At 37.8% G+C, this 72089-nt stretch overlaps 1 long non-coding RNA gene across 1 annotated transcript; it reads left to right on the top strand.

Annotated features, from left to right (window-relative positions):
- Nucleotides 1-18676: 18676 nt before the first annotated feature.
- LOC125100846 (uncharacterized) lies at nucleotides 18677-60864 on the top strand. The gene is made up of 5 exons (XR_007127676.1): nucleotides 18677-18836; nucleotides 19013-19087; nucleotides 54416-54533; nucleotides 58942-59014; nucleotides 60709-60864. It is a non-coding gene; the product is annotated as an uncharacterized LOC125100846 (long non-coding RNA).
- Nucleotides 60865-72089: the final 11225 nt, after the last annotated feature.

The raw sequence follows: 72089 nt of genomic DNA, 5'->3' as shown, positions 1-72089 counted from the left end.
TTCAAAATCTGAAACAAATGGCTAATAAATGGATTCACCGTAATGTACTAATGACTGATAATAATGTGTTCTTTCATCAAAGTTACTAGCTCTATGCCAGAAGCTCTCTGAAGGGGGGGGTGGGGCACACATCTTGCTAATTTTTGTATCCCCTGGATCGCCCAACAAAGTGCTTTCCTCATGATAAATATACATTAACTTGTAAATGAATATATGCTGAGTGTTATGCTTTTCTCCCTAAATCAAGTGTGTACTCACTGAGAGTATTTATATTTTTATTTTTAAATTCTACGTATTTATTTTTAAAGTTCCTAGCTAGAGAGATACAGTGGTCAAGCTGAATTCCAGTCTTTAAAACCGATACTTCATTTTTCTTATTGATGTTTATTATAAGCACATGAAAGGGAGATTTAAAAGAAAAATGTAATTTTTAATACTACTACTATAATACCATGATAAATAACTTAAATTTTCTGTATTCCTTTCTAATCCTTGGCTCATAAATATTTAAAAATTATATTTGTAGTACACATATTTCTGGATCTTTATGTTTATTTAATGTTACTGTGTTTTGAAAGTGAATTTGTCACTAAGGGACAAAGATTCTAAATATTCAAATTTCAAATGGTGGAGTTATAGAAAGCCTCCCCAAGGTCTGAAAAGACAGTTTTGGATTGGGGAAACTTTTGCAGTGCTCTCTTAAGGCCAGTGTTTCTGAAGGGAGCTAATTTTTTTAATTTCTAAATCATAGTATCTTCTGTTTTAGAAGGACAAATTGGAAGTGTAGGATTTTAGGGCTGTAAAGCAGGCCTTAGATTTAAAAAAAAAATCCAAGATGAGATTCAATAGTAGGTACTAACTTTCCATTTTGATTGTCAATAACTGAAGGTGTTTATCTGTCCTTCACAAAGTCTATCTGGAAAAAAGTCTCGGATCTGAGTTTTTCTATCCTTATTCCAAATATATATGACATAAAAGAGTTTGCTCAAAAGGGCTTGGATGTGTATGCCACAGTCACCAGTGTAAAGAAAAATCAAATTAATTTTCCTGTTAACAATCAACTCAGTCACTATCCCACTTGCCAGCAACCCGAAATCCTTTAGAGAAGAAACACTGGACTATTTCGTTAATCACAAGATCATAGTGGACACTTTCAAGTGCTATATCATTAGTATTTTTTTAAAAGATTTTATTTATTTATTTGACAGACAGAGATCACAAGTGGACAGAGAGGCGGGCAGAGAGAGGGAAGCAGGCTCCCTGCTGAGCAGAGAGCCCGATGCGGGACTTGATCCCAGGACCCTGAGATCATGACCTGAGCCGAAGGCAGCGGCTTAACCCACTGAGCCACCCAGGCGCCCTATCATTAGTATTTTTATCCCTATAAGTCAAAAAGATTTGGGAGAACTGCCACAGTGTGGAGTTTAGTCTTGAATGTCCATTATCAGCAAATGGAGTGATAGAATAATGTGATAAACTACTTTATTGGAAATACACACTTCATTGCAGTTCATTTCTCTCCTTTCCCCTACTGTTATGACCTTACTATCTGCTGTGGTACTTATATATTCAAGGCAAGTAGTGATCCACTTTCCTCAGACACACGCACACACACACACACAGGCACGTGCGCGGGCTCGCCCCTTGACACCCAATTGTAGGCGGCTGATTCATTGTGCTGTGCAGTGTAATCCACCATTTCCTATTTAAGTAGGATGGCATCTAGAGTATTTTTCTTTCCTAACATGAAACTAAAATCTTACAAGGCCACCGCCAATATGTAATAGTATCAGTCTAAACACAGAAGGAGATTGCTTCCCTTTTAAAGAAGGTTAGAGTTCAGAGGATCATAGAGCAAGACCCTCTGGAATTCTCATAACTCAGCTTGTCCTGAAGGGACCAGAAAATCAGGCCACAGCCCAGACAGAGAAAATTGTGCTACAGAGAAAATGCAGAGCTGATTCTCATCTTGCACCTGCAGAATCTGCTGTCAGCTGTTCAATTCTAAGTTCTGTGGCTTTTCTTGATTCCTGCCTGTTGGCTGGCTAATTTATTAACTCCTTAATATCTGGAGCAAAGACCACATAGGCAAATATTTATGGGATCAAGAAAAACACCAGAATGAAAGGGTGATTGAGCAGGCTGACTGAATTTTGTGTTGACTTCACTAAATCATGAGAGCTTAGAGTTGTCTCAACAGCTGCACGCAGTCCAGAGTGACATCTTAAAATTCAGCCTTGACTTCCTAGCCTGGTTCCCATTCATTCCACCTTCAACAGGCAGCTAGCCATTCAGTACACCATCCTCATTTTATGCTACAGGCAAAAAGCCAACAAAAATATGGTCACATTTAAAAGCCTTTTAAGCAGTGAGCAACTCCCTCCTTTCCCAATTGTTCCCTGCTTTTTCACATTCCTAGTTAATAGGTTTTTAAAGCAGTTTCCCCAACTCTTTTCCTGCCACATACTGTCTTGCTTGGCATCTATGCAGCAAAAGGCTGTTCTTCAAGAGGCTTTTAAATCCATTGTACCTCTTTGTGCCTTTCAACTGCTAACTCTTCAGGTACGGGCTGTGTTTCTTGCTTAGCATATTTTGCATGTTCCAAGCCACTCACAGCAACTACGGCAAAAATGAGGATAAAAATAAAAATAATAAATACAGTCATTTTAAGTGGAGTGTAGGGCCATGTCTGCGGTTTTCTATTTGCTCACGGCATTCCACAGACTTTCAACAAAAGGACCGTTTTCAGAAAGTGTGCAATTTTGAGTTGAAATATAAATAAAAGTTTCTTTCTGTCTTTCTTTTACAATTAAACTTCCCTAGTAAGTCCCTTGCTGTGTCGACATACAGAGATACTATACACTAGGCTGTTTGAAAATCCTCTCCCCACCCACCTTGTTTTTTTTTTTTTCCCACCTTGTTTTTATTAGTGGAAAGAGGTTAAGAAAAGATGTAAATGGTGAACATCAGAAAGCTTGGATATTGAGAGCTGGTAAAGTTATAATGGGCTATAGTTAACATTTTTCATCTAACAAAAATTGTCTGCTCTATGCCACGAATTGTGCCTCGGCAGTAGAGGTAAAGATGACTAGGAAATACTCTGTCACCGAAGAGGCTCATGATCTAGTGAGGAGGAAGCCAAGTAAATAAATAATCAATCACATATGTATTTTGAGAAATAATGCTTTGTGGCTTTGCTTGAAATTAAAAAGACTTTTTGGCGCAGCGATAAGACATCTAAGGTAGGTAACTATGCATTCAAAATGGAACTAAACATGCATTTCCCTCCTGACCATGTGAAATAATAACGACGAGTGCCCACTCCTAAATACTTAACAATTGTATGTTCTTTTCGGACCCTGCAATGCTGTCTGCTTTTTCTTCAACTTTGAGACCAGTGATCTCATCGTGTTTCCAAAATGAATTGAGGTTTTTAAGCAATGCAGCCATTATAAATTATTCAAATACTGAAGTCTTATAATACATTCTTTTTTTCCTGGTTTTGTCTGGTGGGTGATGTTTTATAGCAAGGTACAGAAAACTAGATTAGCAAAGGCTCTCAAGGATAAAACTATTTGTAACAATCATTTTTATGCTACTGCTTTGCCTGGCGCAAACTTTACATTTAAATTATCAGGATTTGTTTGTAATTCTGTTTCCCCTTTAAAGAAAGGTTCATGTTGTTACCCTGCTCAATATCTCCAGTGCCTACCATAATGGTTGGCACATAGGATACATTTAGAAGGAAGGATGGAAGGAAGAAATGAAGGAAGGAAAATGTTCAATCTTTTCTTCACACTGAAGTAGTAAACAGATCTCATCAGCCACCTGTGTCACTCCCCTTTTGAAACCACAGGTTGTTTTTATTTTATACACTGCAATACTTCATAGTTTAGCTTTTAAGATAAGTTTGTCACTCAGTGCATTTGATTTCTAACAGCCCGATGCACCATATTTAATTTTTGTTTGCATGATTTTCTACAAAAATACAATTAAGATAATTCCACTGAAATAGATTTGGATAGTAGTGTGGCTAAAAAGGAAGTAACTACAAGGAGTATTTCAGTAAAGACTCAATAGAATGAGAGTTTTTTTTTTTTTTTTCCTCTCTCTCTAGTGAAAGACTGGCTGTGCCAAAGTGACCATTTTGATTAGAGAGTATAGCACAATTATGGGTCATGTTGTGATCCATCATAACTTGTACTGGACTACATCTCCTGTATGTGGTTTGTAGAATTTATAATCATTTTTACAAATCTAAAATAAAAATAAAAAAACTATTACAGAATATAGGTGTGCATGCATTTAAAAAGAAAAAAAAACAAAACAGAACTATAAAAACAAACCCAAAAAGCAAATGGTTTCTAAATCTTCACTAAGGGAAACAAAACAAAACAAAACAAAAACAAACAAACAAACAAACAAACCAAAAACAAACTTGGTTCTTTCTTTCTGATTTTCTTTTCATTTATTAATTTATTCAATGCATATTTATTGATGACCAGTTTTGTGAAAGGGGTTACATAGATGCTGTGAAGGAAACAAAAATGAGTAGGAAATAGTCCCTGCCTCCCAGGGAACTTTTAATCTGGTGAACGAGATGACAGCACACATAAAATATAATGTAAGGCAGGGGCACCTGGGTGGCTCAGTGGGTTAAGCCGCTGCCTTCAGCTCAGGTCGTGATCTCAGGGTCCTGGGATCGAGTCCCGCATCGGGCTCTCTGCTCAGCAGGGAGCCTGCTTCCTTTCCTCTCCCTCTGCCTGCCTCTCTGCCTACTTGTGATCTCTCTCTGTCAAATAAATAAATAAAAAATCTTTAAAAAAATATATAATGTAAGGCAGAATACGATTCATGTCTCAAGGGAGGCACATTAGGGAAGTAGGGTTTGACTTGGACCTTGAAGAATTTAAAGTAGCAAAGATGTGAGGAAGACTTTATAAGTAGAAAAAATGGCACATGGTAGGGTTCCATGACTGGAGCATGACAGAAGTATTGGGATGAAGGCTTGAGTAGGGTGAGGTATTACAGTAGAGGCATTTGGATACAAACCATGAAGTTTAGACTTAAATTCAGGGAATACTGGGCAATTATTTTTTAATTAATTAATTAATTTTTTAAGCAGGCTCCATGCCCAGCATGGATCCCAACGTGGGCCTTGAACTCACAACCCTGAGATCAAGACCTGAGCTGAGACCAAGGGTCTGTCACTTAATCAACGGAGCCACCTAGGTGCCCCTGGGCAGTTATCTTCAAACTCAGAAAATAGAAATCATGTGGTTTTTTTCCTGAAGATTAGGCTGTCAATCTGTGGGGTGGCTAGATAGGTGGGTGAGCTGAGCTGGGAGGGTGAGGTGAGATGCCACGATAGGAGTATCACTTATTGGATTTTGGCTGTTGGTAACTAAAAGAAGCAGTGCTTACTAGATGAATACTGTAGCTAGAGGAACTGCTAAAATTTGTCCTAAGTAGGAGTGATGGAAAGTAATCAAAGGGAATCAGGTATGGCACCAAAATTTTAAGCAGGGAAGATAAGGAGATTGGTGGTATTAGATAGAAAGAGGAAAATCAGATAGAGGAACAGGGCTAGTGGGAAAGACACGAATTTGATTTTTAATTTTTTGTATTTGAATTGCTGTTATTATGTACAGGTTGGGGACAGCCATCTGTGAGTCATGAAACGGAGGAATTTGGGAAAGGGGTCAGAACTAAAGACAGTGATTTTGGACTCATTTGCATTTTAATGATAATTGAACCTTCACAGGGCAATAAGGCCTCAAAGGGAGAGTGAGGGTTGTGAGAGAGGAGAGCTATGCACAGAACCTGCAAGCTTAAATTTAACAAGATGAGCCCATAACGGGAGACAGAGGTACGGTCATCAAAAAGATTAAGGGAAGGATTATAGGGACTGAGAAAGGAAAGAGTTTGAAAAATGAGGTGAAGTTAATACTAACCAGAAGTGTTCACGTTTTTAAAAAGCTCGCATTTTAAAAACATTATTTTTGTTTTATTTGCATGTTTTTGCTGTTATCTATCTCATATGTGCGTTTTGTATTTGGAAGGAGATACACTAAACTATTAGTAATTGTTAATCCAGAGGAGAGGGGGTAGATTTTCTCCGTGTAAGTATATAAAAGTGTATTGGTTAGGATCCCAGGAGGAAACAGATGGCACTTTCAAATTAGGGTAATCGACAAGTGTTTAATAAAGAGACAATTTCCAAACATGGGGAAAAGGTGTTGGGAAAGCACAAAGATTAGTGTAGTATCCCAACACTAGCAACAACAGGGGTTGTTAATGTCCCTAGGCTACATAGATGAGGAGAGGGAGGAATTTCTGGAATTCAGAGAGAAAAAATGGTAAAAGGAGAACCATCTTGAGAGAAGATATGACTTTGCTCAAGGAAGCAACAAGCCTGAGGGGACCTCCAGCAAGGAGAGGAGAGGAATAAATACCCCAGCTAACCATCTTTCACTCAAGGATTTTTTTTTTTTAAAGTAATGTCCACACCCAACATAGGGCTTGAAGTCATGACCCCGAGACAAAAAGTCACATGCTCCTCTGACAGGGCCAGCCAGGTGCCCCCACTCTTGGATTTCTTGCTGCAGATTGGCCTAATCCAATCAGGACCTAGATGTCCAGGGAACATGGTTAGACAGGGTAGCCTCCTGAGGCACAGCAGAGTGGGTAAGGGTTTAGAAGGACAAATGGAAGATGTTTGGTACAAACTGTATTGTGTGAATTTTTAAAAAAGATTTTATTTGAGAGTGAGAAAGAGATTGAGAGAACGAGTGGAAGGAGGGGCAGAGGGAGAAGCAGACTCCCTGCAGAGCAGGGAGCCCGATATGGGGCTCAGTCCCAGGACCCTGGGATCATGACCTGAGCTGAAGGTAGACGCTTAACCAACTGAGCCACCCAGGCACCCTGTATTGTGTAAATTTAAAAACATAATTGTGTATTACCTCTCTGGTTTCTTAAAGGTATGTGCGTAACTTTCTGCATAGCTTATGCATTCACATAATGTCAAATTTATGAAGTAATTTAGTGTATAAAAATGGTTAAAGAAAAATAATTGATAACCTGCTTCCCTAAAACGCCCCTAACTTAGATGGCTTTCTAGTGAGATTTTACAAAACTTCCAAGGAATAAATAGTATTTATTTTATATAAGTTGCTCCAGAAAAAAAAAAAAACACAGAAGAGAAGCTCTCCAGTTGCCCAGCTGATTTTATGAAGCTTGTATAATCCTGATATAAAATCAAGATAAAGAATTAAGAAGACATAAGTAAAGCATAAACCTATGTCACTTGTGGATATGGGTGCAATAATTTTAAATAATATATTAGCTAACCAAATCCAAGAATTTATTACAAAATAATATGTATTGATCAAGTAATAATTATCCCAAGAATGATAGTTCAACATCAAAAAAAATGTATCAATGTCTTTCACTTTAACACCGGACCAAAGAAGGAATATCCTATGATGATACCATGGGACACAAGATGCATCTTATTTGTGATAAAAGTTGCAGAATAAAGTATTAATACATATTTATGATAAAATCTACCTAATATTGGAAGGATCAAAGAATTTCCTGAACTATTTATGAAAAAGTTGTGATAGATTCACTGGAATGAATTAGGAGCACTTCCATTGAAACAAACAAACAAACAAAAAACAGGGAAAGGAGGTTTACAATTTAAACATAATGACTGGAGACCCTTGTCTACCTTGAAGGTAAAATAAAGGCATTAAGGCATAGTAGAATTGGAAGTGATAAAAATCATTATTAGCAGATGATATGATTATCTATATAGAAAATCCAACTGAATAAACATATTATGAGTGCTAACAAAAACAGAGCAAGGGTAATAGAAATAGACAATTCAAGAAAGCACTTCTTTTAGACAAATTATTCTTTTTTTCTTTTTAAAAAGATTTTATTTATTTGACAGACAGAGATCACAAGTAGGCAGAGAGGCAGGCAGAGAGAGAGGAGGAAGCAGGTTCCCCGCTGAGCAGAGAGCCCGATGTGGGGCTCGATTCCAAGACTCTGGGATCATGACCTGAGCCGAAGGCAGAAGCTTAACCATTGAGCCACCCAGGCACCCCTAGACAAATTATTCTTATAATAAAAATAAACTATTTTAAGAAATATAAAGGTTTATGTTTTTGGTTTCCTTTAATAGAAAAATAGAAAAGGGCATAAATAAGATTTGAGCCAAAGAGAGAGATACTGTTTTAATGGTTGGGGTATGATTTAACCTAGTAAAGTTATCAGCCCTCTCCAACTATACATACAAAGTAAATGACTTTCTTTTTTTTTTTTTAAGATTTTATTTATTTATTTGACAGAGAGATCACAAGTAGGCAGAGAGGCAGGCAGAGAGAGAGGGGGAAGCAGGTTCCCCGCAGAGAGCCCGATGCAGGGCTCAATCCCAGGACCCTGAGATCATGACCTGAGCCGAAGACAGAAGCTTAACCCACTGAGCCACCCAGGCGCCCCAAAGTAAATGAATTTCTAATCAAGATTCTTACTGATTTTTGAGGAATGTAACAAATTTTAAAATTTATATAATGGCTAAAGGCCCCCAAATTTCTGAAAAACCAGAGAGGTAATACACAATTATGTTTTTAAAAGTGAAAAAGATGATCCAAATATACAGTGGTCCATCTCACTCATCAGATATGAAGACATACTATAAAGGGTGATGCTGCTGCTGTTGTACCAGCAATATATAAATAGACCAATAAAGCAGAACTGAGAGCTCAGAAATTGATCTAACTATATGTAAGAACTTATTATATGATAAAGGTTTGTATCACAAGGCAATTTAAAAAGGACAAAATGTTTAGTAGATATTAGAATAACTGTCTCATTATATGGCGAAAAATATAGACCTCTAACTTACACAAAGTGTGGCTCCAGACAGATTAAAGATCTAAATGAAAGAGATAGAGTTATAAATAGAAGAAAATGTGAAATAAAATCCTTGTGACCAAAGGGGTAGGAGAGGCTTTTAAACAAAATCTCAAAAGCACCAATGATAAGTTAAAAAAAAAAAAAGTGCTTGGATTTGACTATTCCAAAATTAAGGACTTTGTTTGATGTAATGTACCACAGATAAAGTTAACAAACAGACATTAGTTTGGGAAAGGATATTTTCAATATTTAAAACCAGCCAGGGATAATATCCAAAATATGCAAGAACTCCTTAAGTCAACAAGAAAAGGTAGGAAACCAAAGAGAATAATTCATAAAATTTGTAATAGGGTAAATAGGTTGTTCACAAAAGAGGTCTAAATGAATGAAAAAATATATAGAGTTGGTAAAGTTCATTATAAAGAGGTAAAATTCAAAGTAAAGCAACCAGGAAATATCACTTTACAAGTATTTGAATGGCAGCAATTGGACGATGGATAGTACTGAATATCGGAGAGGATGTGGGATAGTGGAGATTTCTGCACGGCAGGTTGGGGTATAAATTGTACCGTCATTCTGGAAAACAATCATATGCATAGCAATCCCAGTCAGGAATATATTTTTTCCAGAAAACTAGCAAAACTTTGAGTGGGGACATGTTTCTGGATGTGATTGTCTATCCTTAATGGAGGTATAGAGATGCACCTGAGGTGTTCAATAAGTTAAGTTTAGTCCATAAGTAAAAATTGAGTGGATGCGTACTATGAGTGAAATGCTATGGAGCAGTGAGAAGCCAATGAACAAACTGGTCATGGAGAAATTTAAAAAACATGATCATGAAAGAAAAAATAGGAATGAGAATTATAGCACAAAGACTATTTATTTAAATACAATGTATAAATTCTACACAAAACCACCATACCTATTTTATAATGCTTCACACATTTAAAGGTACATATCAATTTCTTTCAAATAAGTGAGTGTTCAGAGGAGAGAACTGAGAATGAAAAAGAGTGAAATAAAATGAAGAAAGGGGATCTTGCATGGACCAATGATGATAACATTCTGAGAAATTGAGACCACAATTAAGTTAACCTGCTGTCTATGCACCTAGGGTTCAAAAACTAACAACAATAACAACAAACCAACCTTTAGGTGGTTTTCAATCTTTTGCTACAATGGCTATATTTGTCATATGTCATCTTGTAATAAAAAAGAATGCAACATTTTTTTCTTGTACTATGAATTTCTGTACTATGTCTCCTCTACTTCTATTCTTTCCTAAGAGAGACACAGCCAGGGAGGTAAAATTATAGTTATGTGCCCACCTAAATCCAGGTGTTTACATGGCTTCATAACGGATCTGAAGTTTCAGTGATCTGAAAGACAAACTCTACTTCACTGGCTTTCAAACATTTTGGTCTCAGGAATCCTTTATACTCTTAAAATTATTGAGGATTCCAAAGAACTTTTGTTATTTACCATATTAGAAATAAAAACCTTCAGTATTTAATAATTTAAAAATAATCATAAAACCATAAAATGCTAACATAATATTTAAAGATGAAAAATAATTATATTTTGCAACACAAACATTTAGTGAAAAGAGTGGCATCATTCTACATGTGTAAAAATGTCTTTAATGTCTGACTTAATAGAAGACAGCTGGATTCTCATATTTGCTTCTGCATTCATCTCTTGTGAAATGTTGTTTTGATTGAAGTATATCTCGAAAATCCAGCTTCACACAGATATGTAGTTGGAAAAGTGAGGAGTATTATAGCAGCCTTTTCAGATAATCGTGGATATTTTTCTTTGATACTGCACCAAAGCTCGACAAGTGGTAGTTTCTTAAAGGTTATTTTCAATGCGAAATCTGAAACTATTATCAATGAACTTTTTGTAGTTTGTTATATTAAAATCCATTGGCATATCTTGTACTTTGATGAAACTTTTACCTGTGTATGATTTTGTAATTTCATGTTCTGGTCATTTGGAAAATGTTGGTGCATTGAGGGATATGTATCACTATGCAATATTAAAAAAAATCACACTCATTAATTATAACAGTGATGTCATCAGAAAAGTCCTTAAGCATCTGGAAGCTGTGAAGCTCACGGTGGTGGATACAAGATTTCCAGAATTTTAATTTTCACTTGAAACACAAATCTTATCATTGGCAAGAATACTGTCATTTTTTCCCCTTGAAGTCACAGATTGACTTGGCTTATTTTTGAGAAAATACCAAATATTCATGTCTGGATAAACCATGGTTTGTTTGCCAATCATTCTTTCAAATAAAAATGGTGTCCTGTGAAACAAGGCGCAACTCAAATGGCAACTCCAAGTATGATGAGATACCCATGGTCCTCTATTCAGTATGCAGTAAAAGTGCTTCATGCACTTTTTGTTAACATGGAATATTAAAAAGAGTTGTACGCAAGGGCTGAGATTTAATAAAACTAATAATTTCTACTGATTCATCAAGGACATTCTGAAATGAAACTGGCGCTCTTCCGTGCACTGTGGTGAATGACAATGCTAGAAGGGTTTTGTGTGGCTGTCTTGATATGTGCAAGTGTGGAAGCTGTTGTGAGAATTCTTGATTGAACACACCCTTTCTCAGATGCCTTACATTTGTAGAAGGATTCCTGAATTAGCATAGTTTGACTTCCAGGGACGCAGAATAGTACTTGGGAGAAGGACCAGAAGTTGCCTGAGAAAGACAGGAGGGAGGAATGAGAAGGAGAGAGATTTGGATTATATTCTCTAGTCTGCCTGTATTGGTAGTTTTAGAAATCTCCATGTCAGAACTTATTTTTAACCTTTGAGTGTTAGAGTGGGGAAAGTATTTCTAATAATGATTTCAGAAATTAGACAATAAGAAATATTGTCTCCTCTTTTAAAAAAGCACCTCTTCATGACAAAAACTGTTTCATGAAGTCAGGAGAAAAATATTTGTGACTTGGGGTGCCTGGGTGGCTCAGTGGGTTAAGCCGCTGCCTTCGGCTCAGCTCATGATCTCAGAGTCCTGGGATGGAGCCCCACATCGGGCTCTCTGCTCAGCAGGGAGCCTGCTTCCTCCTCTCTCTCTGCCTGTCTCTCTGCCTGCTTGTGATCTCTCTGTCAAATAAATAAATAAAATCTTTAAAAAAAATATTTGTGACTTATGTCAAACAAAGGACTAACCTCCTTAATGTATAAAGAACTGGTTATAAGAGAATAATGGATGGAACACATAAACAGATATTTCACAGATAAGGAAATATGAATGGCTCTTTAACATGAAAAATGCTTAACTTCATTCTTTGTAAGTACAAATTACAGCTACAAAGAAATATCATTTCCCACTTATCAAATCAACCAAGTATTTAAATTTGATAATATATTGGCAAGATTATAGGGCAAAGGATATTATTGTACACTGCTTGTAAGACTATAAATTGTTATATCCCCTGTGGAGGACAATTTAGAAGCATCTCTCGAGATTGCAAATGACCTTTTGCCCCAACAATTCCACTTCTGGGGTGTTCTCCTATAGATGGACTTGCACATGCATTTATGTGAAGTTACATTTCAACAAAGTTTTTGTTTTGTGTTTGTTTTTTGTTTTTGTTTTTGTTTCTGTTTTTTTGTATGGATTTTATTTGTAAAAGTATAGAAATAACTAACATTAGTATGGAACCAGTAATAGTGGTTGAATGTTGAAGGAGTTAATGGTAATGAGGCTTATCAGGGACAGGAATATGCAGGGAGACTTTTCACTGCAGATCTATCTTTCTAGATTTTATTTTGAAAATATCTGAATATATTACCCAGTTTTTAAAGGATTAAAAAAACTTCTCCCTATACTACCTGACAAGTACTGAATTTCTCCTCTCTGGCTACTAAGATAAAAAATGGGAAGAAAAGGAATCCCTCTGTTTTTTGCTGAAGCAAAAGTGAAATTATGTACCTAATGGTATCTTATTTTTAGCAGTCACTTAATGCATATTGATTGGATGACTAAAACAAATGGGTAATGACGTGGTATTGCTATCAGATAGATTTTCTGATAATAGTGCACACAAAAGATAACATTTACTTTTAGTTCCACTGTCTTTCCACCTGGGGACATTAACATTCATTCTTACCCTTCTTTCCTTCCTAGTTCTTTTCATTTTCATAAACATGAGATTGCATTCATGTCCCACTACCTAGATCTGAATAAAAATGTGCAAAGGAAGAAGTACTTCATGTGAATGGACAGATGTCTGTGTGTATCCTGGTGGTTCTGAATCTGCCCATTTTTTTTTACAAACAATATAGCAGGGTCTATATAATGCCAAATCAACTGACTGGAAATGGAAAATTTTATTTAAAACTTTGTGTACGTGTAGACAGAAGCTGGAGTGCTGAGTTCTGGGACAAGTCCTGGAGTTTGAGATTTTGTAATTGATCCTATGATTCCTGAATGTGCATACCTACCTTCCCTATGTCTGACCAATTACTTGGTCAGAAAATATCCCCTAAGAACTTAGAGTCCAGTAAATCAAAATATATAGTTATGGACTATAATGTAATTAATACAATATACTATACTATAATGTATATATTACAAGAATAGGAATATGTCAGGAATAAGATAAGCTTCTTATTTTCTCAGTGAAACTCTCATGAATTATCATACATAATACAAATTATTATAAACTCTCTTTGTCATATACTATAATTGCCATAAAATTTTTCCCTACTATGTTTTTGGTTTGTTTGTTTAAAGATTTTATTTTTAAGTAATCTCTATACCCAGCATGGAGATCAAAACTACAACCCTGAAATCAAGAGTCACACACTCTATGGAATGAGCCACCAAGGCACCCCTCCCCTACTATGTTTTGTGGGTTTTTTCCCCCCTTACTATAAACAACAGAAGTTCAGAATACATTTACATAGTGTCAAATTTCTGGCAAATAATTGGAAAACAGGGCAAAGATGCAATTTAGTTGTTTGACAAAGCATTTTACACTATTACATATGTCTTTATGGGCATATATATATATATATGTGCATATATATATATACATATATACAAAATAATCCATTTACCACTTTTTAAAAAGCTTGCATTGTTGAAAAAATGCGTATTTATAAATGGCACACTTGCAGGCATTCATTTTTGATATAACACCTCTGTGATTAAATTATTCCTTATTTTTTAGAAAAAAATTATTATCTTAAAGTCTCTTCCTTTAATAACTAACAAAATTAAGACCAATATCTCTCAAATTTATTCCAGTGATGAAATCAAATTACTTCATTTTTATTGTAAGTTAAATGTTACTTTTCAAAAAGTAGGAGATAGAACTTTATATTTGGAAGAAAAATAAGCAATAGTTCTAATGGGGGGATATCCATTTTTATCTTTACTATGTGGCATAGAAATTTCTGGGAACAGCATCATTTCAAACTTGGAGGCAACACTGCTCTATGTTCACATATGGTTGAAATGAGAATTCCCTTGCAGTGCCTGACTCCCATTCACACACGGGAGGAGCCAGAACACAGTTATGGAGTAATCTGTCAAAGATTTTTTTCATTATTAACAGAAAAGCTATATTGTCTGCCTGCCCGAAAATGTTTATGGAAACTTGTAATTCCTACATCTGGAATTCATTTTTGAGAGTGGATGCAAATCAAACAGCTGAATAGGTAACAGATATTTTACTCCACCAGAGTTCCAACTTGAGGTCTGAGACACAACTGAAACAGATCTGCAAAGTTCTAGAACACAGTTGAGAAACCCCCAAATGGTTTATCCTGAGAAGTGTTGGAAGCTCTTGGAAGTTACTTTTTAAGAATAGGATAGATTCCTTCATTTCCAAAATAGCTTTATTAAATCTCACCTAGAAGCACAGATAGGATTTTTTGGTGTGTCTTAACAACTTTGGGCTATTTTGGCCAGCAAAGCCTCATAGTGTAGTTAATCTAAAATTTAAAATAAAGGCAGTAAAATTTTCACAAGTTTCTTGCAAATCCAAGTCCTAAAATAATTGGTATGTCTAAATTTGGCATTATCTATACAAGTGATTCCTTAGTAGTGATTCATGATTAATCTTTCACATATCTGTGGTAAAATAGGAATATTAAGGCAACACAGTATTTTTCATCATTTAATTGGTTCATTTTAAAATAGGACTATCCTTTACACTAAGATAATGTCATGTTCTACTTTTAGTTGTTAAAATGTTTATTCTTTTATTACATAGCAGTGGTGATGGATAGTAGTTTTTTATTTTTGTTTTTTTTAATTTAAAGATTTCATTTATTTGTCAGAGAGAGAGAGAGACAGAGAGACAGAGAGCATAAGCAGGGGCAGCAGCAGGTAGAGGGAGAAGCAGGCTCGCTTCTGAGCAAGAAGCCCAATGCCAGACTTGGTCCCAGGACCCTGGGATCATGACCTAAGCCAAAGGCAGATGCTTAACCGACTGAGCCACCCAGGTGTCCCAATAATAGTTTGTTTTTAACATCTTTTTGGTGGCAGTTTTCTGTACTCTCTCTGTTTTTGGAGTTTTTATGAGTTTTTAAATCCAGAAATACAGGAACTGTATTTAATATAATATTAAAACATCCACAGAAAAAGCAAAAATTCAGGAATTAGTGCCCCAAAACATTTAATTTACTAAGTAGTTAACTTCTCAACAAGACATGGAGAGATTTGCTTTAGATTTTTTTTTTTAAGATTTAATTTATTTATTTGACAGAGAGAGAGATCACAAGTAGGCAGAGAGAGAGGGGGAAGCAGGCTCCCTGCTGAGCAGAGAGCCCAATGTGGGGCTCAATCCCAGGACCCTGGGATCATGACCTGAGCCGAAGACAGAGGCTTAACCCACCGAGCCACCCAGGCACCCCGAGATTTGCTTTAGATTAACAATTAAATATGGTCTACTATATATACATGAATATTAACACATAAATCTATTCAAATGGTCAACGAATAACATGGGGTGAATTTGAAAGGGAGTTAAAAAAGTATGAAAAGTGACTTTGGCCTGGGATGGGTGGGCTAAGAAAGAAGTTAACAGACTGAAAGGTCACATTTGCTATGACATTGAAATTATTTTATAGGCTTGGTTTTAAGAGATGGGATTTTATGTTGAGTCAACTTAATCTAGGGTTAAAGGGAAGAGACCAATCACTTTTGCCACCCTGATGAATGAAGAGTGGGATGAGCAGCGGGTGACGAATGAGGGTCCAAAGGTAATTGAACCTGTACTATGAACTCTTTGCCAGTCTTACTTGCTCCTCTGGTCCCAGTGCCTAGTAGGTGCTCTATAAACATTTGGTGAATGAAGAACACGAAAGAAGAAAGAGAAGGTAGCTGGTAGGAAAGCAGCAGTGGAGAATTGTACAGAACACCAAGAAGATGCACTTTAGGACTAGCTAATCAACTCAGAGTTTTTTGAAGGCCTCTTTTAATCCAGGAAACATAATCTTATTTGCTATCAATTTCTATAGCAACCACAGTATGGACGGTGATGTTCAGAATTATTTATTTAAAAAGATTTTGAATCTTAAAAAAAAATTATTAAAAGGGGTGCCTGGGTGGCTCAGTGGTTTAAAGCCTCTGCCTTCAGCTCAGGTCATGATCCCAGGATCCTGGGATGGAGCCCCACATCGGGATCTCTGCTCAGCAGGGAGCCTGCTTTCCCCCTCTCTCTGCCTACTTGTGATCTCTGTCTGTCAAATAAGTAAAATCTTAAAAACAAAATTATTAAAAAAAAAGATTTTGTATTGGCCAACAGCTGCTGCTACTACTGGAATTTACATGATAACTAGAAGACAAGGAATTTGTGGTTTAAGACGGTCTTAAATCCATTAATAATTCTAAAGCTTTAGTGATCTTTTTCTTAATGCAAAGAATTTCACTTGTAGTTACATATTTATGGGCCTAAGATCATTATTAGCTCCTTAAAACCACCAAGTAATGGAGTTGGAAAGTGATTTCAAAGACAATCTGTAGGGGCACCTGGGTGGCTCAGTGGTTAAAGCCTCTGCCTTCGGCTCAGGCCCTGATCTCAGGGTCATGGGATCGAGTCCCGCATCGGGCTCTCTGCTCAGCAGGGAGCCTGCCTCCTCCTCCTGTCTCTCTCTGCCTGCCTCTCTGCCTACTTGTGATCTGTCTGTCAAATAAATTTAAAAAAAATCTTTAAAAAAAAAAGACAATCTGTATCATCTTTCCTGTTTATAAAAATGAATTTTCAAAGATGCTGTTGACACTTTGCACTGTGTTACACCAGGCCTACTTTCAGATTGCTTATACTTATCAAAAACAAGAAGCTTGTCACTAGTCCTCAGAAGTTACTTGGCCAAAGAGTCAAAATTTGGTAGGGGATATGTATGAATGAGACTCATGAAAATTGACCATTTTGTCAGATTAGCATTTTGAAGTATGATTAAATATAAGGTTTCAATTTGATTATTTCTCCTGACTTAATTTCCCCATAAACCGAAAGAGATAACATATCATGGGTTATTGCCATAAGAGAATCGCATTGACATCTTGATGATTTAATCCTCGAATATACAAAAGCCCAGATGATCTTAATAAATAACAAATTTTGGTGTCTAATATAAATATGATAAGCAGACAATACAGGACCATTTCTATGGGATGTTAGAATTTTCAATGGTAAGTTTGCTCACTAGTTCATCTCATGTTAACATACTTATGTGTCTCCTCCCCTGTTTCAACGTATGCGGTACAGCACTCACTAATTATTTCTATTGTGTGTGCTAGACATTTGAAAGTGTGTGGTCTTGCAAGCTATGAGGCAGGCTGGAATTCTTTATAGCATAAAGTTACAGTTGCTTCAAATCATAGCCACTCTTCTGGTAGCCAGAAGAAATGCAGTGATACAATAGAGGCTGTTTCCTTTCCTATATATAATTAAAGGTTTTCAAAAAAAAAAAAAAAAACAAAAACAAAAACAAAAAAAAACAAAACAACCACTTAGAAAGTGATCGCTCTTATCCAGGGGAGGAACTTGCATTTGCTAACTATACATTGTTTTCCCAAAGGCTTATTGCTTGTGAAACTCTTGCATACCTGCATACGTATGTATGTCTAAGAATTGTTTCCAAAAATCACAGAAGAAATGACAGAAGTCCACTTTATCAAATGATTGGTGATGAGACCAATTGAGTTATTCAACATGTTCTTGATGTCCTATACGTGACTTTGCTGTTTCTCCATCTTTGCTGCCTGGTATCCTCCAGCCAGTGGGCCTCACTGATGTCTCCTTCCTGTGGTTTTTCTAAGGCTTGGGTGGAACACACACCAGCTTGCCCTCTATGCCTTCCGCTCATTCCCTCATTTGGGGATGACTCCCCTCCCCTGACTCCAGTTGTCTCGGGGGGAGAACATCTTATTTCTCAAGTGTAATGTCTCTGTGTGCCAAGGAGGCACTGGAGGGTGAAGTTACTCCCCACATTTTCCCTACTCTCCCTTCGCTGCTGCTGCTTTTTTTGAAGACCATCCCTTACGTCACCTTTCACTCAAGTATGCTTTGCTAGTTTGGAGAGATTTATGATTGTAGGTCTAAACTCAAATAAAAGGAGCGAGTATGCTAATGAATCTTAATAGGGACTGTGCAGTCATTTTCCACAAGTTTTACGCAACATATTCCTAGACTCTCTATAAATAGAGCACACATCGCACAAACAGCTTCTCTCCAGCAAACGATCTATTTAACCCAGTCATAAATTACGGAGCCTTGTTAAAAAGCACTCCTCCTGGGTCCTCCTGTTTTGGGGTGGAGGAAGAGTCAGCACCTCCCTGAAGGAGGTGGAAACTTGAGGAAGATGAGGTCCGTCCTGCGCTCTCCTTACACACTGAGCCTCCTGAACAGGACTTACTCATGTGTGTGCAGAGAGTAAGTAATCTATGTTTGAGGATTTTTTTTTTTTTATGTAAAGTTAAATTGTATCCAGCTGTTCCAGATGTTTTCATTTCACACTTGAATGTTTACTATTTTACTGAGCTGGGAAAGCAGCTATCGAGTGTTACACGTATCATATTCTAAAAAAGGAACTTTGCTGTCCTTCACAGCTAAAGGACAAGACTGTCCAGAGGTCAGAGACCGTGTCTGTCTTAATCACCACTGAAATTCCAGAATCCAAACAGGTATTTGGTAACTTGTTGGTACTCATAATGTACTTAAGAAAGTAAAGAATGATTATTGCTCTCCTAATTGATAAAATAAGTAACGATGCCTACATGGTATGATTGTAACTATGTCAAGGTAAAAATTTAAATTGCCTTCCACCATGTTTGGGAATATACATATATTATAAACTATATAAGGCATTTTTATTGTTGATTCATTTATTTATTTTTTCACTTTTAAAGAAAAATCTTGGAGCCTGAGAACCTTTATAAGAGCAATATTTAAGCAGTTTTTCTGTTGCATGACATTTTGAAAGACACACGAATTGTTATGTTTTACTTTTTGAGACCTGGTCCACATCAGTTATTCTGAGCTAACTGACCAGATTGTTACCTATAGTTCAAATTCAAAACATAGAAAGTTTTTTCTCCCATCCTTAACCCCTGACCACCTCATTCCTGTCTTTGCAGGTGATATTACTAATTTCTTGTGTAGTTTTCCAAAAATAATTTATGCTTTTAAAATTTAACTTCTAAGGGGCTCCTGGATGGCTCAGTTGGTTAAGCATCTGCCTTCAGCTCAGGTCATGATCCCAGGGTCCTGGCTGGGATCGAGTCCCACATTGGGCTCTCTGCTCAGTGGGAAGCCTCCTTCTCCTTCTCCCTCTGTCTGCTGCTTCCCCTGCTTGTGCTCTCTGTCAAATAAGTAAATAAAATCCTTTAAAAAATTTAACAGCTAATTTAAATTTAGTTCTTGTAGAGCTTCCTATACCAACTTATATAAAGCTTCTTCTTTTTATATGGCTCCATATTCTGCTGCATGGATCTACTATAGTTTATTTAATGACTGAGCCACCCAGGCGTCCCTACTATAGTTTATTTAAACAATTCCTCAATAATGATCACTTACGTCATTTCCAATATTTTCCAATATATTACAAACAATGGTGCCACAAATAATGCTATGTATGCATCACTCTGCACACATATATTTCATTAGAATAAATTCCTAGCTGTAGAATTGTTATATTAAAGGTATATGCATTTATAGTTTTGATATTTACCAAACAGCCTAAAGCATAAGTCTCAAATTTTTTTCCCTAACAATTTGCTTGATTCAAACTAGCCTACAAGCAGATTTTTTATATTTTATAGTCACACCCTAAAAAACTGAATCCCACAATCCATAAGTGGGATAGGCAACCATGTTAGTGGAGTGACTTAATGAGCATTGAGTGTCCTACCAGCACAAATATCTGGAAGTCACCAGCCTGTCATAATGTCATTCAAGGCAATCCATAGAGGTTTCTGTATGATAATCATCCCTGAGGCTTTGGTTTTTTGGTTACAATAATTAGTTGCTAGTATTCATATCTTGATAAACTATAAAATGTTTCTGATACTCTTCTTTCTCTTGTGTATACTTCCTTTTTACCTACTGACAGAATGATGTGACATCCCATGGCCTTTTTACTACTGTAACCTGTAGAACATTCAAATTACACAGAACTTTACTATCTCTCTGGGGGTTGGAGGGAGAAAGGGAAGGAAAGAGGGAAAAGAAAAACTTAATTCTTTACAATTTTTTTGGTTAAAACGCCCTGGAAGATTCTAGATTTTCGTTGTGTATCTGTACAGTTATTGTTTGTGAACTTGTTCCTGTTAATAGGGTTAACTTTGTCTGGGAAGATGAATGTCACTCTGAAAAAAAGAGTTCTGTGCTCTCTGGACACCTGCTGACACCAAAAGCACGGAGCATGATACAGGAGTGGGAACACCCGTTCTCACCTAAAAGTTGAAGGTTAACGTAAAATTGATCATTTCTGTTTAGACTAAATAGTAGGGTTGTCCATTGTGGTCATCCAGGAAGGAAATTTTTCTCCCTAAAGTTTATAGTATTCACTAGCTGTTTTTCTTTTCTTTTTAAAAGATTTTTATTTATTTATTTGTTGGAGAGAGGAAAAGAGCACAAGGAGAGGGAGAGGCAAAAGCAGGCTCCCCGCCAAACAGGAAGCTCGAAGCGGGACTCAATCCCAGGACCCTGGAATCATGACCTGAGCCAAAGGAAGATGCTTAGCCACTGAGCCACGGAGGCATCTCTATCTGTTTTTTTTTTTTTAAAGGATTTTATTTATTTATTTGACAGAGAGAGACACAGCGAGAAAGGGAACACAAGCAGCGGGAGCAGGAGAGGAAGAAGCAGGCTTCCCGCTGAGCAGGGAGCCCTATATGGGGCTTGATCCCAGGACTCTGGGATCATGACCTAAGCCAAAGGCAGGTGCTTAAACACTGAGCCACCCAGGCGCCCCTGGCTTTTCTTCTTTTATCTTTGGAGGTTAATAATATCGCAGGAAAGCCATATACTGCCTCAAAGAGTGGAACGGGAGAGAGGTGTGCAAGAAACGTAAGAGCAGGTGAAGTAGAAAGGGACCGGTGTGTTAAAAAATGTTAGGAACAGGGGCGCCTGGGTGGCTCAGTGGGTTAAAGCCTCTGCCTTCGGCTCAGGTCATGATCTCAGGGTCCTGGGATCGAGCCCCGCGTCGGGCTCTCTGCTCAGTGGAGAGCCTGCTTCCTCCTCTCTCTCTCTCTCTCTCTCTCTCTCTCTCTCTCTGCCGGCCTCTGCCTACATGTGATCTCTGTCTGTCAAATGAATAAATAAAATCTTAAAAAAAAAAAAATGTTAGGAACAGAGAAGTAGGATGGCAGGAATAGACAACCTATTTAATATGTAATATATTCAGAAGTTCCATGGCTTCCAACATTGGTGAATTACCGGACATTCCTTCAGCCCAGCTGCACTGGAGTCCGAGGAAGCTGAATTCAGCATCCCCAGTATACGAACCCACTGAGAGCTGGGTGGATGAGGGAATCACGTTCATGAGGCTGCCAACTCCTATTCAGTAACTGCACTTCACTTCAAAGGTGCTCATGAGCACAGTACTAGGAGCTCCATACCTGCCTCCACGGTGACCCTCGAACCCTTCTCAAATCAAAGTGCCCTCCGAATATGATTTTATGTGCTTCAGAAGCACTGCTTTTTAATTATTCCTAGGTTGCAATGAGAAGTTAAGCATCACGGAAAACTTTAGAACATGAGCAAATAAAAAAACGAGACTCTGGATAGAATGAGATTATGAACGCAAGACTCTACTTTCCACTTTCCTCTGATAGTGAATTTCTATCACTGGATTCCAGTGACTCTTCCTATGAAAAACATTTTTTTTCCTTTTCTTCTTGATAGTCTGTGTATGTTTGTTGTCAAATATGAAAAAAATAACTGTGATAGAAGAAGGGAGAAAGCTTTTGAGATCTGTGATTTCGGTTTATGTAAAGCTGCTTTACAAGCAGTTTCTTGTTGGGTCAACAAGCCCGTGTGTATTTTGGCATAAAACAGAGTGCTAGTGCCTAATCCATTCAGAATAACCCTTTCAGGGATGTTGAGATATCCAGGCGATAAACTGACAGCAATAGAGGCGGATGAAATACTACGGGAAGGTTATCAACCACTACGAAAAGCTACAAAAACTGGATTCCCTGGTTTGTGGACTTGCTATTTTCTACCTAGACATTTATTGGAATCTGTTGTAACTTTCAGAGAATCTCTTTCTCTTAGGATATTATTAGATACTTATATCAACACAGCAGTATGGTGTCATGGAAAGAGCACAGAATTGGGAAAATCAGGTAGATCTGAGCTTGAGTCCCATTTCTGCTACCTTTTTTTTTTTTTGGTAAGATTTTATTTTTAAGTAATCTCTGCACCCAACTTGGGGCTTGAACTTACAACCTCAAGATCAAGAGTCACATGCTCTACTGACTGAGCCAGCCAAGCACCTCACTGCTTTTTTTTTTTTTTAAATTTTTACTTATTTATTTGTCAGAGAGAGAGAGAGAGAGATACCGAGGGAGCATGAGTAGGGGGACCGGCAGGCAGAGGGAGAAGCGTGCTCCCTGCTTAACAGGGAGCCCGATGTGGGACTTGATCCTAGAACCCTGGGATCTGACCTGAGTCGAAGGCAGACACTTAACCACTACGTGACTCAGGCGTCCCTACTTTTTTTTTTTTTAAAGATTTTATTTATTTATTTGATGGGGGGTAGAGGCAGAGGGAGAGGGAGAGAGACTCTCAAGCAGACTCCATGCCGAGTGTGGAACTTGACATAAGGCTTGATTCCAGGACCTTGAGATCATGACCTGAGCCAAAAACCAAGAGTCCAGGAGCCATCCAGGCACCCCTCCCTGCTACTTTTTAGCTGTGTAAATGTAGACTACATCGAGGTAGTCTCCAAACCTCAGTTTCCTCACCTGTATTATGGAGGAGGTTAGTTATAACTTGTCATCTTTGTAAGGACTCTAGAAGGTAATTTGCACTAGCCATCTTCCACACTGCCTGAACTATAACAGGACTCTTTAAGGTGTTCGTCCTCTCCAGACTATCCACTTCCTGACTCCACAGATAAAGGCATCAAAGTGTTAATAAGTATGTACGTACATTCCAGAAGAGATTTAAGGTGGTTATAATTTGCTGATTGGACCCAATGGTTTCCTAAGGAAATTTGAGAATGAGGAAGTTATTTTTCCTCTTTCATGAGAGACATTTGAAGAGTAATAGAGTTAACTTTTTCTTTCTTCCACTCTGTACATTATATTTGACTATCTTGGGGTAAGTGACCTGAAAACATATTGGTAAATTGCATAACATTGTGAATGTACTAAGTGTCAGTAATTTTATGGATTGTATCACAAATAAGAAAGAAAATAATATAAATATATATTGTCTTTCCTTTAAAAAACAATATTGGCAAAGCCAGTGGTTCCAGGTAAATAGTCTATTCATACATTGCTTTATAGCTAAACAGCTGATAACAAATAAAAAGAAATGGCTGAAGAGTTTTGACTGTAGCATATCTTAAAAACTCACTATAAAGATGCTTATCACAGAATTATTTATAACTGTGAAATACTGAAAGCAATCTAAATGGCTCTTATTAGGAAAATGGGTAACAATAATAATACTTAAGATTTATTGAACACTTAACTATGTACCAGAAACACTTCACATGTATTAACTCATTTAATTCTTAATGATAAAACAATGGTAGGTAGTACTACATTTACATTACATGGTAGATGGTATTCACATTTAAAAAATTATTTATTTATTTATTTGAGAGAGAGAGAGCAAGAGAGAGCATGGGCAGGGAGGAGGGGCAGAAGGAAGGGGAGAAACAGATACCCCACTGAGCAGGGAGCCCGATTCAGGACTTGATCCCAGGACCCTGAGATCATGACCTGAGCTGAAGGCAGACACTTAACTGACTGAGCCACGCAGGTGCCCTAATAGTATTCACATTTTACAGATGAGGAAACAGGCACAGAGGTATTAGTAAATTGCTCAAACTCACAGAGCTGGTAAATGGCAAAACAGGATTCTTACTTAAGTGTATGATTTTGGAGCCCAAATTTGATGTATTGAGATAATGCTGCCTAAAACATTTTTAAAAAGATTTACTTATTTATTTGGGGGGAGAGGGGGGCAGTGGGAGAGGGAGAGGGACTCTCAAGCAGACTCCCTGCCAAGGGCGGAGGCTGATGCAGGGCTCAATGCCGTGACTCTGAGATCATGACCTGAGCCAGAATCACGAGTCACTCACCCAGCTGAGCCACTCAAGTACTCCTGCCTAAACATTTTTTGATGACACAAAAATGATTATGATATAACAAAAAATGTAGGATAAGAATTTTATGTGCCATTTTATGTGCTCAACTTTGGAAAAAAAATCTATAGAAGGAAGACTGAAGGAAAATGTTTATGATGGTTATCTCTAGAAAAGAAGATCATGATTATTTATTTTCTCTTGTTGTATATATTTTTTGATACCTTACGAATTTCTTCAATTAACTTACATTCACTTTATATTCAGAAAAAAAAACTATTTTCAATAGCATCTCATTTACTTAGCATTTTTATGAATCTCTAAATTATTCCACATAAGTGAAATATTGTTTTAGTTTTAGAAAGGAACATCGTAAGGCGATTTAATTCAGTTTTCCAGCCAATGCTTAAATCTATTCAACAATGCCCTTATCAAGAGGCTTTTAAATTATATTGAATACTCTTTTGTTGATGGAAAACTGACTACTTCTCAAGGCAGTGCAATCCATTTATAAACATTTTTTACTCTTAGAACTCCAAGCCTAATCTTTTATGAAAAGAACCTTTTGTTTTAAATTTTTTTGTTCGTTTGTTTGTCTTTAAATAGGATCCACGCCCAACATGGGGCTCAAACTCATGACCCTGAGATCAAGCGTTGCATGCTCTACTGACTGAGCCAGCCAGGCACCCCTTATTTTAATTTCTTATACATTTTATGCATGTTGGTTAAATGGGTGACCACAGGATTCTAAGCCCAACTCTGGAAAGAGGACCTTGTTGTCTGGGGTAGTCTATTACTGACTGGACCCAGCCTGTGAGATAGCATCCCCTATCCAGCCCCCAACCACTTTCTGGTCTGGCAGTCTGTGAGGATCTATTACTCGTACTCTTCTTGCTCTGTGACCATGCCAAGCTATTTGATTTTTATGCCTAAGCAAGTCATGACATCTGCTGTCCTAAACTGACTCAGTGAGCACCCCACTGTCATTAAGGATAATATTCTTCTTAAATACAACATATAGCACTTATTGTTATTATTATGAATAACTTCCACTGACTGAGCAACTCCCACATGGCAGGCACAGTGCTGGACCTTTTAAAAACACGATCACAATTCATCATTGCTACCATCCTTATGGAGGTATTCTTCCTATTTTGTAGATGGTGCTGATGCTAAGGATGCTTAGAGGGATGAAATAATTTACCCAAGATATCACAAAGCTAGCGAATGGCGGAGTCAGGACCTCACCCTAGGTCTTTCTGACTTCATTGCCGTTGTTCTTTCTGTCATGACACTGCTTCTCTACTTAAATTCTAACTTTCTTCTTGATGACTCCAGATCATAATGATGAACATTAGTTAATGAACAGGAGCATCTTCAGGAGCTACAGGTTTATAGTATATGGGGACTATGCTTTGTGATTCTTCTGTCCATCTTCTCATAATGAGGCTATCAGGTCCTCTACTGCTTAGGAGTGTGCTGGGCCCCTTATATTTTCTGATATAAAACTTTTTATTTTTATGGATGATGGCTAGCATTAGTTAGCTAAATGTGTTAATAAGTTGCATTTCAAGGAAGATTCAGTCAGCTTTGAGGGAAGGTTTAAGAGACTTCTCTTTTGTGTCTTCTTAGGCACATGAATGTGTGTGCTTTGCCACTCAGACTCAGTTCCAGGCTATGTTCCATATAGCTGAGCATGCCGAAATAGTGAGATGAGATAGGCTTTGAAGCAGTTTGCCAAAATCCTATTAAGCGGTAACCCAGTGAATAGATTTTGTAAACATGCTTATCTCATCAAACATTGTCTGTTAATGCAGAAAAATAGCATTTGTCCGTATCTCCTTACCTACTGCAACCTCTACTCCTAATCTTATCCTTGTTTGTCTTTAGGTAGGATGACTACACAACCATTTCTCAGGACCATCTTGGATTAATAATTATTAAAATTGTATATAATTAATACTTATTAAAATGTCCCTTTTATTTGTTAAAAGAGTTAGAAGTGATAAGGTAGAGGAACACCTTAACTTCATGCCAATTCTGATTGTGTGGAGCTCCCTCTGTGTGGGTCTGTCTTTTGAAGGATGAGACATGTGTTTTAAGACCTTGGTATTTAAGAGTAATTGTTAAGATTTTTTTCTTTTCCTCTTGCTCCTCAGAATCTTTTAGGCCATTAGACATTTTTTTTTAAGGTTTAATTTATTTATTTGAGATAGACAGTGTAAGATGGAGAGAGAACATGAGTGGGGGGAGGGGCAGAGGGTGAAGCAAACTCCCCACTGAGCAGGGAGTCCAATGTGGGACTCAATCCTGGGACTCCAGGATCACGACCTGAGCCCAAGGCAGACACTTAAGCAATTGAGCCACCCAGGTACGCTGATTTGCTTTATTTTCTTTAGAAGTATAATAATTACTATTTTATGAGTCTTTAATATTAAAAAATATCGTCATCTCTCCTGTACAGATTTTGAAGACCTCTTAAGGACTATGAGATAGGTACTAGACCACCACCATTTTGAATCAGTATTTTGACTACTTTATAATTTCTGTAAGATGTCAAGCTGATCTAGTTATTCATTTACTTAGCAGCACAGGGCTAGAGCAAAGGCTCATTCTTAAGGGACATGAATGGAAAATTCAGTAGCTTTAGAGAGAGAAAAAGAGAGGAAGAGAAGAAGGAGTAGGAAAAGAATGCGGAGGAGAAAAGGAGGGGAGAATAAAGATTCATTTCAAGTTCTATGGCCTGATGGCTTCTAGCATTACCAGACAGGAGATGAGCTCAGGTTCAAATTGGTTTAGACAGGATGAGAGGAATGGAAACCATGTGTACACAATACCAATCATCCTAATGAAAACTCACTTATTCAGCTCAGATTCAAACCATTTCAAAATAACCAGATCTCTACTATTGTATAAGCATAAATTAATTTGATGTTATCTTATTTGTTTTGTGTAGATCAGTAGTGATTTTCACAGAAATGCTCATAATTTTCAGGTTTCACGTGCTATTCAAGACTGAAATATAAAGAAAGTGGTACAGAATGATGATGAAGATCTTGACTTTGTTAGGCCAGATCCAGCTACTCCCAAGTGTGGCCACATTCAAGTAGCTCCTACTGTGTTCCCAAGTCAAGGGACACAGGGTACAGGTCACAGGAAATCTTGGAAATAAGAACAACAATAATACCACTGTTGGTTGCCTACTGTGTGCCAGGCATTGTTGTGGGAGCTGCATATGCACTCCTCTGAACAACTCTGAAACATAGGTATTATGCACTTTTGTAGATGAGGACGATAACTTCAGAGAGTTATAGTAACATTCCTAAGATCACCTGGCTGGATTTGCACTCAGGCCTCTCTGTTTTCAAACAGGGTCTTTCTACTGTATTCTGCAATGTATTCAGAAAGGGGATCTCAGTAGGGCACCTGGGTGGTCTAGTTGGTTGAACGTCTGACTCTTGATTTTGGCTTGGGTCATGAGCTCGGGGTGGTGGGGTCGAGCCCCATGTTGCACTTCACACTCAGTGGAGACTCTGCTTGAGTTTCTCTTCCTCTCCCTCTGCCTCTCCCCCCACCCCCAGCTCATATATGCATGCTCTCTAAAATAAACAAATCTTAAAAAAAAAAAAGGAAGGGAGAAGGGAGACCTCAGAAAACTCAACAAACTCTTACCATATTCTGCTCAGTACTGTAGCTATTAAGACTTCCTCAAGGAATCTGAAAACATGTCTACATCTTTGTATTTTCATACCATCTAGCCAGTACACAATAGGTGCTTAAGAAATACTTCTTGAATGAATGAGTAAATGAGTGTCATATAGAGTTAATACTGAAATGTACTTATTACAAAACTCATCTAAATAGTATTAAGAGTAGCCACTGGTTCCCTAGAATATTGCTTCTCAAAAGTCACTGTGTAAATGTATCACTTGGGGACCTGGTTATACTACTGGTACGTCTGGGGTGGGGCCTGCCATTCCTACATTTCTAACAAGATGATGGTTGATGCCCCTGCTGCTGGTCTGCTGCTCTCACTTTGGTAATAAGGTCCTAGATCAAGGAAGGTTAAGAAGAAAACCCTGGGGTACTTAGTTTTTTTTGTAGGAACCAAAGGGAATTTCAGGGAAATAAAAGAAATGTTTGCTTCAAGGGCAAATTTAGGTGGCATCTGTTCAAAGAGTATGGGAAAAGGACTGGAGGTTTGGGAATGTTTGGGAGACCGTTCTTTCAGTCAACAAGCATTTATTCAGTACCTACTCTGTGCAAGTCAGTGTGTGAGTCACATGAGGCACTATCAAACATATTTTCCCTAGGTCTTGCTGAGGATTTGTGACTATTACTAGCTAGCTAAGGGTTTCCAGCACTGGTTCTCAAACTTGAATGTATATGGGAATGATCTGGAGAGCACGTTAAAGCACCCTTTCCTGGGCCCTTTCCTCAGAGATTCATATGCAACAGGTAGGAGTGGGCCTGTGATTTTGCATTTCTAACCAGCTCACAGGTGAAACTGAAGCTTCTGGTCTGAGGTTCACACTTTGAGAACTACTGTTCTAGGGTAGTGAAGTTAATCCCTGAGATTCCTTATAGCTCGAAACCTGAAATCAATATTACCCTGAACATAAACTCAAAACCGTATATCAGCAGGCTAGAAAACTAGATTAGTTAAATGAGTTGTTTGTGCTTTGTGGCTTGAGGGAGCACCTGAAGGTGTCTGCTAATAAACAGTATGCTCAGCTTTAGGGAGATAATCACTTAAAATGTACACAATTTTAATAAAATAATAAAAAAATAAAATATACGCAATTTAAAGGAATTACATTAAATGTTAGCTGTGGTCAACTATGGATGATTTTTTCCTCATATTTTTGGTACATTATACATTTAATATAATGAATAGATAATGGTTTTCTAAGTAAAAAACAAAGACTTTTTTTTTTTTTTTTTGCTTTAAGCCAAGGCCCAGGGTGCCTGCTATGACCTTTACATCTAATTTTTCCATACAAAAATCCTTCAACTAAATGATACATAAAGCAAAGCCATCTTTTTTTAGCTTCTGGGCTCACACTAAGGAGGGTGCTCATTTTGGTTGTATTTTTAGCAATAAAGTCTTAGAAAGGCAGCTCTGGCTAAAATACAGACACAGAGTAATGAAGTATTCTATGGTAAATCTTCCATCTAAGGGCACTTGCGGCGTCTCCTAGGGTACACTGCGGACAGTAGGCATTAACTATGCATTGCAGAGATTGTGCGCATGCGTGTGTGTGTGCAGGCGCGCGTTTGCTCAGATTGTAGGATACACTATGAAATGGTGAAGTTTGCCTTCAGAGTTCTCATTGGTCTTTATCCATCTATGTCTGCAAGAATTTACGAATTGAATGTCACTTCCCCAACACACACAAACACATACACACACAGACACATAGACACACATAAGGTCCCCTGCCCTAAATCACCCCCTCAGGAAAGCTTCTATTCCTACCAGACCAGTAGATTTTCTTTTCCCACAGCAGAATTAAACTGAAGGCCCTTCAGGATGGGCCATTTCTACCCATTCATCCAATAGCCATCTGACCCAAGGCTTGGCGAATGTTTCTTGGATAAATGTCAGTAGCTTTTGTTGATTATGAGCACAAATTCTACCCCCTCACCCCCATACTTGTTCTCTCTCTCTCCCCAGCAAGTCTTGTCTCTTCCCTTCAGAAGGCCTTGTGGGGCTGTTTCAATCTCTTTCGGAGCATGTCTTTTTTTTTTTTTTTTAATAGATTTTTATTTATTTATTTGACTGAGAGAGGGAGAGATCACAAGTAGGCAGAGAGACAGGCAGAGGCGGGGGTGGGGGTAAGCAGGCTCCCCGCTGAGCAGAGAGCCCCATGCGGCCGATCAGAGCATGTCTTGCCCTAAACACTACTGCAAAGAAATCCCCACCCCACAGGTAACATATGGACTCCGTAGTTTTGTGTGCAAAGATTTTGACTTCCTAATCAGATTACAAACTCTGATAAGATTTTAAATCTTTGGTTTCCCACGGTTTTAGAGCAAGAATATAATTTTGAGGTTCATTCCTGAATTCTAATTATTTTCTAGAACAAATTCTTCATATGTGTTGATGATTATTAATGACCTGATGCGCTCTTCTCTTTATTATGATATGTGAAAATAAATATAATACATTATATATCACCTTTTTCTCCAACCCCTTACCTGCCAATGGCTCTCCCCCTCAGGATAAAGAGGGCCTCTCATTCCCGGCTTGTGTTTACTCTCTCTTACCACTTCTCCCCAGCTTTGGGGCCTATCATAGCTCTGCCTGCTCCTTGGTTTGTCTCACTTACTTTTCTCATTTCCTGCTTTGCCTGCCATTTGCCTTCAGGTGTCCTGAAAGCTTACAAACATCCTAACCATGGGCTAACACATAATTTTTAATGTAAATTATATCTTGTGTCTTGTCTGATTCTCATCTAGATTTTAAGAGCCTTAAGGATAGATACTGTGTATTATTCATTTATAGTCTGAAAACAAGTCACATCTAAGTTGTTAACCCATAAGAAATACATTTTTTGTGTATGGTTTGAGAAAATAAAGAGAAACGAAAATTAATGTGATTTTTTTTTCATGATGATTGGTGTAGGCCAGAAGTATATACAGCTCAGCATACAGTACCTTGTGGGGTAATATTCTGAAACTTCCTCCTTTTTTTTTTTTTCCCACTCAGTGGCATGTTTTGTAGATCTTTTTCTTTCCGTACAGAGAAATCTATCTCATCCTTTCCTACTAATGCATCATACATATAGTGTATGATGAAGAGTTTATTTAGCCAGTCCCCTGTTGATGGTCACTTATAATTTTCCATTTTTTACTATTCAACTACTGCTACATCCTTGTACCCGTCTTGTTATGCACACGTGCCAGTGTTTCTCAGGGAGATATGGAGAAGTGGGATTGCTGGGTCATGGGCTCTGCATGTCTTTCATTTCGACAGACACCGCAAAATTGATGTCTAAACTGGCTTACCAATTTTACATTCAGTCCAGTAGTATATGAGAGCAACACTATTTATTTAAAATCTCACTTTTTATCAATACCAAATTCTCAGAGTCTCTTTCAAGGCTCTATTTCTATTCTATTGCTTTGTCGGCTTTACTAATACCCCACTGTTTTGGTAGAATTTGGGAAATTTGTGAATCAGGGCCAGGCCTAAAAGCCATGTGACAGTTTCTACTTTTTCAAATCATATAATTCTTTTTTTTTTCTCTGTATAATGAGATCTAAAAAAGCTTGAGTGAGCTTTGGGGTAGGGTTTTCTTCTTTTCTATAAAGATGTTAATTTTAAAATAACTATTTGGGGGGAGGATTTTAAATTACTTAAAGGCACAGCTACTATAACTTTGACTAATACAGTGGGGATGGGGGTTGGGGACAGTATAAAATATTCCCCCATGTGCCCTTGGGAAATGAATTCTACCCCTGTGGAAGAATAGATAGTGCATCAAGTTTCTTAGTTCTTTATGTACTCCTATAATAGCTGTTACTTCCCCTCAGTCCTTTGCCAGGAGTCAAATCTGAAGAAGACTGGTAGGAAGAAAAGGTCTCTCATTGATGCTGTTGCTTTATTCTCTCCCCCTTGAGGTTTGAAGAGTGCTTTAGGTTCTAGAACACTACAATTTAAATGTGAACATCATCAGAACTGGGGACCCAGGGGATACAAATTCACAGAACACACACTGTTTAATTACTGAAGCTTTACAGTGTACTTTGCCACCTGGCAGAAAAAAGTCCTTTCTCAATTTTTTTCTCTACTTTTTCAGGCTATGATAATACATTTATTCTCCTAAATAAACTTAAGAATTAGTCTATAAGGTTAAAGATGATATTAGGGTTTTTCTTTTTTATTTACTTAGAATTTGTTTATCATACTGAGACTTCTCAATAAGAAAAATGGTATCTTTCCATTTTTTTTCAAATCTTGTTTCATATTCCTTTTTTTTTTTAAAGATTTTATTTATTTATTTGACAGACAAAGATCACAAGTAGGCAGAGAAGCAGGCAGAGAGAGAGGAGGAAGCAGGTTCCCCGCTGAGCAGAGAGCCCAATGCGGGGCTCGATCCCAGGACCCTGGGATCATGACCTGAGCCGAATGCAGAGGCTTTAACCCACTGAGCCACCCAGGTACCCCTTGTTTCATATTCTTTAACAGAGTTTTAGAGTAGTCTTATACATGTCTATTTCCTTAATTTTAAAAAAGTTCTTCCCATTGAAAAAAAAAGTTTTGATTTCAAAAAAAGTTCGATTGAAAATATTTATGATAATAAAAGTTCTCAAGGTCAAATGTTTTGAGAGAGAGAGAGAGAGAGAGATTGAGAGAGAGAGCTGTGCTAAGTAGTGCTAACAAAACTTTATTGCATAGTCATTGGGAAAGAGTTATTTCTAGACCTTTTCATCATTGGGAAAGTAGAGTTCAAAACTCTCTCTCCCATGGGAAAATAGATATTATTTATCTTGGATAACTTTACATTCATTTATGGGAAAAAAGGGCTCCAAGTCACTTCTAAATAATAGATCTTCTCTTAATGATTTTTTTTAATCAGAGGAAGTTTGGAGTAGGATTATTAATGTGGAATTAGCCACATTAAAAACATTCCCATGAGATCAATAATCTGTTTCTCAATATTTCACTGTATTACGTATCCTATATTGTAGAAAAGCAACAGATGTCACTGGTGGGTGATGGCATTATAAATGATTTCCTTTTCTTGTCTATAATATCCTTATGTTTTCTAAAATACTTCAAAAATAGTTTTGAAATGCCACCAGAACATGAATCCCTTTTATTGCACATTTCATCCTTCTCTCCAAGGCATTTCTGGATGAGAGGAGCCCTAATACCTCCACATCCCAAGACGGTTCCTTTTATTTTTGATGTTGCTGTCATCTCTCATCCTGAATAAAATTACAAAGACTGTATTCTCCCTGGAGACTCACTCTGGAAGTAATCCACTCCAGAATCAATAAATTCTTATTCTAAGGATATGTGGAGACTGGGTTATAGTTCTGGCTAGAGCCCAAGACCTGGATATCCAGAGTGGTTTGGAACAACCTCACAGTATTTCTCTGCGTAGGGGTTGAATTACTTCTCTCTCCACTGCGATTGTCTGGAGCCTCATAGGTAGTGTCTGTCTGGGAGAGGCTGCCCTTAGGACAACCCCAGGCTCCCTGAACCCTTGCTCAAACACTTAGGGTAGCTTCAGATACTTTATTTAAACGGCATCAGAATTCACATCAGCCTAAAATCACTGCAAAGTGAGGGCAAACTAAAGCAAGTTGGAAATCCAAAAGAACAGTCAACAGACAGGTCTCTGTTCAAAACTTCTAACAACTTTCAAAGTTGGCTCCCACTGCCAACTCACGGGCCCTCCTGGGAACTCTTTAGGAATTAACATGCTTTTAAAGATGTAAGGAAATTAAGATAAAATGTAAATAAGGGAAGCAACACAGAAGGGTTGGAGAATAGGAATCAGATGATTTTTTTTTGTCCCCCCCCCTCATGAATTCAGAATTGGGAGCTAATATTTAGTTAATTTCAAGAATACTTGAGGTATTAGGGATTTGAAGGAGATACAGTTTCTCTTCTTGCTTTATTATCGAGTTCAATTCAAGTTTGTTAAATCTATAAAAATCAATATAAAGTATATGTATTATGTGACGGTTCCATCTAAAGTATCTTGTATAGAATATAGGGCAGATACAATGGAGCGGCCAAGCACATGTAATTTACCCCACATATCTAAAGCACTCCCACATTGATTTTTTGCAGTTGTCTAGCCCCCAGTCACTGAACAGTGAAAAATGGCTTACTTTCATAGCATGGTGATACTTAAGGCTACAAAACATTCATCTTAGTGCCCTCTAATTCAGGACTGTCTTTTTGTTACCTTTCTTGATGGGCTTTTTCAGGTCATTTAAAAAAATCTTGTCTTGTCTAAAATGTTGTGACAAGAAAACAAAATGGTTTTTTAAAATGTTCTGATTTGTTGATTAATTTTGCCCCTAAAATCACATTATACTGGTGTTGTTTTTAATGTTTTAACTATTTCCAAATGCAATTATCTTGAAATAACTATGAATAGAAAATTGTGTATAACTGAAAAGACAGGATTTCATAATGTATTAAAGAACCTAATTTAGTAACTAGAATAAAAGGGACACACAGCAACCATTTTTGAGACTGTAATTATAAGTTAAGTCACTATTAAAATGACATGCATATATATTTCCAGTTTAAAATAATTAGAGCTCCCCCCACCCCAAATGCTTTCACTCACGAGAGGAGACAGTTGTGAACTTACGAGTTCATACATACATAAAAATATTCCATGGGATTTACCTACCGTCCATAACAAAAAGGGATCTGTCTGTATTATTCAGAGCAGTGTAAACAAGTGCGCTTTGATTCCCTGCACCCGGCCACTTTCACCAATTGCATATTTGCTTGCATTTTAACCAGGGTAGTCGACTGTGAAATATGGTCGGATTAATATTTGAAAATCTGAATAGTAGGAGAGCGACGATACTTAAACATAACCAAGCCTTAGGGATGTTGTATGTCTCCAGCTGCAGCTGTCCCCTCCCGTTTTATTTACTCATAAGTATCATTAATACCAAAGATATATAACCTTTGGTGCCAATATGTCACTTTTTCTCTTCAAGTCTTTAGTAGTTGCATGCTTATCTGTTTCAGTCAAATGTATTTCTTATCAAAAAAAGAGTGAGAGACCTGACAATACAGTGTTATCGAATTTTTTCAGCTGAGACCCACATGTCATTCAGCATTCAGACATGCTTGCGCTTGATTGATGGATGGGTTTGTGACAAATAAAACTAGGATCAACAGCTTTGCACCTTTTCCCCCATCAGAGACCAGAGTAAAGCATAACTCTACAACAATAGTGGGATTAGGGATGCATTAGCTCTCCATCGACCAAAACCATCCATTCCCATCAATACTTTGCACGTAATAACCTGAAGCTATGATAAGGAAACAAAAGAAGGAGAAAAGGGACAGGAGAAAACAAATCAATAAAAGAAGGGAATGTCTGAAAGATGCACTGTCCAAATGAAGATTTTTTTTTTTCTTGCATTGCTGGGCTAATGTCCCTAAATGTGGAAACAACACCTCACCCAGAGTTTTGATGAGGGAAGCAGCCTGGCACATTGTTTAAACACAGGTTTGGCATCTGTACATTGATATTTAGACTACGATTATTTTTTACAGGCCAAACAAAGCATTATAGTATTTACTGTTAACCTGCGTCCCTAAAATTGCTCCTAAAGAAAAGAGTGTTTTCACCTGAGTGACTCAGACTCTGTAGGGCTGATTCTGGGATAATTAGAACATTCTCCTGTGCAGAAACGGTTTTAATGTCCAAATGCTTAGCACAATCACAAGCATTCCCTTAAATATGGGTCAATATAAAGAATCTTAATTGCGCAGTATACTAAAATCCACACAAAGCTTATTTTTACCTTTTATCAGACACAGACTAATGTCCCTTTTATAAAAACTAATACCTGTCCTGCAAGAGTCTTACTTGCCTAGGTAGATTTTTTTTCCCCCCACATAAAAATTTACGGTCATTCTCAATTCATAGAATATTTTGATGATAATTTCATCATTTTCCCCACAAACAATGGACCGTTAAGCTTATTTATTCAAGTTTTTTGTTCCTTTTCTTTAGAGAGCTTTTGATTTTTGTATTACCTATCGTATTTGTCCTAATTTACAATTTATTCTAATTGGCCATTGAATGGGCCAGTATGGTTTTCTCCCGGGGAGGATGAACATTAGTGATATTTGTTCTCCTCTGAAGAAGAGGTGTGACAAGAGGAAAGGCCCAAGTTCTAATTGTGGAGCCACTGATCTTGGGGAAGGCACTTCATCATTTTGCTTCAGTTTCCACACTTAGAATAAGAGGAGAATTATATTGTCTAATTCATCATGATCATCATCATCATCACCATCATTACTAATATTATCATTACTCTGCATTGACACACTGGAGTGCTCCATTTCTTAGTTAAAGTTTACAAAGTGTTGAGAAGAAAAAAGGCCATTTACTTCCATCCTCTTTTTCTAGTTCTATGAGAAGACTGAAGGCTCTATTCTTCATTTTAATACAGGTAGAAGGGAAAGAGAGAAGTTGACCCACATTCAAACAAACATGTAGAAGATTCTTAGAATGAGACAGAGGCTTCTTAACGAATCGAAGAAATTAGAAGAATTTCCAGATTTAAAAAAACAAAAAATGGGGCAGGCTCTACTGTTTTGTTTTGAAATAAATTCTAGTTTTATTCCTTGAGCTCAAATCTTATTTGAATAAGATAAGAAATTCATTATATGTGGTTAATAAATCAAAACATTATATGAAAAGGCAGATTTTGGCTTGTATTATTGAAGGTCTCAGGTGTAGCAGTCAGGAAATGGCGGTGGTGTTTCCATAATTAGAAGACAACGATCATCTTTTAATTATGATTTTAAAAATTTTCATTGGGTCTAAAAATGGTTAAAATTATCAAGGCCACATACTTCTGACATTTCAGGTCAGATAGCAATTTTATATATGTATCATCATAGCTGATACTTTCTCTGAAAATCTCTGTCTGAACTGAAAACCTTTTAAGTAAGAAACCTGATTAAAGGCAGATGGTCCACTTTTTTGGCCCCCAAATTTGACCTATTTTATAATTGGTACAATCCCGCGGGTATTTTCTTTCAGATCCTAAATACAAGGCCAATTTTGGGGCACTCCAAGTAAGTGATTCCGTGAGACATCTCTGCTGAAGATGAATGAGCCTCTAACATCCAATACTGAAACCTGTGAGTGGGTTCATTTCATCCTCAATAAGGCCACTCGCTACTTGTACATCTCTTTCCCAAAATTTAAAGCAGATTCTGGCCTCTGACTCTGGCCACCTTTATAACCGTATGGAGGAAGAGTTCCAGGGTTTTCCAGAGGGCTAGTGTTTTAGTATAAAAGGACATTAATAAGCCCCATCTATGTTTTAATATAAGTGGGAGCATGGCCTCTGCTACTATTGCAAAATATATAGTATGTGCCTGATTGAATTCTTTTCTTTACTGCACAGTCAACTTTCAAGCTTTCTGTGAAAGCTTTTTTAAGCACTTTTATATCTATGACCCTATACAGAACTCTATAATTTGTTTCCTTGTAAGTTTCCATAAGGGAAGATGCAAGATTCACATGTCTATGCATGTATATGGGCCCAAACAGGACAAAGCAATTCCCCTACATGGCAAGTATATATGGAAATCTCAGGAGGATGTTTGAATGTGTTATGGTATTATCTATTTCCTTTGTGTATATCTTCAAGGAAAGAGGAAATTCCTGGACACAATGTATGTGTCTTGTTCAGGAGTCATTGTACACAACCTAATATAGTGCCTCCAGAAATATTAATTATATAAAAATAAATATACATGTATATTTTTGAGGATAAATATACATGTATATTTATGAGGATAAATATACATGTATATTTATGAGGATAAATATACATATGTTTCTAAAGGGATTAAAAATAATAAATAATTGTTAATGTTTTGGACACATTCATACTAAAAATCAAAAGCGTGAGGCTCTGCCATTCTAGAATGTAGTAACACTCCAGGACAAAATGTGTCATGATAGCTAGAGTCATCATAATAAAATCTGTATCAGTTTCCTGAATTAAGGCTGGGTATATTTGCTTAGATTATATCTGAATATAAACATAAGACATATCAAAGCTACACGTAAACTACAGTGACTAGAATATAGTAGGTATTCCCAAAACTGGCAACATTTTTTTCTTCTCTTTTTTTTGCCAAGTGCCAGATCTCTTCCTGTTTTCTTTCACACTCAGAACAGATCAGAGATACTCAAAGACTGGGATCTGCAAACTACTGCCTGCAGCCCTCCTACCTGTTTTTCTGAGGAAAACTTTTTCATACCTACCTAACACAGTCATGCCTGTTTATGTATTTTCTATGCCTACTTTTGCACTAAACAGGCTGAGTTGAGCAGCTGGGACACTGTATGTTTTAGGTTGAATCATGTCCTCCTCTTACTCCCCCAAATCCATATGTTGAAGTCTTAACTAATCCCTAATACCTCGGAATGTGACCTTAGTTGGGGAAATAGGGTCATGGTAGATCTGATTAGTTAAGTTAGAATGAAGTCAGAACACAAGTACGACAGGCCCCTATTCCAGTTTTGACTGGTATCGTTAGAAAAAGGGGAAATTGGGACACAGGCGTGCCCACAGGGAGAACGCCATGGGAAGATGAAAGCAGAGAACTGGGTAATGCAGCCAAGGAAAACCAAGGATTGCCAGCAATCCTTGAAGCCAGGAGAGAGGCATGGAACCCATTCTTAAAGCCCTTGGAAGGAACCAACCCTGTAGACATCTGGGTCTCAGACTTCCCGAATGCAGAATTGTGAGACAATACATTTCTGTTGTTTAAGCCATCCAGTGTGTGCTACTTTATGACAGCTGCCCTTGCAGAAGAATACATGGTATGATCCACAAAGCCTAAGGTTTAATGCTGGTGGAATCAGAAGTAAGAATTTGCCACAGGTGACTTGACGGTGGGATGTAGCTCACTCTTCCTGAGGTCTTTGCTGGCTTCAGAAAAGAGTAAAAATGACGAACTTGTTGATTTTTTTCCTCCATATGCTATCTATCTATCTATCTATCTATCTATCTATCTATCTAAGAGAGAGAGAGAGAATGAACAGAGCAAGCACGAGAGGGGGAAGATCAGAGGGAGAAGCAGACCCCCTGCTGAGCAGGGAGCCAGAGTCTCCAGACTCCAGGATCATGATCTGAGCTGAAGGCAGTCACTCAACCAACTGAGCCACCCAAGCGCCCCCTCTATATGCTTTTAAAACACACACACACACACACACACACACACACTTAACTCTTTGCTTATCTTATATGGGTTCACTTACTCGTAGAGCATAAGGAGTTATCTATAGAAGATAGTGAAGAAATTGATTAAAATGCTTAAAAATTAATTTTGCCTGAGTCTGTGAAACCACAAGGTCAAAAATGGTCATCTGATTGGATTTAGACTTTTAAACTTGGAATGCTATTTAGCTTGGTTGTCGGTGAAGGTCCAACTTCGGTCTTAGAAAAACCCTGCTGGGCCGCTTAAAACCCCTTAACAACTGGAAATCTTTTTATGAAAAATGTCAACGATTTATGTGTCAGTGGAACACAAACATGTGGTTTACATTTCCCTTGAAATGTGCATGAGGTTAAAAGACTGGTTGCTTGGCAAAGGTCATCATTTGACAAGAGGATGCTTGGTTTTGCTGATGCCGTCTCTGTTTGGAAAGCAGATGGAGACACTTTGCCTACCTTGATAAACATTCTCAATCCTTTAGTTTGTAATTAATGAGCATAAAGGAGAAGCCAATTTTGGATTCTAAGGGGGAAAGTCATTAAATGCTTAAGGATGAAAAATATTTTATATAATTCAAGATAGAAAACCTGTGCCTTTTTCCTCTGCAACAATACTTATTTTCAAACATTTGCTTGGCCCATGACCCATGGTCAAAATGACAAAAGAGGCTGGATAAAAGGAAAGATCCTTGGAAGATTTTTTCTACCTAGAGAAAGAGCCTATGCAGCACTTAGGAACTAAGTGTTCTCCAGACCCTCATTCCTCAATGTGAAGTATGCAGGCTAGTAGCATCAGTGTCCCTGGGAAGCCCTATTAGAAATGCAGATTCCTGGACTGCAGCATGGACCTCATGGATAAGAATCCATATTTTAGGGGCGCTTCGTGGCTCGGTTGAGCATCTGACTCTTGGTTTTGATCTAATGGTTGTGAGATCTCAGATCATGATCTCATGGTTGTGAGATCCAAGCCCTGCATCAGGTTCTGAACTCAATGGGGGGTCTGCCCAAGATTCTCTCTCCCTCTCTCTCTGCCCCTCCCGTGCTTGCATGCGCTCACTCCTTCTCTCTCAAATAAGTAAATAAATCTTTTTTAAAAATCCATATTTTAACAAGATCTACAGGTGATTTCATAAGCCCATGAATGTTTGAGAAGTACTAGTCTTTGATTCTCATTGTTGAGACATAGACGAATGAGACAAATGTTAGCTGCTCTGTGTTAGCTCTTCTCCATCCCACTGCATGGTGACCGTGGTTGGAGCTCGGATTTCTTCCCCACTGGCCCCTTTCCATTATTGCCGAGGTTCCTGCTAGAGAGCTGGGCTCATACTATGTGTCAATCACTTTGCCAAGTGCTTCACATATATTAAGTTGTTTAATCCTTGAAACAAACTTATGAGGTAGCACTCTTAACCTCTGAATCTGGCAGATGAGGAAACTGAGGTATATAGAAGTCACTCCTCTAACGTCGGACAGCTTGTACATGATGAAACTTGGCTTCAAACAAAGGTATTTTGGTTCCAGAGTTTACTCTCTTCACCAACAACCACTATACTGTACTGCCTCTGAGTATGATGTGGATTCAAGAAAACCCTGTTTTAAGTAGTATCTATGACAATTAATGGTAAGGAAGACACCATATCATAGAAATGATGAAGTTCTGAAATATATTACAAGTATGAGGGGCATGTTGGGTCACGAGCTCTTTCTTATACTTGTCCAAATCAGTCGGTAGAATCCTAACATGTATTAGAAACAGAGGCAGAGAATGGAACTTACAGAGTTTATGTTGCTCACAATTCCAAGTAAATTTATTTTGACAGATCGGAAAAAACCTAGTCTTATATTCATTTCAGTTCTGCTGCTGCAGACGTAGTTCTGTTTTAATACTGTTCCTATAAAATACCAAGCCCCAAATCCCTTGGTTTTTCTGGATATATTTGGATACCCTGAGGGCACTTTATGGCATGGTACTTAGGGTTCATCTCATGGGACTGTTCTGTGGGGTGAGTTCCCACCATATTCCAGGTCTTCATGGCTAGGGGGGGCTCAAAACTTCTGGACATTTTTTCATTGCCCAGGCTGTCAGATTATGAAATCAAGGAGCTGTGGCCTTGGTCTGATCAGCTTTCTCCATCCAACTCAGTAAAATCAGTCTATTCTCCATGTACTCCCCGAAAGAAAATGATCTTACATACATTAATAAGAACCCATCTACATTCACACTGCCTCACGAAATTAATTTCGCACATTTGCAAGTGGACAGGAATGTATTTGTGTGTGTTTGGGAGAGGGGCCACTGAAAATACTTTGTAGCCTAGGCTGCCCGTGAGTTAAGCTTCTTTGGTCATGTGGGAGGTGGGGGTAGGCCGGTTGCTTGAGGAGGTAAATGGATCTACTTCCTGCTCCTCTGAGGAAGGATACACTTCCTGTGTCTTCTCTGGGATTACTGGTCATCAGCACAATTCAGGATCACAGGAAGTGGTGGTGTCATATAAAGAGCACTACACTAGGACTTTGAAGACCCCTTTTGGCCGTGTCACTTAGTAGCTATGTCTGCTTGAGTGAGTACTTTAACTGCACTGAAAACAGGGGTTAGTGATTCTTCCCTAAGGATCCCTGTGAGAATTAAATGAGGTCACCCGTGTGAAAGCCCTAGCATGTTGCCTGCTACATTGTAAGTGCTCAATATGTGTTCGTTTGTCCCCTTTCTTGCAGCTGCTATATTGGGAGTTAGGGTCTACTTTAAGCACGAGTTCACACAACTAGCGAGTCTTCTCTTCTGTCCTCTACCCCTTGAATTCATCCCCTCAAAATCCTCCCCTCCAAGGCTTTTGGAGAAACTAGAGCGCATTCTCATTGTCATGCCCTGGCTTTGGTTTCCTCTCATCCCAGCACCTATAGTACGATGCTTACACTGATGTCAGTCCTGTGGCCAAGACACTTTGCTGCCTGGAGTCCTGAACCCCGGACAGACTGGGCAGGAATGAAAGGATCAGCAGAGAGCTAGACTGGCAGGGGCCAGACAGCTCAGGTGCTCATACCTCGGGAGCTACATACATATGTGTGTGTGTTTATGGGGAAACTAATAATTATTAGAACTAAAGCATAACAGTATCATGAAGTACTTACCATACTCTAAGTGCTTTACATTCCTCTCTTCATTTATCTTCACAGCAGCTCTGCAAGATAAGTATTGTTATTGCCACTTTGCAAATGAAAATACTGAGGCTCTGAGTAGACAACTTGCTCCAAGTGATACACCTAGTAAGAAGCTGTGGCAGAGAAAATGCTATGTATTGGCCACACTAGTTTCTCCTCCTGGGCAAGAAGAAAGATGGTTTCCCTCAGCCTCCCTTGTAATTTGGTTAGGGCCGGAAGATCATGTGTTAGCTAATGGAATTGGATGGGATCCACATAGGTCATTGCCAGGACTGGTTCCTAAAAGACGCCCTTCAAGGTCTGCTTTCCCTACTCGGATGACCTTGGAAGGCATACCTTAGATGGCAGAGCCACCACATAAAGGATGGTCACCCTGCCCTTTGTAGACTTATGACACGAGCAAGGACAAGTCTTATTGGAGATTTAGGGGCTAGTTTAGTGACAGACTGGGTTTTGGAGTTATGTTATTGGGACACCAATGCTCCCATACATGGTGCCGTAGTCTTTTGATACTGACAGTGGTGATAGATACTAGAGAGTGAACAAAATGTGAGCAAAAAGAAGAGAAAAGCTAAAAATATGCATTGATTATGGAAAAATAATACTGATTACAATTTTTTCATGTGAATAATTACCCCTCAAAAAATACTGATTAACTATCATAAGCTTTATTTCACTTCAGAGTTGATTCTTTGTGTTTAGTAGGTTTGATCAATGAGTAAAAAGCCACAACCACTCTCATGCTTGGAGATAAGTACATGCTTGATGGCCATAGCTGTTCTAAGCACAACAGTCACGATCACAACTTAAAAAAAATAAAAAGGAATAATATGGGTTACAAGTGAACAAACGTTAGAAGGAGCCCACTCTAAAATTCCTAGTCACGATGATCCTTTCTTGGGGATACAGGCAGACCTATGTAATACTGCATTTTAAGCCATAACAAGATAATAGACAATCCAGAGGCTGTTGGAAGCAACCTCAGACTTAAGTGATACTTTGTTTTTAGTCACACTTTTATTGCAGATAGGCAAGTTTTTATCAGCTAGGTTGCATGATCACAAACACCTCAAAAGATACTGTTTGTAGGTTGTATGTTTTATATGGTATAAGCCTCTAACAGCCTTATAACAATCGCCTGCTAGAAAAATAAATTGACTTGAATATTCCCTTTCAGTATCAGAAAACTGAGACTTTTTTTTTTTTAAGGAACTTAAACATAAGAAGGGTATATTTTCAACAGTAATAGCAAACTCATAAGGTACCTACTATGGACATTGCTCTTTTAATTTTCACAACCACCCTAGACGGAAATGGAGGCCACAGAGAAGTCAAGTAACTTGCCTGAGGTTATATAGCTTATAAGGTGAAGAGCCAAGACTCAAACCAGCCAGTCTGGCTCCAGAACCTATGCTATTTAACCATTCTACGCATGTTACCCCCTCCCTCTCAGCAACACTTACATGGTGCTTACTGGACGCTCAGCACTTAACTACTTACTCCTGCTCGTTCTGTGACAAATCACCGAGGACTTGCACAAGCCCTTATTCTGACCATGTTTCAGATTTAAACCCTAGGGTCAATATCTTGCTGCCAGAGAAATTTGAGGAAATTTGATGAACAATTCAGCAGGCAGACTGTTCCAACATAAGGATTTTGCAAAGAAGTTAACTTCTAGTTTTGGCAAACACAAATTAGGAATAAAAAGATAGGAAAATGCCAGAGTTTACAAGAATCACAGGGCACAACGTTTTGATGGGTATTATTTATTGAGTCTTCTGTGGGCCAGGTTCTAGAACCTAAGATTTTACATCATTATTTTATTTATATCTCAAAATGGTTCTGGGAAGTATATATTAATTATTTAGTTGACTATCAGATTCCATAGGTTGTACAAGAAGAAAAAGTATTGCTAAGATATACCATCAGTTGTAAGGTGCATTCCAATGTTAAAATGTTCAAGAATGTGTATCTTAACTAATGAAATATGGCATAATCTCATATTACAGGTGAGGAAACAGACTTCATGAATTTAAAGTTGTTGAAGTTCTTGGGGTTAGCAAGTCGTAGACCCAGGGCTCAAACTCAGGTTAGTCTGACTTGAAGCCCATGCTCTCAACCATCTGATAGAGTATGTCTCAATCTGTGTTTACGCTGCATGAAGTAAAATTAAATATCTCTTTGCTGTTGTTCTTATTAAATTGATAATCGATATGCTATAAATTGGTAACTGAAATCTCAAGGTGGCTTTTCAAGATTTGATCACCCAGTAAGACGCTTTACATTGGCCAAATGCGCCAAAGAAAAGAAACCAATCTCTACTTCATTTGTAGCTATATAGACAGTTCCGGCATTATAGCTTCCAAGTAACAATTCCTGTCTCTTTGTCCTAGAACTATCTTATTGTAGCTTATAATGAAAATTAGCTTTTTTTCTCATATAAAATAAAATCTTTGTTTCTGAAGACATTGCTTGGCCTGCTCTTCAGTTCACAAATAAAATACAATTTCTCCACTTTTAATAACTCAAGATGTTTCATAACTATGCCATGGTTTGAGATTTGAGAATGAGCAAACAAGACCAGACGAAGTACAGAACAATTTCATAAAAATATTTTTAGCAATAAAGACCCACAAGACAGAGAAACAGAAAATGCATACACACTCGACTCAGAACCCCATTCCCCCCCCCCAAGGGGCGACAGCAGCTTTAAACATTTCATTCCTCCTACGTAGGACTATATATACATGCACAGTACACAACTTCAGTTCCTGTTCTAAAAGCACTATGGGCCATTGTTTTACGACTGTCTCTTGAGGCTAGGGGAAAATGTTATTGGTAGTCTAAAAGAATAGGTTTTAATATAGGCATTTAATTTTCTTTCCATATACTCCTTGATTAAAACAAGGTTTGCCCCATTTTCTATTTTTCTTTCAAAAAAACCTTCTTTACCCACATTAATAAAGCAACATATTGACTTAGCTGTGACTTTGCCTTTGACTGCCCTAAGTTTAGATGCAACTTGGATCCATCTCTTGCACTATGTCTAGGCATTGAGTCAACTTTGGCTACACTGACAACATTTAACTTGTAGTTATTTAAAAAAATTTTGAAAAAAATCCCCTAAAAGGTTAAACTGAATGATGATACAGTTTGTTGATCTATTTAGTTTTTTTTAATTAGTTGATAAGAATTAAAAAAGAATGCAATTACAGCCCCTTAGCAATTACTCAAATAAAATATTTAAATTCACAAAAACAAGGAACAGTCAAGCAAAACTGAGAAACATGTATGTGAATTAGACTTATAAAAGTGGAGATTTGGGGCACTGAAAGTTATCACTGTCACTCAAGAGAATATTATTATTGTCTGTGGGGCTACAGAAATATTATGCTCTTTATTTTTAAAAATCCTCAGAATACAGATAAATATAAAGAAGAAAATGAATAACATCCCAAATTCTGAGATTGTTGTATTTCAGAGAGATCAGAGAAACTGCTAGAGAGTGGCAGCTTGTATTCAAACCCAAGTTGAACTAAAATACATGACTTTTTTTTTTTAACCATACCATACATATAACCAACATTCATTATCACTTCATACCAACTGGCACTAGAACAACAAATATAGTTTGATTTGAACAAGACTGAATATGGAATATTCTGATACGACTTTACACCGACCTAAACATAGCCAGAAAAGAAAATGTGAAAATGCTCACCCAAGTCGGAAGCCCGGGCTTGGGTCCAGTTGCTTACACACTAGAATGAATGTCTGAGTTGTGCTGGGATTACAGAGTCAGTTCTCATCTATTCAGTTTTGCTGACATGAGCCCTCACTATGCGCTGGATACTGTGTGAGGTGTTTTATAGATAACATTTCTTCCCAGTAACTCTGTAAGCTAGGTAGCACTGGCACCTACTTTTAAGATGAGAAAACTGGGGCTCAGACAGGTTAAGGTGGCTTGTGCTGGCAAACGGCAGAGGTGAGGTACCTACCCAGGTCTGTGTGCCCCAAAGCTATGCTCTTACCATTGTGATATCTGAGTACTTATTCCCCATCCTCATGGAAAGTAGAGTATAATAGGAAAGAGATTAACTACAGAAATAAATAGAACATAAGATAGAATACAAAAGAAACCACCCAAAGATTAAAAATGGAATATTGTGAGGATTCGAATGCCAGAGGGACATACAAATAGGAGCTGGGAGTTGGGCGGGGCGGGGGTGGACAGCAGCAAAAATGCTCCTAGTGGGGCGCCTGGGTGGCTCAGTGGGTTAAAGCCTCTGCCTTTGGCTCAGGTCATGATCCCTGGGATCTAGCCCTGCATCTGGCTCCTTGCTCAGCAGGGAGCCTGCTGCCTTTCCTCTCTCTCTACTTGCCTCTCTACTTGCAATCTCCGCCTGTCAAATAAATAAATAAAATCTTAAAAAAAAAAAAATGCTCCTAGCAAGAACTTGGGATTGGAGAAAGGACTTTGAGAAAGGATAGAATTTCTATGGATGAGGTGAGGGTTGGGTGGGACAAAGGTGAATCAGAAGTAGGAAATCTGATGTGTTAGCTACAAGTAAGGTATGAGTAGAAAACAAGGAGAGATAAGCTAGAAAGGTGAAGTTGCCTATAGCCCTGGAGGTTTGAGGCTCAGGGGGAGGAATTTATACATAATTCACCAGGCAGTGAGGCTTCCTACAAGTCTCTCAGTGCAGGGAGAACTTAGGAAGATTGTAATCAGACAGTAGTGTGGACAGAAATAGGCCCATTCACTAAAAGTAAATTTCCCTGGTTTTCAGGGAGTAAGATATATATTATTGTCCTCATTTTAAGGTTGAAAAACTGAGGCTCACGAGGGCTAAGTAGCTTGCACAAAGTCATAGTAAACAGAAGAACCAGGACTTGAATCAAGTCTCTCCAATTCCCGAACCTCACTCTGTCCACCAGACCTGACTACTCCAAGTGAGGTCTATGGACGGGTGGCAGCACACTCCCCTCCCAGATTCCTGAGAGCGCATTAGAAATTCAGATGCACTGAATCAGAATCTGCATGTTCACAGGACGATGTAGGCACATGGAAGTACCAGGTCACATTTCCCTTTTTATAATGACTGATATAATTGCTGGAGAAAGTCATTCAGCTGACTCACACTGTTTGGGAGACATTATGTAATTTCCTTCCACAAAAGGTAAGAATCAACTAAGAAAAGAGGGCCTTCTGGATTTTGTTCTCATAAGTAAATCAAGTAAAGAATTAAAAACCTGAAATTGTAACTAGCTGTGTGGCCTTGGGCAAGCCACTTAATCTCTCTGAATTTTAGCTTCTTCATCTGCATAATACTTAGCCTGTAGGAAGCAAATGAGATGGTGTCTGTGAAGAAAGCTGGTATAATGGGAGATCATTATACACATAGGAAGTAGTGTTATTAGAAGATAGAGCAATGAAGCACCTTATTTCAAGGAATAAAGAAGAAAAAAGAAGGAAGAAAAGAAGGAAAAAAGAGGGAGAAAGAAAGAAAAAAGAAAAGAAAAGAAAAGAAGGAAGGAAGAGAAGAAGGGAGAAAAGGAAGGAAGGGAGGGAAAGAGGGATAGAAGGAGGAAATAAGGAAGGAAAGAAGGAAAGAAAGAAGGAAGGAGGAAAAAGGGAAGGAAGGAAGGAAGTGTAAAATGAAAGAAAGGCAGGGCAATATACACAAGTTTGCTGAAGGAAAACCAGCTTCACTGAAGCAGGTACATGAAGAACTGATGGGTTAAGGAGTGAAGGAGTCCAAGAAACCTAATTTGTGTTTCACATAGGTGTTTCTGAAAATACAGAGACCATGGTGCACATGGAATTTGAAGACCAACAAGGGCCTGTGTGGTCTTGGCCCAGAATAACAAACTTAAGGTCCATAAAGCCATTAAAAAAAAAAAAAAGTCATGTAGTAATTAAAGGAATGAGAAACAGTTCATCTGTGGAAAAATTAGTATAGATTTTAAATCTTGGAGCAGAGAAGCCTACATAATGAATTAATAATGGAACATTTGTTACCAATTTATTGCAGTTACCACAGAAAATTAAGATACATTAACTGATTTCAAGCATGAGATTCTTTAGTGAGCCTAGACAGTGAGGGAGGTTAGACATTGGACACGTGAAAGAGAACATGGATTCCTCATCCTGAATTCTTTTGGCACATATTCACTGAGGGCCAACTACTTGCCAGATACTGGGCTGACTGCTGGTCAGTCACTTATTTCTTCAATTAGGGAATAATACAGCAGAGAGAAAGATACAGTTCATTCTAATCCAGGGTAGAAAGTAAAATGTTCCATAAGAGAGCTACAAATAGGAGAGTGTGGCAATTTAGAGGCAAGCAGGTGTTAACTTCAGATGGGAGAAGTATTAAGAAAGGCTTCCCGACAAGGTACACGGCACATTTTTAAACTGTTCTCCTCTGGTCTTCTAAGAATCAAGGACCTGGACTAATCATCTGCTTATTCTGGGGTGCTGTGATGGTCATTATTAGGCTATGAAATAATCAATTACACTCAAATACATTTGGGACTGAGGAAAACCTCAACTGTTGGGCATTATTACGGCATCACTTATCTGTGGAAATCTGTGTCCACATGAGGTTAAGAAAAATAAACCAAAACCAAAACCAAACCCAAACACTCAAATTAGTTTTAATTCAGTCCAACAACCAACTTATTGAGACATTAGTGTCAATTGACTCTGTTGATTTGTTGGTTCCACGCTGACAGCAACATATATAGAGAATGCAGATGTACAGAAACTAATCAATCACTGGCCCCCTTCCCTCCAAAGCCCTGTTAATATAACAAAATATTTCTCAGGCAGGGAAGGGGAGGTAATGGATATAGTACGTATAGTGCAGGTGGTGTGTAGGGATGAGGCAGGTAAAATTTTTATGTTGGTCGCCAGGAAAAGTCTGGGGAAAAATCGTCTTTCCACACATTGTAAAGTTTGGGCATATTCAATAAAAATCAGGTAAAACATACTTTAGAGGGTTCTAATATATGAGATCTGCAAGTCAATTATCCCATTTCAAGAATGGAAGTAGCTTGGAAGGTACAAAATAATAAAATCAGAAAACAAGTAAAATTTCTTCTATTTTTGTAACGGCTAAGGCTAAGCAATACTCCTTGAGATGATTTTAGAAGAATTAAGTAATATTAGGCATATTATTAAAGATTTCTATGGATGGGGGTAAAATCTTTTAAAAAATTTATTAATAGAATGGAATAGGGTGTTAGCTGATAATTTTTAAATGCAATGTCACCCACGTAATATATAAACTGAAAATTTTTTGGACGGGTGTCAATAAATGCATAAGCTCTGGGTTTGCTGAACTTCTGAAGGACATGTGCCTGTAATTGGCCTTTCTCATTTCTGTCTTGTTAACAAGTATATAAATAAGAGAAGGCTTCAGTAATTGGCTCAGAGTTACTAATGAATTAATTAACTTCAGTCTATTTTACCTAACCTTTAATAGTAAGAGTCCTTTTTTTTTTTTTTTTGGTTTAGCAATAGGTCTGACAGACTGAGAAAACAGACATGCAGCAAAGCTCTTGAAAATTAATGAGAAACGAGGAAAGAATCAATGTACATTCTGCTTGCAGAGAACTGACACAAAAAAGACACAATAAACCATGAACAAACACAGTCAGTTTAAAAAATAGGTTAGAAAAAGTGGGCAAATTCAATTATAGAAGTAATTAGAAGATATAGGGCAAGGCTGCCTTTTGGGACTGTGCCAGAAAACATGAATTAATATGAGTGAATAGAAAGAGCCCATGTAGTAATTAAGAAGCAATCACCTATGGCAATGAATACCTGAAAACAGGCTGCAAACTATTAATTCAGTGATCAAAAATATTTTTAGATGATTAATATGGCAAATTTATTTTAAAAGACTAATTTCTGGAAAGATATCAAGACAATAGCACACTATTTGTTCCTCTGGCATTTATATAGCTAATTAAATTTTATAATTTGCAACAACAGTCATTATTATCTGAAAACAGGAAAGGCAATATTTCGCCTTTTTTTTCCATGGTGGTTCTAAAATCAATAAGTTAAATCCAACTCCCGCTGTCCTCCTGTAAGTGCCTGAGCCCTGATTGTTACATTCTTTCAATGCATATTTTTCTTATATGTCTGTGTTTCTATAATTTTAAGCATCTGAATTAATGTACATATTCTCAGAGGTTTTATATGTTTCCATACCTGAGCAGGGATTCCATACAGTGTTTAATTTCAACACTATCAAATAAAAGTAGTTAAATGTACTATTTGTGCATCAAAGACTTTCTTACTTGGTCAACAGAGGTCTGTTACTTCAGTACACACCATTCCTTCCCCTAGAATACAAAGGCATAGACACGTTATGGTGAAGAGTGCTTTGCAACACACAGAAGGCTAATGGCTTCTGAAATAGGTGATTATCAGAGCCCTGTAGAGCAAGATGAGGGTCTGGCTGGTAATAAATAACCTCGCAATATGAATTATTCTATTTCCACAGCTTTAAGAAAAGCTACATTTCATTTGTTGATCAGGAAAGTCTGGAAAATGCTGTGTCTCTGGAAATAACAGGGAGCTACTAAAACTAATCACTGTGTCAGCAGGGAGTTATTGAGCACCTACTAAGGGCCCAAGATACAAAAGTAAATCTTGAAATTCTAAGCTTGTAACAAATACGCATGTGTGTGTGTGTGTGTGTGTGTGTGTGCATGCGTGCACGCGCGCACAGGCACATGCAATTTCCTTTTCAAAATCAATAAACAGAAACTTGTATGCCATGCTTAGAGATGTTTGATCTTTAATTACTAAAATTTGTTCATGGATTATTGCTTGTCTCGAGGTTAGGGTAGAAATTGCTGACGTACAAAATAAGATCGAAGTAATGCTTCAGAAGTCCTGGTTGTAGAGGGCATGGAGGTAAGATTTGTACAGGTATTTGAGGAAAATAAAAAATGAGAGATTTTGACAGGATACCAAATGAAGCAAATATTAGATTTGCCCAGTTCTTTCACTATCTATTTTTCTCTCATTTTCTTAAAACAACCAGGGTGCTTCTGAGGAGAACACGTAAGAGAAGATCGCCTCTGGCAGAGGGCTCTCATTCTGAGTTTGGCTCGCGTTGTTAATAATGAAAACTTAAGTATGGCAACGCGAACCAACAGCTCCTCCAGCTATATGCTGACAATGACAGAGCCCCCCAAGAGGGAGGCAATTGGGAACTAGTGAAGTGAGGACAGCTTAGAGGTGTGGGGGCTGAGAGGGGCCGCTAGCTGAACAGGGCCCACTCACCATGAAATGTTAATGTGTCAATGAAGGGGAAAAGCATGAATGAACCACAAAGAAACTGAAAGTGACTCAGCTGGTTGGAGATGGAATTTGGGCTCTTTGCCAAACTAAGGTGTTCAAGGGCACATACCCTAATGCCTAGGGAAAGGAAACAGGCTGCCCTGATTTTAGAAAGAGATAATATTTTGAGGAAAGAAGGCAAAGGCTCTTTTCTCCAGAAATAAACTTCCTTCCTTTTTTTTTTTTCTTCTTTCCTTCTTCCCCTGCCTTCATCCAACAAACATTATCCGCATTCCTACTTTTTGCCAGGCTCGAGGTTAGGAATGGAGAAAGAGCTCGAGAGGGAGAGTGGGGTATGAAGATAAATGAGAAACAACCCCTCTTTCAAAAGCTCCTTTCCTCTAGGAAGGACTGGTATAGGTAGATGTAGGCAACTACAATAAAAGATCGTGGAATAAGTTGCAAAGGAGGGGAAGAGGTACACTGTAGAGGGAGAGCAGAGGAAATGGGCAATTAGTTGGGGGATCTCATAGATCAGAGAAGGCTTTCATAGAGGAGATGGCAATGAATTATGCCTACTTTGAAGAATCATAGGCAGGGAAGGATGGAAAATTTCAGCTAGAGGAAACTTTCTCTTCCCCTACTCTCATCTCTAAACATCTTCTTTTTCAAATCAGATTATTTCAGGAAAACAAGGAGACAAGACACCCATGACCTGTGCATGTGGGGGTGGTAGTTGTATGTGGCAGGGAGGGATGAGGAGAAAGATTGGCTTGTATAGGGATTTCTCTTGAGTTTAGAATACATTCTCCTCATATATCAAACATTTGCCTTCTCCAGGTTAGCCTTTTTGCTTTTTTTTTTTTTTTAATGTACTCTCCTTTTTCATTATTTGAATGATACTTGGATCTTGTTTGGTTGGAAGATGTGATCTTCCAATAGCTTCTATTTTTAAATAATTTTTTAAAGATTTTATTTATTTATTTGAGAGAGACAGCGAGTGAGGGAAAGCACACGAGTTGGGGGAAGGGTACAGAGAGAGGGAAAGAGAATCTCAACAGACTCTCCTTTGATCACGGAGCCTGTCATGGACTCGATCTCATGACTCTGAGATCATGGCCTGAGCCAAAATCAAGAGTTGGACCCTTAACTGACTAAACTACCCAGGTACCTCTCCAATAACTTTTATATTTTATGTTTGATGGCTTTGTCATTTTTGCCAATGATAAGTCCCTTATTCTAACTCATGGCTTGAGGATTCTTGTGAATTGTGCTGTATTCATAATGCATCTAATTATTTCTGTTTTAATGTATCTTTTCCTTTTCTCATTATATAAATACTTAAGTACTTACTATGTGGCCATATCCTGCTAGGTACAGTTAATACTTTCCTTGCTTCTAGCTTCAAAATGATGCCATTTCTAATATGAAATATGGAAATTATTTAAAGTGCATTGACTAAAATATCAGACAAATGCCTATGGTTCTATCTTATTCAGTGCTGAATATCAAAACCAATCTTGTTCTTAACTAATGTACTGGTGAGCTGGACCATGTATACTGGTTATTATTAGTTCTTAAGATGTTTTCAAAGAAAGGCTGTAGAGACCAGCCCAGTTAAGGTAACTACAACAGGCTTATCTACAAATGGAGAATTTCAGACTGGCATGGGTCAAAAGTTTCCTACATACAAATCCAGGCTTATTTACCAGATATGCAAAATCTAGGACTCCACATCTCTCCAGAGGCTAAGAAAGGAAAAGTAACTATCATGCATGAACATTAATTCATTCAGTGGATTTTTAAGTACTCTTCTAGGGACTAGGGATACGAAAATGATTAAAACATGAGTCTTGCCCTTAAGGAACTTACTCCCTCACAAAGTAGATAAGTCAGATAAGTAAATCAATTATTATAATATAGCTGTGATAAGGTATAAAAGTGCAGCATGGTATGAGAGCACAAAGGAGGGATATCTAAATTAGATTGGGACAGTGGGATAAGAGGATAAGATGCCAGAACTGAGTTTTTAGGAAAAAGAATTTCATTAGCTGAAGAAGAGGAGCAAGGGAAGATGATGTATAAAATGGCACAATGAGCTTGGGAATGCCTTTTTTACAGATATACAAAGTATTGGCTCCATATTAAATAAAAGAAGGGTGGGATGGTCAGACAGACCAGGCTAGCATTGACCAGGCCCTCTCTGAGGTTTTCTGTTCCTTGACTCATTTCTTTTTTCCTAACTCCTTTTCTTCCACCCAGAGTTTCTGGATAGAGCTATACAGACAGTCTAGTCTGTGGACATTTCAGAATTTGAAAGCTGCTGGCCTTAAGAGTGCTGCTGCGGTATGTCCACTGGGCATTCATGCTAACAATCCAGGTGAGAGCACAGAAAAATAGCAATGGGTGTGATCACAGTACACATGTGTGTGTCTCGTGAAGTTGTTGACATCTATGGAAATGATTCTTTTCTTTACGCCAATATTTTCTTTTGTCCGAATTCAGAGCCTTGATTGAATAAGTAGCTACTCTCAAAGACCTCAACATGTTTTCTAGCCAGGCAACATCAAGAAATGGAACCAAGACTATTCTCAGGATCAAACGTTTATTAGGAATGTCCACTCCTTTTATGAATTCTCTGCCTAGCTAACTCCCACTCATCCTTCAGGAATAAGCTTAACAGACTTTTTTTTTTCCCTCTGAGGAGTTTTGCCTGACCTGTTGTGTTAGGTCATATCCCTCTACTCCATGCTTTCTTAGTACCCTGCAATTTTCCTTTGCAGCACTCAATATGACTCTGATTAAATACCGAACTTCATAATTAATGCTTTCACATTAGACTCTTTAGGTAGAATGTTCACTGCGTGAGGACAGCAACTCTACAGTGCCTAGCTAGCAGCATTCCTGGTTCATAATAGGTGCTTAACAAATATTTTTGGAATGACTCATTTACTCTTTATCCCACTTTGTGTGCAACTCAAAAACAACAAATTGCAATGCAGCAGAGATGCTTCGTAAAACCAGGTTTCTAGATCTGAGGGATGGCTGGAACTCTCAGAAGTCTCTCAAAACTGACACGGTCTTCTCGGAGAGTTCAAATGATGGTACTAGGTTATCTCCTCTTATTGCTCTCTCTGGCTTCTTCCTATGGAATTTTGTCTCAAAATGAATCCAACATCTTCCCCTTCATCTGTGTCAGGGCATCTTTATTGTTGCAATGTATTTTCCTCAGACCAGCGCTTCCTTCATTACTGAGCGCCAAATATGCTGTTCACCATGCCAAACACTTGGAATAAAAACATGAAAGGCATTGACCTTTTCAGGAAAACAGCAGACAGCCATGGGAGGGGCAAGGCTGGAGAGGTATCATCATTCTCCAGAGAACCACTGCCTATAATTATGTCACAAGAACACTGCCCTTATAGCTTAAAGGATTTGATCTCTGTTAAAGTGCCTATCACCCCAGAAATCATAACTATTTTTAGCTGTTACCAACCACCTTTACCTTCATATGAATGAAGGATCTGAGAGCAGATTTTGGCCCAGAGGGTAGAGGGACAGGGAATAAGGTCACTGAGAGGGAAAAGGAGAGGGACAAAATGTACCAGTAAGCTGGGAAAAGGTTAAAGAAGAAGGAGCTAGAGCAACAGAACCTAAGGTAATAGACAGAAGGCAATGCTTGATGAGTCAACAGAAGATAAACGGCGTTCTTCAAACTGGCTGAGGGCTCATCCTACCTTAGACTGTTTCTTTAGGTAGCTAGCAATTTCTGGTTGAAAGAAGTTTACAAAATAGAAACAGATGGCTCCAGATGTTTAGAGTTGATGTCAATCCCAGTGACACTATCCCACTCTAGGGCTTCATAGGGAGAACAAACCAAATGTAATTTTCTTTTCCTTTCCTACCACTACGAATTCAAGAGGATTTCCATTTTCCAGAAATGTTGTAACAAGGACACATATCTGGTTTCCAAAGGTTTCATGTGAGCTTGAGCTTAGATGTATATGCTGTGTTCTCTTAGCTATTCCAAACACTTTTTTTTTTTTCAATCAAAGAAACTCCAATGGACTTAAATGGGTCATGAGAACTAGTGAGATGTTTCAAAAGAGGACACATACCATACTGGTGTCTGAATACTAAGATTCTTTCCTATGTCTGTGAGTATAATGCTTGCTTACACATACTTGCAAAGAACACAATTAGCATACTAATTTGATTCTCTATCTAATGAATGGAAGATTCTTTTGACACAGACAGCTGTCCATGAATAGCGAGGGTGACCCTTGGTCAGTTTTCCATCTGTCTTAGAGTAAATGTCCAGACTTAGATATACATTAGCTGTATGACCTCAGGCAGCCCTCTTACGTGGCTGTTTGTCAGTATCTTCATCTGTAAAATGGAGGCACATCTAATACCTGCCTGATGGGGTTGTAATGAGGATTAAGTCAGTACTTTACTCACAGTAGACATCCTATATTATTTTTTTAAACTCTGCTCTGAATCTGTCTATTCTGAGGAAGTTTGTAGTAGGTCCAGAACTCTCTACTTTGATCTGCCTCTAAAGAAAGAGAAGTAGAGAAAGGTTTTACTGAATCAGTTCTGAGAGAATTCTATAGCGGTGGAGAAGTCACCACTTCTCTCCTTGACTCCCAGGGGTATAGGCTTCAAGGACAGATGCACAGAGACAGGCAGGGAGTGACTACGATCTGGACATGTGTTAGGCCCATCTCCAGTGTCCCCAGCAGCTCTCAGAATACCAGGCTGACAAATCTAAATAACACCAGTTACAACTGGATCACCACAATTTCAGCATCTCTCTCTAGATTGATCTCCCTCTTCCACCCTTTTCCCTTCCTTAGACTAGTGGTTCTCAACCTCAGTTACACATCGGAATTATCTGTGGACCTTTAAAATATTGATACCTAGGACCCATTCTCAGAGATTCTGATTTAACTTGTCCGCGATATAGTATCACTATTGGCCTTTTCTTTTCTTTTCTTTTCTTTTTTAAGATTTTATTTTAAGCAATCTCTATACAACATGGGGCTCAAACCCACAACCCTGATATCAAGAGTCACACACTCCACTGACTGAGCCAGCCAGGCAACCCCAGTATTGGCCTGCTTCTTTATTTAACAATTTTTTAAAAAAGATTTGTTTGTTTATTTGAAAGAGAAAGCAAGCACGTGGGTGAGGCAATGGGCAGAAGGAGAGGGAGAGAGAATCCTCAAGCAGATTCCCGGTTGAGCGTGGAGCCTGACTCGGGCCTGGAATCCAGGACCCTGAGATCATGACCTGAGCCAAAATGAAGTCGGACACTTAATCGACTGAGCCACCCAAACACCCCAAATTTGTTTTCAATGCAAAGTCCAAGTTAACACATGCCAATAACATAACCAATAAAAAGACAAACATTTCATCATGACCCATAAAATGAATCTCATGTTGTTAACAGTATTTTGTATCTTATGCTTATTTAAATCCTAGTTTAATGTAAACATACTCTGTCTTGCCCTGCCCCATAAACTCAAGGCTGTTGGGTGCGAGGTGCACCAGGCTGAAAGCAGCAGAGCAGTACCATTTAGTCCTGTCATTTGCACAAAGATTCCGAAGAATCAGAGTTGATTCAGAGCACCCTCTCAGACCCTGGGTTGGCCCCAGGAATCTAAGCATCTCTTATCATCTATTAGTTCTGCCAGGTTGGTTGCCAATTTGATGAAGTGGATACTTTTCAACCCCAGTGTCATGATCTCTGGTGTGTCATGATCAGCTGTGATTGAAATATGTTATAAGAAACATAAAATAGGGACACTTGGGTGGCTCAGTTGGTTGGGCGTCTGCCTTCGGCTCAGGTCATGATCCCAGGGGGTTCTGGGATCGAGCCCCACATTCGGCTCCTTGCTTAGCAGGGACTCTGCTTCTCCCTCTCCCTTTGCCTAAAGCTACTCCTGCTTGTGCTCTCTCTCTCTGTTAAATAAATAAAATCTTAAAAAAAAAAAAGAAATGTGAAATAGTAATAAAGCTCTGGGGTTTCCACACGACCTATTTAAGAATGAATTCCAGCAAGCTCAGGGTTATCCTTATAATAGCACTGCTTTCACTCACTTGCACTACAATACACTGTCCTGAACGAGGGAACATGGAGGAGCTACAGTTCCTATGAGGGACTATCATTTGACATGAGTGTCCCTGTGGAACAAAGGTTGGGAGTTTGCACAAACCAACCACCCAAGTCAAAGAAGTTCCTCACTGGGCCTCAAATTTGCAGCAGTGCATACTAACGGGGGTGAGGGGAGAGCGGGACAAAGGGGCCTCTCTGTTTTCTGGTGCCTGGTCTCTTTTTTGGGGACAGAGAAGACCTTGTTTTTTCACATCGGAGAAGGAAGCTTGTTTACAAGGTCACATCTTAAGCCATCTCCTAACTGAACATGGAAAAAACATCTTAAGTAATTCTGCCAATCTTTTCTCATCACAAAAATTTGGTTTATAAACATGTCAAGTGTAAACACAATATTTTTAGGAAAAATAAGGACAAAAATATTATGTACTTGGGGGCGGGGGTTCTACTAATACTTGGAATAACTGTGATCCAACCAGTAATCTTAATGTCTTCTGCTGAATTTGAAGAAATGGGGTACTTCATTTAGTTGTTTTTTTTTTGTTTTGTTTTGTTTTGTTTTTGTTTTTGTTTTTCATTTGCTAACCAAAATTTCTAGTTGCATAAAAAGAGAAATTACCAGTTGGGTAATTTAGACCAATACTTTTTCTTTCTTTTTTTCCTTCTCCAGGTTCCTGAGCAGAAGTGAAAATTAAGTTTGATGACAAGGCTTGGAAAAGGGAGAAGAGCTGGGGAGAAATACGGTAAGCACTCAATAAATGGTTGTTGGTAGTTATTAGGTGGTGATGGGATGGTTAACAAATCTTCCTTAAGAAATGCTTTCAAAGCTGTGAAGTACAAAAGGGAACATACTACCTTGGTTTTCATGAGCTCCAAGTATTTTGAATATTAATTATGACTTTTTGTGCTCAGAGTGATTTTTTTTCTAATAAGTAATTTCGAAGCAAAATAAAGGAAGAGGGATTTATGAAGAGTGTAGTATACTCAAACTGAAAGTGAGCCTTGCTTAGCAGGGACTGGTTTTCCTGTTTTTCCTGGTTTACAACAAATTACTTAATTGTTATATATTTTAGTGCCTCAATTTTCCATTTCAATATTCCAACTTATTAGTGAGTAATAAACATGGAATCCTTGAAGTTAAATGGACAAAGTGTCAAGTAAATTTAAGATCTTATTTTGTAGAATGATGGATCAAATTGGGCAAATACACTTAAAATATATTTAGAAGATTAGATTCCTCATGGTTATTTGGCAAATGAAGTGAAGGGCCACCTCCAGATTTCAAGCCAAAGGGTGATGGCCTCTTATTACTGTCTATTAGTAGTAATAATTCTATTAGTAACAGAGAGTCTCCGAAAATTCATGGATGACAGTTCAAGAATGAATTGCTTACCAAGAGAAAATCAGGAATATTTGGGGGGTGCTTCCTTAACCTTTCAAAGCTGCCAGCTGTCTTGACTTCCCACAATCCATGCCAGAGGGCTACTTCCTGAAGCCGATCTGCAAGGGACCAGTCTGATACTGACCTCTGTTGCACTACTCATGGTGAAACATGGTGTTTTCCTTTCCCTCCATCTCTTGCTCTGTATGTTACACTGCTGTTTTATTTCATGTTGCTTTTTATTTTACACTGACCCTAGCCTTTTGATGTCGGTATATGAAATCTCAGTTTTTCATTCTGTCGATCATTTCTGGCTCTGCGGTCTTAGATCCATCACTTTTTACTGAGCTTTTATGTCACTAGAGACAGCTTTGCATTTTAATAAAGTTTCCAATCCTCCAGGGCCCTCTCCCCTGAAACAGCTCCAGCTCCCCAGGGCTGCTGAAGAGTTGAGCAGAGAGAGTAGAAGCTTTTGTGGACAGTGATGCTGATGGCAGATAACTCCAGCTGTCATTACAAGATCATCCAGATAAGGAGGGGACAATCAAGTAGGGCTTATGGTCCACTTGAGTTTTTCTGATTGTAAAACCAGCCATTTTTCAATTTAAATAATTTAAGGATTCTAGCTTCTCTATACTCTAAGGCTCATTTAGCCTCTTATTAGCTAACTGTTTCTCCAGTTCAAGAGGTGGAAGGGAAGAGTGCAGATTTTTTGTTATTGTTAATTCACAGCAGTGGGTAGTGGTGTGTAAATAAAAAATAAGCCGAACAGATTTGGTGAGAAGAGAGAATAGAAATCCATACAAGTAAACATACGTGATTTTAAAAAGTTAATTAAAAGGAATAAAAAGGATAAGCACTGCCTGGCCTACCATATTATCAATAGGCAAATGACAGAAAGGAGAATGAATTGGAAAATGGATTCCCAGCTAACTAGAAAAAGAAAACAGACTAAACGTAATTCTTAATTTTAATTTGAAAATCCCAAATTCTCTCCTAAATCCTTTCCTCATTGTATTCTGATAATGATCTTATCTCACATTGTTCCCATTGAAGGAAAAGCTGGGACTGGCAGGAGAGAAAAAGCAAAATAAAGTTGCAATGTTCCAGAGGATTCAGCTCAGGACCCACTTAGAGAATCACCTGGGACACATCCATGTCAGCACATACAGCCAGGAAACCATAGCCACCAAAAGGTCTTCCTTCTCTTCCTTCATTGTAAGTCTGTTTTTTAATTTTTCTTTTCAATTTTGCACCCTTCTCTTCTCAAATCTCTGGGACCAAAGGTCGGTAACCTTTACCACATTTCTTTTCAAGTGGTATATACAGGAATTAGCCTGCAAGTCACTCACTTCCATACAAGAGAAAGGGACGTGAAGGCACTATCTACTAAGAAGGTGGGGCTTTTCTTGAAATTTTCAGGAATATCTTTTGGACTGTGTCCAGTTGATCTGTATGGGTATCCTAGGGATGGGACAGGTCTGAAGAACCAAGCAATGTTTATGCCTGTGGGCTGGTCTTTTGTTTAGGAGACATGTGCTGCTCACATGAAGGCACAAATTTCCCAGCATAAAGGTCAAAGCCTTAGAGAGAAGGTTGGATAGCTAATTAGAGAAAATATTTCCTGGCAGAGGTAGGACCCATGGTTACTACCATGAGCTGACACTGCTAGAGAGCTATGCTTTGAATTATCAGAAAAATAATGATGACATGCAGACCATTGACCAGTCTTCAGTTGACACTGGAAAGAAGTCTTTTGTGGAAGGTAAGTAACATCAACAGCTAAGGAGTTACACTAGAAGAAAAGACTAGGAAACACTGTGTTTTCTTTCCCTCCTACATTCTCTCCTTCTTCTCTTGCTTTCTTTTCTTTCCCATTTCCCTCTTTCTAAATAAGAGAAGCCCATCTTTGGATTACTAGTGAATTATCATGGATCAATTGCTGATGCATAAGTAGATCTCAGGCAAATCTGGGATTCTCTATTCAAAGAGAAAACTGTAAACTTCAAGACTGGTGTTCTGCTCCCCCCGCCCCACCTCCTCTTTCCTCATTTTAGAATTAGGGAAAACAAAACAAACATAACCAGATAAGCTGAGTGTCAGAAACAGCAAATACTGCTTTTGCTCCCTGTATTTCCTTTTTCTTTTTTAGGCAATGGGGTTGTAAGCTCTGTAAGGTCAGGAGCCCTGATAGATTTACCCAGTACTGTATTCCCAGCATTTAACACTGTGCCTAAATATTTGTTGAATGATTGAACTAATGGGATATCCATTAATATTCTATCCACAAGATGTGGATTAAGAATTGGTAAATCAGAGCCACATAAAGATTGCCTTACAGGTCTCCCCCCGCCTTGATTTAATCATTTAATCTGCCAAAGTTCTATTAGAGAAGATTTTTAAAAATGTGTTCTACAAAACATCAGCTCTGAAGAATAAAAATCATTTTTTTTTTTTTTCAAAAAAGGAGGAGGGAGTCTATGGAAAATTAGTTTGGGATACTCTGTAGTACACAAAGTTCAAAGAGATCTTTACAGTATGATCTTTCAGAGTTTTTCAAATACAAATTTTCCCTGTGAATTTCACAGGGAGGAACACAGCATGCTACATTTACAAAAATTATTTGACCATTCGAGAAAGACAACTATCATATGATCTCCCTGATATGAGGAAGTGGAGATGCAATGTTGGGGGGCTGGGGGGTAGGAAAAGAATAAATGAAACAAGATGGGATCGGGATGGAGACAGACCATAAGAGACTCTTAATGTCACAAAACAAACTGAGGAGGGCCGGGGGGAGGGGGGTAGAGGAGGGTAGTTGGGTTATGGATATCGGGGAGGGTATGTGCTATGGTGAGTGCTGTGAAGTGTGTAAACCTAGCGATTTACAGACCTTTACCCCTGGGGTTAATAATACATTATATGTTTATAAAAAAATTTAAAAATTAAAAAAAAATTATTTGACCATGTTCCTCTTTTAGTTGGCACAGCTTATGGAACACTATAAAACATGTCTTGGGGAAAAGTAGCATCTTAATTCAGCTTTACATTCTTTAAATCATCTTTCTTTTGGATTTAAGTCCCAAGTAATTTTTTCCACTGAGAAAGATATCACCAGGCACAACAATGGAATGTACAGGTAGTTAACACTATGAACTTGACACTTAAAAATAGTTATGATAGTAAGTTGTGTACCATGTGTTTTTTTTTACCACAACTAAAAATTAAAAAAAAATACTCCCTAAATATTATTTTGCTAAGTAATAAGTGAATCAGTATTTTACCTAAGGGCTGTAATGGTGCACCCAAACTTAACAGTATTAAACGGCTTGGTTTTGGTCGACATGCTGCTCAATTGCATTTACTACCTAGATACTGTATCCTCCATAGCATCTTGATTTTGAACAAGGGGCTATGGATTTCTTGGTGTGCGTTTTTAGTAACATAGCTCAGGATGACTACATAAAAAGACCGGTGACTGTATGTATAGGGAAAGTTTATTGTAATTTAGTAGAGTGAACTTGAGACCAAGAGACAAGAGACCAGGATACAAAACTGACATTGTCACTGACTTAGCACCCCATCCTAAGTAAACACTGCTTTTTTAATCTATAAGATGGCCTCAGTCAGCAATTTTTTACTTTTTTTGTCTCCAACATGAGATTCCCTTTTTCCCTGGAACTCTAATAGTCACAGCAGATAAAAGCAGAGATGCTCTGGTCTCAAGAAGATGGGAGGCCAAGTGGGAGGCCTTATGACCCTGAGTATCCCCAAAGAGCCTAACAGCCTATGGGAACACAGTTTGAAAATCACGAGTTTAGCTAATCTTTAGGATTCTTTCCAAGTCTTACTTCTGCCACCAGGAATTAAGACTGCAGTAGAAAAGAGTGCTTATGTGTCCATATTTAAGCTTCTAATTTTATACTGACCCACAGAGAATTCAGCTCTTCTAGAATATAGAACCCTGACATACTACCTGTGGCCAGCACCTTTTGAATGTCAACATTTATTTTAGATTAAAAAATAAAATAGAGAAAATATTACCAGAATATACTCTTCCCTCACTCCTTTTATGGATACATTTCAAGATATAGACTTGATGGTAAATTAAAATTGAATGCAAATATTGTCATTGAAAAGTTGCCCATTTATATGGTTTTCTCAGCCCTTCTTAGTTTTTAATGGGCAAGGTTTTGCTAAAAACAAAAAGTGTTAATTACATAAATATGCGTATTCTTTTCAAAGCATTACACTATATTATGGTTAAAAAACAATAGAGAAATGAATGCAAAACTATTTCAACAAAAACACTGCTTCTTGAGCAGCTTTTAAAATTATGACATGTTTACTGGGAAAATGCATTACTCATGACAGGGTTACAAAAGCAATATTAACCTTCTTGAAATTTAATAGCAAAGTCAGACATGTAAAAATCAGTACCAGACGTGGTAATATAACTACTTTTGTTAAGATTGTACATTGGATAAAACAGATATTTAAAGCTATATTAAGATGTGGGTAAATAAAGAGTCCGTTAGAAGATTCCTAACACACAAGCATCACAACCAAAATCATCATGCAGATTGTTCTAAAGATAGCATCCATGGAAATAAAAAATTGTGTGCTTTCTTTTGCTCCTGTTATTTTGGACACTAATGCTTTTACAATTTTGTACATAGTGTCAGAAATTAAATTTGCCCTTAAAGATACATATGTCTATCTTTTGGGGCAGTCATTTGCTACATTGACAAGTTACCAAACGCTTTCATTGTATCTAATGTGTGACTAATGAGTGATTGTAATCTGTAATCAAAGAGGATGTTTGCTTCTGCAAAAAAAATAATTTACCCCAAAATAGCATTGATAATAAGCCAAGAACTGCAAAGTAGTGGTTAAAAATGTGTGATTAAATATAGGCTATAAAATTGCACTTATCATCAAATGAAAGTTTGATTTATAAAATATTTTTTTCTGAAATTTATCTTGTTGCTATAGTTTTATCATATAATCCATTACTTGCCTAGTCATGCTTAAAAGAGATTCACGTTTTAAATTATTTTATTGTTTTTGTTTAAAAGGGACTCACCCTTTAAATTCTTGTTTTTGTAACCCTAAGATATTTCATTAAAATCTCTCAAGGAGTTTTTACTTATTTCAGAGAACGTGAGCTTGAGACATACTAAAAAAACAAAGGTCAAAAGTCATAAAGGATAATAGCTGATGGTTTTGATAATGCTAATTATATATTACTGAGAATAAAGCTAGAGAAGGAAATATGAATACTCAAGAAAGATAAACATCCCAATGCTGGATTTAAAAAAAAAAAAAACAATGAAAAAACTCTTAAAATGTCTTTGTACTTCACTGTCATAATTCAAAGACATAATGAAGCCTGAATTAAAAATGTCAGTTTCTGTGAGTGTTGATAACTTGGTTCTTTGTTGGGCAAGTCAAAATGTGTCTGTTTGATAGGCAAAAATGACAGACTAAAAATGGAGAAGTTGGATCCAAAAAAAGAAACACACACACACACACACACGCACACATGCGCACACACACACACACACACACACACACACATGACTTTTAAAAAGGTCCATAATGTACTTGAAGGAGAAGACCTGTAGGGTAGGAGGCAATATCTTTAGGAAGTCACCGAGCAGCACTAAAAGGCAGTGTCTATGGCCAATCAAAACGATTTCTGTGACTGCTGGGGCTCTTGCATCTCCGTCTTTACACTAGACTGGAAACCCTTTGTACTAATTACCAGACTGTACCAGATTTTCTGGTTCAGTTCAATCCTATAATTGACTGACAGTGATGGGCAAGGAAGGGGAAAAATTCAAGCTCACCACTGCAAGCAGAAGGTCAGAAATGGTTTCACAGAGAGCTGGTCACAGCCTGGCACTAAAGCAGTGTTAAGCAAGCATCATCAGCATTTTCTTCTAATTCTCAGGTTAAAAAGGAAGTGAGGAAGAAAAAACAACAGACCATGACTGCTCTCATCTCACAGACCAATTCTTAGCATGCAACCATTTTACATAAAATGAATGGAGAATAGCTTCAAGTATAAATGGCAATGTTAGATGTCATTGATTTTTATTTTGCTTTGGGGAAGTAGGTATATATAGGTTTGTCTCCAAAACTCAAATAAGGTCATCTTGCTCAAGTTCAACAGTCTTTTTTTTTTTTTTTTTAACAGAAACTGGGAAAAACAATGCTGCTATTTCATTCCTAGGGCTGACAAATCATAAAAGTGAAAGGCAAATTTAGAAAGCCTATGGGCAGTTGTATAATCAAAATGAAGCGTTTGAAAGCCCTTAGCATCATAATCCTCACATCCTTTGCTTGTTTTAACTCACTGATTTGGATTTACTGAGTGTCCTTAGTAATAAAATGGCTGTCCATGAATCCACACTTTTTAAAATAAAAGCCTGAGTAATAGTTTACATGAACTTAAGAGTTATTGTATTAAAAAAAAATAGAACACATTGAGCACTGGATGAAAGACTTAGTCGGCTGACCATCACTTGTTATTTACTTAGAACTGTTCTCCACCCACTTTATTTCTAACCAAAAGAACAACTCTAGCTTCAGCTACACCAAACATTAAAAACACAGGTGCCAGAAACAGGGTCAAAATGAGAACTCAGGCCATTCGGTAGGCAAGTGAGAATTATGTACTATCATGTTGAGGTCAATTGACTTGAAATTTAATCACAGGTTAAGCCCCTTTTCTTTCCAGGCTAAAGAGTAAGCAACACCTGTGCCAGCAGCGGCTCACATTGCACTTGACATAGCAGCCAGTTCAATTTTTAGTTACAAGTCAATTACTTACTGGAACAGAAAGGGAACATTTCATTCATTCCATGGATGGCCACTTTTCCGGAGAAACCTGTCAGGCTTTCTTTCTCCAAAAAAAAAAAAAAAAAAAAAAAAACCACACAAGAAAGAAAAAGAAAGAAAGGAAGAAAGAAAAGAGAAGAAAAAGTAAAAGTTAAAAATAAGTGATATGCTGCAAAGTTCTAGAGCTAGGCCAGCACTCTACAGCAGAGAAGTTGTGCAAATAGCTTACCTTCCAAACACTGAACAGGGCTGTCTTGTAGATGAGGCCTATCCCAGCTGATAAGTCCTGGGATTTTCCTCATCAGAGAATCAAAACAAGGTGAAATGATAATAGGTGATGTACACCTGAGAAGAGGGCCAGCTGACTGCATGAAAGGAGAGCTCAAATGAGTAAACTGTCTTCCCCCAGCTACAGTCAGCCCTTGTGCAAGGGGAGTTTCAAATGCACTGGCTATAGACTTTTGTCCAAAGCTGTGGTTCTTTTTTTTTTTTCTTTTTATTTTCTTCTTTCTTTCTTTTCTTTTTTTTTTTTTCCTTAGTGAAGCTAGATTAGTTCATACAAAACTCAACAATACAGCACTGAAACCCATTGTTGATATTCAACATTTTTCACATAGCGGAACAGAATAGACAATACGGTATCTAGGAAACCATGGGCTGGATTACAAACTGATGATATCTCATCCTTCTGGGGGCCTGTAATCCTTTTTATTACCTACCACAGTAAAAAAAAAAAAAAAAAAAAATCACTGTGTGTGGGGGGAACTCTCTCAGAATAAATCAATATCATTGCAACTCTTAGGAAAATAGGATAAATTAAAATGAAATCTTGCTTATAACACTAGATCTCAAAATGCCATTTGCCCATTTGCCTTTTATGCAAGTTAATGATTTTAAAACTTATCCTAACATTTATGTGAGTTACCAGACATTTTAAGAATTAAATTGTGTGCAGATATTTGCTTAATAGTATTCAAAATTAGTCTGGACTTTTAGTTTCTTATGAGAAATATCTGGAAAGTTATTTATTTTAAAGTGCCCAATAGTGAGACTAAGGCATGAATACAAAGTAATTTTCATTACTTTGTTCTAAAATACATGTCTCATATTACTGTAAGTTATATTTATTTCCTCCACTAAGAACACACTGAAATTCAAGATTTTTTTTTGCTTACTTACCTAATACCCAGTTTAATAAAACAAAATTTTCACTTTTTTAATCCCATGCCTTTTTTATTATTCATTTTTTAAAAAATACGTTTCCTGATTATTATTATAACCACAAAGCCATCCTTTACAAGGAAATTATGCCTATTCACCTTTTTGAAAATCTGGTCCAATCCCTTTTATAATGCAATCCAGTTCCCATAGTTTTCTTAAGCCTACAAATGGTCTAGGTAGCCACAGAAGTGATTGTTCCTACCAGTTTCTTTTCATCACTTCTGCAATTGACCAATTGACAACTGATTGATGGTTATCTTTTCACTTCAACAATGAAAGAAATTACCATCACTATAGCTATGTACAGTAAATGCCTCCAGAGTAAATTACATGATTCTAAAATTCTCCTTAGCTCACTTAGTAAAACATCAACACAAAAAAGTTTCTTTTTGCGCCTCCTTTCCTGTACCACAGATTTGGCCTTTTCTGTCAGCTGCAGAAAAAGAACTTGACAGCTTCTTTAAAAAGAGGAATATAAAGGAACTTGAATAAAGGATGGCACTGGGCCTGTCTCAAGCAAGTGGCCATTCTTTGCACTTGGAAAAAAGTTCGGCATGTGAGCACAGATAAGCCCTATAAGAATACTCTACAGACTATTCCCAGTGACCTTGAGATTCTCTTTCCTTCCTTAACCATTCTGGAACATTGGAGCATCAACGTAGATTCTGAACACGGATTTGCCAACTTATTTTGAGTAGATGTTGTTTCTTGTTGAAAAGAGAAGCATCCTTAAGGAAACATTCTTAAATTTTTAAACTCCCTTTCTGCCCTGCAAAGTCTCCCCTGCTCTTTCCAAAAGTGCTCAAATAAGTGCCATTATGCACCTGTCACCTCCATCCATTATGATATGTTGATGGACAAGACCTTTAAATTCTACCCTCAAACCTAAACTTACTGTAAATGTGCATTTTATTCTTACAGGAAAGCCCTGGATCTTGTCAAAGAAGGGGAATTCAAACATTTTTTCTCTCTTGAAGTTATTTTTCTTTTTTGTGTGTGAAGTAAATACACTGCTATGAAAGATTCAAGGGGTTTACTTTCTTGCCCTTCCCCCACCGCACCATCTTAAGATCACCTTTTTAAAACTGAGAAACACCCAAATGGACAGGAAACATAAGATTTTGCACTATTTCCCTTGATGTTTTAGATCCATAAAATGTGTTACTGAGTAGAACAAGATAAACTGATTCATAGTTTTATTATCTAGAATGACATGGCACTGTTTGGAACTTTTCCCACTCTATCAATATTAGGAAGTTATAGAGCAATAGAAGGAAAGTGGATTCTATTCTTATTCACTGCTGACTCCATTTAGGACGAGCTAGTTTTCTGATAATTCTGGCCTCAGTTATTTCACCAGACAATAAGATTTTTATTAAATGCCACATTTATGTCCTTCATAATGGTAGGCTCTATAATGTATGAGAAATATGAGATGAGATCCTGTCCAGCAGAAATGGATAATATCTTTGGTAAAATAATATATATAGTGGGAAACAGCTTCCAAATGGAATATAACATACATATTATATATGTGTGTATTATAGCATTATATTATTGTCACATATGACACTAAATTAAACTTTGTTCACTTAAAAAACAATTCATTATCTTCCATGTTACCTTTGCTATATTTGTTAATAATATTATTATCCAAATATCCCCGATGATATTCATAAAATGTCATATATATATCTTTACATTTGCTTTCCAAAGATATTCCAGCATTAATGGCATTAATGCCTAGACACTTGCATTAATGAAACTGGTTTGAAGATGATCTGATCTGCTATCTTTATCCACAACATCTCTGCTGGAATGCCTTTCTCCAGCTTTGCTTTTACCATGTTTCATGTGCCTGCTTTTAGAACCTATATGGCTTTATTGCATTAAATCCTTGGAACTTCCAAATCTAGGTAACTTTTTTGCTTAGTTCCCAGGGCTTTGCAAAATCTAGTTCCAAGGCAGCATCTCTCTAAACTTATTTCCCTTATTTTTCATCAACCAACTTACCTTTTATGAATAGTATATTTTCTTATTACATACATGCCTAGACACATACCAAGCTGTTCCGTATTTTATCCTCATCTTCTGTATTCAACGTCCAAATAAACCCTAGGCCATGTAGGAATCTTTCCCTGCAGTAGTAGCTCATAACTGTTTTGCTATTCCCTAAAGTCCTTTTTGTTTATTATTGTCCTTGACACACATTTGGCCCAGTTTGAATGTCTCCCCCTTTACTAAGATTTTCTTATCAATTCAACTAAAATGAATCACAATTCTTGGTACACATTTTTATTATAATATGAATTATCTTAGATTATATTTGTATATCATTTTCCCCAGGTAGAACTTAAGACCCATGAGGAAAGGAATTTATTGTATGTATATTTTTATGTCTAGCACTGGCATATAAATGCTTAATAAATGACTATTGATAAAGACACAGTCCTTGCTCCTAAGGAGCTCTCAGTTCAGGGTGAAGTTTATATTAGTTGTGAGAATAAGATAGTAGCTGAATAACTAAGTAAACAGGAATGGCAGTTGAAAACAGCAGTTTCTTTAAAAAATAAATTGAATTTTTAAAGTCAATATTTATTTATTTACTTATTTATTATTAAAGGTTTTATTTATTTGAGAGAGAGAGAGAGACAGAGAGAGAGCATAAGCAGGTGGGAGGGGCAGAGGGAGAGGAAGAAGCAGACTTCCTGCTGAGCAGGGAGCCCATCAGGGGGCTCTACCCCATGAGATCATGACCTGAGCCAACTCAGCCACCCATGCGTGCCTAAAGTAAGTATTTAAATGTTTGTGTAATAAAGACCTGATCAAAGCTGCTTGTTTGGAACATGCCTTGCTGAGCAGGGAGCCCCACACAGGTCTCAATCCCAGGCCCTGAGTTCATAACCTAGCTGAAAGCAGACACTTAACTGACTGAGCCACCTAGGCATCCCATGCAGGTAGATCTTAATCATAATTTCCTGTTAGAATTAATTGGGAAGCCCACCATCTGATATTCAGATTTAATAGATATGTAGTGGCTCTGAGTATCAGTAATTAAAAAAAAAAAAAAAAAAGCTAGCTTAGTGATTCTGATGTCCAGCTAATTTTAAGAATCATTGTCCTAAGCCAGTGGTTCTCAAAGTATTGCTCTGAATGAGCAGCATTGGCATCACTTGGAAACTTACTAGAAATACAAATTGTTGGTCCCACCCGACTTACCAAATCAGGAAACTGTGGAGGTGGAGTCAAGAAACTGGTGTTTTGCTGTCAGAATGTTTACAATCAACAACACAAGAAACAACAAGTGCTGGTGAGGATATGGAGAAAAAGGAACCCTCCTGCACTGTTGGTGGGAACGCAAACTGGCACAGCCACTGTGGAAGACTGTATGGAGGTTCCTCAAAAAGTTAAAAATAGAACTACTTTAAAATCCAGCGATCACACCACTGAGTGTTTGTCCAAAGAATACGAAAACACTAATCTAAAGGGATATATGCATCCCTATGTTTATAGCAGCATTATTTACAATAGCCAAGATGTGGAAGCAGCCCAAGTGTCCATGAACTGATGAATGGATAAAGATGTGCGTGCACGCACACACGCGCACACACACACATGTGCGTGCACACACACAAACACACAGAGGAATATTATTCATCTATAAAAAAGAATGAAATCTTGCCATTTGCAATGACATGGATGGAGCTAGAGAGTATAATGCCAAGTGAAACAAGGCAGTTAGAGAAAGACAAATACCATATGATTTCACTCATGTGTGGAATTTAAGAAACAAAGCACACAAGCAAAGGGGGAAAAAGAGAATGAGAAACAAATCAAGAAACAGATTCTTAATTATAGAAAACAAATTGATGGTTCCCAGAGTGGAGGTAGGTTGGGGGATGGGTTGAATAGATGGTGGGGATTAAGGAGCACACTTGTTGAGGTGAATACCAGTGATATACGGAAGTGCTGAATCACTATGTTATACATCTGGAACTAATATATCACTGTATGTTAATTAACTGGGATGAAAATAAAACCTTAAGAAAAAGAAACCAGTATTTTAACAAGCTCTCCAGGTAAATTCTGATACATGCCAAAGGGTGAGAATTTCTATTCTAAGCTGTTGGAGATCCTCAGACCTTATTGTAATGACTCCAGGGCAGTGGTCTTATAGCTATGTGGCTCCCAGGGCCAGTAGTGGCCATTTGTGAATAAGAGGTTGTTTTAATTCACAGATGGCTTGAGAGGGATGGTAGTACAGAGATAACCACTCTGACAGGACAGAAGATACAGACTTGAGAGACATTATAATAGAGAAGGCAGGTTGAACTGGCAGAGTAGATAAATGGCCTGAAAGTGGGGAGCAT

Source organism: Lutra lutra, chromosome 1 (assembly GCF_902655055.1).
Source record: "Lutra lutra chromosome 1, mLutLut1.2, whole genome shotgun sequence".
Taxonomy (NCBI): Eukaryota; Metazoa; Chordata; class Mammalia; order Carnivora; family Mustelidae; genus Lutra; species Lutra lutra.
This window is presented reverse-complemented; position numbering and strand designations above follow the sequence as displayed.